Below are 72,089 nucleotides of genomic sequence, written 5' to 3'. Positions count from 1 at the left end.
ATACAAAATGAGCCTTTGTCATTCTCAGATGCCATCAAGCATCAAGTATGGAAGGATGCTATGACCAAAGAATATGAGTCTATCATAAAGAATGATGTTTGGGAAGTAGTTCCCAGACCCCAGGACAAGACTGTTGTTACTTCCAAATGGCTTTGCAAGATAAAGCATGCAGCGGATGGAAGCACGGAAAAGTATAAGGCTCGTTTTGTTGCTCGAGGTTTCTCCCAAAAGGAAGGTATAGACTATGATGAGATATTTGCACCTGTTGCCAGATATACGACCATCCGCTCGATCATAGCCCTTGCCGCTTCACAAGGATGGAACCTACATCAGATGGATGTCAAGACTGCGTTCTTGCATGGCTCGATCAAAGAAGAGGTCTACGTGGAGCAACCCGAAGGATTTGAAATTTATGATCGAAAATATCATGTATGCAGGTTGAAGAAAGCTCTCTATGGGCTGAAGCAAGCACCCCGAGCATGGTATGAGAGGATCGATAGCTACTTGATGAAGCTGGGATTCACTAAGAGTGAAGCCGATCCTAACCTTTACTTTAAGGTTGAAGATGACAAGCCTCTCATACTGGTGTTGTATGTGGATGACCTCTTTCTAACAGGTGCAAACCCTCTCATTCACAAATGTAAGAGGGAGCTGGCCTCTGAATTTGAAATGAAGGACCAAGGACTTGAAGTGTGGCAGAAGCCAAGGGAAATTTTCCTATCTCAAGGAAAATATGTGGTAAATATATTGGAAAGATTCGGTATGATGGACTGCAAGCCTGTGACTACCTCGAGGATCTTAACTTTTAGAAGTTATATGGTAGTGATGTCGGACCAGACTTGGGAAATGCCTCTGAGTTTCAAAAACTCATTCACATTGATGTTCTTGGTGAACCTCCGTCTGAACATATGTTTTGCAGTTAACATTGTGAGCTCATATTTGGTTGAGCCTCACTGGATTGATGTCAGGAATCTTCTGAGATGTCATCAGGACACAATCTCTCATGGATTAAGATACACTGCCGGAGATGTGAGACTACTTGGATATACTGATGTTGATTGGGCAGGCAGTGTGGTGGACTGTAAGAGCACTTCCGGGTGCTGTTTCACCTTGGGATCTGCTTCGATATCCTGGATAAGCAGGAAGCAGAAGTTGGTGGCTTTAAGCACCATCGAAGCAGGATATATTGTTGCTAGAATAACCTCGTGTGAGGTAGTCTAGTTGCAAAAGCTCTTCAGTAAGCTGTTTGGATTTACATTGGATACCACTGTGATTCTCTATAACAACCAGAGGTGGGATTCGATTATTGAGGAATCCCGTATTCGTCAATTGCTCCAATAGATAGACATCATCTGGGATATGGTAAGTCGATGAGCAAGGAAGCTCCATCACATTAAGATGATGTACAGGTTGATACACCTTGTCAAAGCCCCGAGGAAAGATCTAATCTGTGATTTTCCCAAACGACTTGGAGCCGGCAAGAAAACCTTGTACAAGGGTCCTGCATGTTGCATACATTGAGCTCTGGGAGCTCTAAGGGCTTGCGGTTATTACTGGAGCAACATACGACCACAGGGTGACTCACCCTCCCTTGGTGGTGCACACTGGAACAAGATGATTTGCTCTCTTATGGGACAAGATGATTCGCTCTCTTGTGGAACAGGATGATTTGCTCTCCTGTGTAGCAGGATGATTAGTTCTCCTGTGAGGCCTGGATTGATATGTTCTCCATGGCGATTGTAGCAGGATTGATGTGTTCTCCTGTGAGGCCTGGATTGATGTGTTCTCCATGGTGATTGTAGCAGGATTGATGTGTTCTCCTATGAGGCCTGGATTGATGTGTTCTCCATGGCGCCCTGGATTGATGTGTTCTCCATGGCAATTGTAGCAGGATTGATGTGTTCTCCTGTGAGGCCTGGATTGATGTGTTCTCCATGGCGATTGTAGCAGGATTGATGTGTTCTCCTGTGAGGACAGGATTGATTAGTTCTCCTGTCGAGGCATCCTACCCATGCAGTCTGGGACTCATGGGAAGTACCTCTCATCTGAGCAATGAGCAGGGAAATGAAGTTAGGGACCATAGTAGTACCGATGGACGCATCGTTGTAACTACCGTACTCCCTACGCTAGGATGACCTCCATTGATCTGGGATCAATGATACTGGTCTGGGACCAGTGGTAGGAGTTGTACCATACTATGACGCTGACTTCGGGTCGGTTGAGACTGGTCTGGGATCAGTGGTACATACTCTAAGACTGACTTTGAGTCAGTGGAGGATGATATTGGTCTGGGACCATTGGAGTTGTACTCACTATGACGCTGACTTTGGGTTGGTTGAGACTGGTCTGGGACCAGTGGTACATACTTTGAGACTGACTTTGAGTCAGTATGATACATCCTCGATCATTTCTTCTTCTTCATAATTCGGACAAAAGCAGAGTAGAACAGAACAATGCAAGAGCAGAGCAGAACAGAACAAAATAGTAAAGATGAGTGCAGGGCAGAACAAGACAAAGCAGAATAGGCAGAGCAGAGCAGGGCAAGGGTCAGTCTGTACAGGGCAGTGCATTTGATGGATGAATAGTAACAACTGATAGACAGATTGCAGATGAAGTTCTCCATGGTTGAGAGGGAGTGTTAAAATTGGCAACCAGGGAAAAACTTCATGTGGGTCATCTTATTGATGGCTGATAATATTTTTATTAGATTCCTCTCGTCGAGAGGTGTAGGATTGATATAAAGATCATCCGATTCCGATAAGTATTCATGGAGATATGAATTTATTTTGATTATGGAATTATTATCAAGCTGACCTACAACTCATGTAGGCTCAGAAGCCCAACAGTCGCATCTATTCACCCACCAACGTTGTGTATAAATATAAGAGGACTTTTCCTCATTTGGACTCACTCATCTGATCACATCTCTCTCTCTCTACTGCGCAGATATGAGTCTCTTCTCTACTGTGCTGAAATGGGTCTCTCTCTCTCACATGTGAAGCCGGAAGCTGTTGAATTTGAAGCTGCAACTACAAAAGTAAAGATTGACTTGCGTGGCCTAGAAGATCTCCTCTTTGGAACTGCACTGTAGGTTCATCTGAACCTCCTTTTAAAGCCACAACTTTTGGTGGTGGAATGAAGTCAATCCGACGAACGTTTGCAAGATATCGACTGCCCTAGTTTGAAGCCGGAAACTGCTGAAACTGAAGCTGCAACTGCAGAAGTAAAGATTGACTTGCGTGGCCTAGAATATCTCCTCTTTGGAACTTCTCTGTAGGTTCATCTGAACCTCCTCTGAAAGCCGCAACTTTTGGTGGTGGAATGAAGTCAATCCGACGAACGGTTTGCAAGATATCGACTGCCCTAGTTTGAAGCCGGAAATTGCTGAAACTGAAGCTGCAACTGCAGAAGTAAATATTGACTTGCGTGGCCTAGAATATCTCCTCTTTGGAACTGCGATGTAGGTTCATCTGAACCTCCTCTGAAAGCCGCAACTTTTGGTGGTGGAATGAAGTCAATCCGATGAACAGTTTGTAAGATATCGACTGCCCTAGTTTGAAGTCAGAAACTGCGGAAACTGAAGCTGCAACTGCAGAAGTAAAGATTAACTTGCATGGCCTAGAAGATATCCTCATCTGAACTGTGTTGTAGGTTCATCTGAACCTCCTCTGGAAGCCGAAACTTTTGGTGGTGGAATGAAGTCAATCCGACTGTCGGTTTGTGAGATATGGTCTGCCCTAGTTTTGATGCTACTGATCTAGGGTTTGCTACTACTGATATGAATCAGATTTATTGTACTATTTCTCTCTGCTGAATTATTGAAGATAAAAGAAGATTTGATCAAAGGGTTTCCCCACACATTTTGGGGTTTGTCCCTGGCTAGCCACCACATCTTGTGTCTCTTGTCTTGGCTTGTTTTCTGTCGATCGTTTAATGTTCTATCTGTACTTTACTTTATGTACATGTGATTGCTAATCGGTGGAATATAATAAGAAAAAGAAGTAAACTGTTATAAGCATAGAACATACCATAACTTAACAACCTCTCACTAAAATCTTAAAAGAAAATACCCCAAAGTTATAAAAAGAATTGACCCAATAAGAAAACCAAAGAGGAAGAATAACCAAAAAGAGAACAAAGAAAACTCTCCAAGATAGAATGCCATGCATTTCAAAAGCATTAAAGCTAGGAAAACAAAACCAAAAAAGAAAATACACTCAAGCAATCAAAAAGAAATAAAAAGGTGAAAAAGGAAGGCAATGCCAATAAGGTAGGGTTATAGCACAATGGCTCAACAAAGACCAATGTTTTAAAAAGTTCCAAGCCAGACCCTAGAGGTAGGAAGGCCTAAAAAAGATCAAATAAGAGTGATAAAAATAACTGGAATCACACTGACAAGAAATTTTCTAGATGACAACTACATAACAATGCCACTGGTTGTGATAAAAGAAAATAATAAAAGTAAGAGATCACTTGAAAACAAGTGATAAAACCACCCAAAGGTCAAAAGGATCTGAAAGTGGAAGATTAAACAGGTCTAAACAATCATTGAAAGCAACCAAACAAATATGAAAATGATATCTATAGGCAAAATCCAAGCCTCAACACAAAACACCCAGAAAATCTTCAAGAACACCTTAAAAGACAGAAGTGATGGAAGACCCCAAGTGAACTGACCAAAGATGGATCAAATTAGACAAAAACAACATTTGATCAACAACATAAAACCATAGACCCAACAGATCTCCAATAGATCAGAAAAGAACAAGACGATTAAAGCTTAAAATAAGCCAAAAATGTATCCCAAACAAAACAAATCCAAGTAAATGAAATCAGACACCAAAAGCCAGATTTGAGCCAAAACAGTAGGCAGACAGAAACCCAACTCAGATCCATAACAGAGAAAACATTTCAAATGGTGAATCTCAACTTTCAGTGCTAACAGGCATGTTGCACAGATCATCCATGTAGAAAAAGACTAGTCACTCTGATGAAAGGGCAAGCAAGTGACCAAAAGCCTCGAGTCACACATATGCATTGTGGCAATGAATGGGGAAAAATTTTGACTAACTAATTTCAACCAGCCATAAAATCTTCATACGAAGTCCATTTTTGTTTTATTTTTATTTTTATATGAAATTGCCAGAGGAGTCCAGATATATGGTAATTTCAATCAAAATCACTATAGAAAATTCCATAATTTGATTTTAATCCCCATATATGTCATTCTCTCATATAAAAAAAAAAAAAAAAAAAAAAAACTCTAGATATAAGATCATCTCATATATGAAGCAAGTAAAAGCAACAGAGATAAAAAATAATCCAAAAATACATAAGAACTCAATGGGAGACCAAAAATAAAAACTAGATCCAAAGCAAAATAGAAGAGATATAAATACAAAGATGCCAAAAGAAAAATGTTCTCACTCAAAGAACCAATTTTGTTGCATTTAATTATGCAAGGAGCTATTTCTCTATGATCTTGTACCCAAAAAAGATCACCAGGAAACAAAAGGGAAAAAGGCTAATGGATAGATAGATCAATCCCAACCCAATGCTCACACATGGAGCATACAAATAGTTCAAGATGTTATAAATAAAAATCATGCACCTGGCCTCCTCGTAGGTTTGTGAAGGGTTTTGAGTTTGTTGCAAAATCCCAACACTCCACTGGAATGATCTGCTTCATCCACACTTGATCTCAACATTTGCACATAACCACAAACACTCAAGGATGACAATCTATCTTCCTCAGAAGATCATTAGCTCAAAACATCATAGAAATAGAAAAAATTGTTGTTGCAAGCATGTAAATACATGGAAGGAACATGAATTTCTATTAATCAAAAATGAAATTACAACAAATGTATACCTTCCATCAATGGAGATCCTCTCCTCAAGCTTGTAATATGGTCTCCTCTCAAATTATAGCAGAGCTCTTGTGCTATAGTGTGGATACTTGATCTTTTTCGCTCTTACCTCTTTCCTCTTGGTGAGATTATATAGGGCCATTCTATCATACAGGAGAATGTATCGATACACCTAGCGGCTTGACAAGTTAGAAGAATTATTTGATAATGGACCCCTAACTAACTCATGCACAAGTGGGTCATGTTGATCTCTTTGGGAATGAAAAACTCTAGAAACAATTTTCATAATTATTATATTTTTCTCATTTATCTCAATTATGAAATAATTATTATCTCATAATTATAATATTTTGGAAAATTAATTATGAAAAATAACTCAATCATGTAATTTGACCCTTTTATCATGGAATACATCTCACATAAGTAAAATTAAAGGTGAATGGGGATGCAATTTAACCAAACAACTGAGTAAGTTGATATTGGGTTTCTCTCACTATAATGGAGTGGAAAATAGGGTTATAATAGACACCTAAGAATAACCATTTGCTACTAGCCAGGCTTTGTATTTATCTAGTTTTCCTTCTATATTATTCTTCTTCTTAAACACTCATTTGTTTCTAATGGGTTTTGTTCCATCTAGAGACTCTACTAGATGCCAAGCCTCATTTTTGTCCAAAACTACCACTTCTTCAACAATGACCTTCTTCCAAATTTTTCCATCCTCTAAATCCATGGCCTCCCTCATAGTTTTGTGATCATCATCAATAATAAATAAAGGAAAATTTGAACAAAAATCAGATGGATTGTACCTCTATGGCTACCTTCTTTCCTAAACTGATCTCCTCAAAACCAGAGTGTGCGATTCTTCTTCTTAAGATTCATGTTCTTTTATGGAGTCTGATTGTTCACTCTTCATATAAAACATTATCTTTTGTGGTTCATTTTCCCTTGGTAGGACTTACTATTTCATAAAATCCTTCACTTCTCTACACACCACATCTCAAACATACAAAACTTTCATTGTTTATGGGTTCCAAATCTTGTAACCTTTTAAACCATCTTTATAACAAATAAAGTTGCACCTTTTAGATTTTTTATCCAACTTGCTTATTTTCTCTTTTGGAACATGTACATATACATCACATCCAAATACCATGAGATGTGTGAAATATGGTTTCTTACTAATCCATACCTCATGTGGAGTCTTATCCTCCAACGCTGATGAGGGTGATCTATTAAACATGTGACATGTACTATCCACTACCTTTGGCTAGAATTCCTTCCATAATCCAACACAACTGGGAATGCTTCTTTTGTTTTCCATTAACATCCTATTCCTCCTTTTTGAAACTCCATTTTTTTGAGGTGTGTGTGATTTTTTCTTTTCCCATGCTATACCACACTTCTTACTGAACTCTTCGAATTCTTTCTTGCAAAACTCTCCACCATTATCTATCTTCAACACCTTAATCCTCTTCTCTATCTAATTTTCCATTAGAGCCTTAGATTCTTTGAAACTATAAAAGACTTTAGATTTATTCTTGAGGAAATATATCCATGCATTCCTTGATAATTGGTCTATGAATGAGACATGGTACAAAAATTTAATTAGGGATGGAACTGGCACAAGTCCAAATACACCATTTTGCACAAGCTCTAATATTCATTCTGCCCTCTTTTCACTAGAAGGAAAACTCACCAAATTTTTCTTCCCATATACAAAATGTTTGCAGAAATCAAAATCCAAAGAGAAATTAGACATACCTTATACCATACCATTACCATTTAGTATCTAAAGGCTATTCTCTCCAGTATGTCCCAATCTTTGATGCCACAACATAGTCTTTTGTCCAAAGACTACAAGATTTTCTGTCCCATTTTCAGGAATGACATAGTTATTGCACCCATCAATAATATTACTTCCCAAAATCTTGTATAGATTTTCAATTTGAAATCCCCTCAAATATATCAGTTCTCATTGACCCATCTTGCATGTATCTTTCTTGAACATTGTCTCTGCATCTACATCACCCATACTTCTTACATAAATTAGATTTCTAGCCAATCCTAGAATGTGAAAAACACCAGGAAGTGTTCTAATCCTTCCACTTATTAGTTTTAGCCTTAATTTTCCTTGTCTTATGATTTGGTCTTCTTTTCATCCCCTATGAAGACATCGCCACCATAATATTTCTCATATTCGTAGAACCACTCCCTGTGAGGATTCATATGAAAGAATACATCTAAGTCAATCAATGATGCCTCATGATCTATGTGTGTACTTGAATAATAAGCCAAGTACACATCCATAACTTTATATGAGATATTTTTCACCTCTACAAAAGTAACATCATTAGATCCCTTTCCATTCTTAGGATTTTTTGATCTACGGTCCCTTTTATAGTGCCCTTATTTTCTGCATTTTTAGTACACCTTTACAAATTTTCTTGGATATTTAAATCTCCCTCTATATTTAGATATCCAACTTGAGGACTTATTTCTATTTATGATATGATAATTTCCTCTTATAGAGAAGGCATCTCCATTCTTGTTCTCCATATTTTTCTATCTCATCTCCAACAAAAAGGATGAGAATATTTCATCCAATTTTAACGTAGTTGTATTGCTACCTATGGCAATAACTAGACTATCCCATGAGTCTAGTAGAGAACACAACAAAATGATGCACTTATCTTCATCTAAAATTATTGAAGGTGTTTAGATGCTCTGTCACCGAGTCTCCACCCCTCATCCTCGGGTTATACAACTTTTTGCACTAGAATAGTTTGATCACTAGGGACTTAGATTAATACAAAGCACCTAACTTCTCTGACAAAGCCTTTGTTGTAGCTTCTCTTGAAAAAAAATAGTAATATTGAATCTGAAACACATAGTCATATTGTTCTCTTTTCCTTATGATCCAAATTAGTCCAATCTTTTGTTGACATTGTCGTTGGTTTAGTGCTTGGATCCACCATGATCCGCTGACATTTATCAACCAACAAGTCCTCCATATTGAGCTTCTATAGCTAAAAATTTTGTCCATTGAATTTATCTATATCTATCTTTCCACTATTAACCATTTCGTTCCACCGCAAGAATTGATCTCGCAAATGTCCAACTATAATAGCATCTATCACAGGCCCAAGAAAAACCCCTCAACCACAAAGGAATCCACTTGAAGCCAAAATTTATTCGATACCAAATGAAGGTATTAACCCTATACATAAACTACCTATAAAAAAATTCTTAGAAACATAAAATAAACAATGGTGAGAATAGAAAATATACACAAAGATTTTTCTCCTGGAACCCAAAATTGAAAAACCAGATTAATTTTTCATTATATTCCTTTCGATGTTACAATACATTATATACATGTCTAAGAATTCATAAACCTAATCCATTAACCATGGATTAGAACATAACCATAGTTCCTTTGACCAAATCTACAAAATAATATGAGAAAAACCATAATGCCCAAAACCATGCACAAAACCATGGGTGGGCCCACCCACCATCATTGGGTCCACCCCCCATCCTTGGGTCTACCCAACCATCCTTGGGTTTGCATTAAAAAGAAAACCATGGTGTTTCCTCAAACCCCATGTTGGGGGCTAAAACCACCTAGCAGTGGAGGTTGTCACCCCCCATGCAACCCCCTTTTTGATCCTAATGCAACATAACAATGCATGGGGCTAATTGTGAAAATAATTTAACACATACCTAACATCATTGAGGTATACCGTTAAAAAATATGAGCACAAAAATAATGAAAATGAACCCCAAGATACCTAGAAAAACCCACAGAGTGTTAATAAATGTGCTAACATCATATACTCATGGATTTAACCAATCAAGTGCCAATGAGATAACTCATTGTTGATTTCAAGGAAGTCTACCATTGAGGTCTGCAAGCTCCAAGGTACTACTAGTTCCTAGATCAAGCTCTTGGATAATGATCTGAGGTTGATAGGAGAAGGTCTATAGAAGGAAGGCCTTAATGTATCTCCCATTAATTGACCTAGAAAAAATATAGAGATGATATAAATGAAAGAAGTCATGAAGTATAACTAACACATGGATAGCTAACACAAAAGGTCAATAAGGACTACAGATGGTTGAATGAGGTTGATGGGCCTCCATAACAGGTAAATTATAAGACCCATCAATCCATTCCTAAGCACATAAAACTATGTTTGAACCCACCTTTTACACTTAATGATATATTTTCCTAGCTTAATGGGTTCTTAGAAGACTTCAATGTGGTTTTGATATTTTATGTTCCTTAACATGTTTATTGTGCAAGATTTAAACAGATATTAAGCATATTCTAAGAGATCCAATAATGGAAATATGTTTGGGACTTGTTGCCTACAACAAGAAGGCTTAAACGTGGTTGAGTCAGGGCATTTAATGCACCATATCGTTTCTACAAGGTGGGCTAGGAACAAGATCCTATTTCCAATCACTTTTTGGAGGGAAATGAAAAACTCCTCTCAAGAAGGCTAATCCCTAATTTATGTATAAAGAGGATCGAGTTAGCCTAATAGGAGATAGAGAAAAAAAATGGAAAAGTAGAAAGAAAGATTAGGTTTTTAAATTCTCAAGAAATTTTTGCAATCTCGTAATGTAAGAACAATTTCTCAGTTAATGGAGATAATGTTTTATTCCATATACTAGCTTGCTTCTCCTTAAAGGACTCTGAGCATCATTGAGTTGGGCCCACCCTAGGAACTTCAATGCACTCATATGCTTTTGTTAGTGTTATTACTTGCATTAGTTCATTATCTAGAATTTCTAGAAGTTAAGTTATCATGGTTTTTTTGCATGGTTAAGAAGGAGGTTCCTTGACAATTATTTCTTATAATTTTTTTATGTATGTTAGTATGAAGTATATCTGCAAGTGAGAAAAATTCCCTTTGCTTAAGTTATAGGTGAATTATAACTGTAAAAAAGGAGTAATGAAGGACTTAAAATGAAGGGGGTGTTGTTACTCACTACTTTATCATTCATTATTTTCTTCAAATGCCAAATAGTAGTGAAGTTTGATATTAATTTTTGAGCCACAAAACCTATCAGAGCTTAACTAGACCCTCTCCATTTCCTAGTACTCAGAAAGAGCTTTCCAACGGTATATGGAAGTCCAAAAATGGACTCCTGGAGCAGAAGGTAGAGCATGTTGAAGTTACCCATGGAAAGTCGAGCAATCAAAGGAAAAACTAAAGGAGCAAGGCAAATTGCAATCAGAGGTCCGGGGGAAAATCGTAATCCCACATCCTGCAGGTCCTATAATACCGCAGTCCTGCAGTCTAGCAGTCCCGTAGTCCCATAGGTCCTGTAGTAACGCAGTCCCGTAGTCCCGCATTCCTGCAGTCTCGTAGTCTCGCAGTTTCGTGATCCCACAGTCCAACATCCTGCATGTCATGGATACTGCATCCTACAATATCATTATATCGCAGTCCCGTGATCCCTCATCAACTACATCATAGTCACCACCCTCCAAAACCTTGCATTATCATCGATTTCTGATATAGTGGTACATCATTGGGGAGGTCGAAAAATCATTTACAAAGGAAAAGCATGAAAAAACCAAGGGTGGGTCACCCCTTCCTCTCTCCTCCACATGGTGGTACGACAGTATGACAATCTGTGATCAACAACTTTGGTTTTTCGGCTTTGTCGGGGATCATCGCTCCAAAAAATTGTAAATCGTTGATCTTGCGATTTAGTGTTACATTTCCAAGGAGGGCCGAAGTTTATTTACAATGGAAATGCATGCGAAAACAAGGTTGGGCAAGCCTTTTTCTCTCTCCTCTAGGGGGTTGGTTGGTTGGTTGGGCAGGCTGGCTGGTTCCAAAATTTCTCACCTACTGGGTCTAAGTTCTAAGATACCATTTGTTCTACTTGTTGTATTCATGGAGGGGAATAAACTAATGTTAGGATTAATGTATGGACTGGTTGTTTTGACCCTTTGGATTAATGAAACTCCCTATTGATTCCAAGAATAATGGATTTGCAACATGTTTTCTTGGTAATTTCATTTCACTTGTGTATTTCTTTCCCTGAAATAGTGTTAATGGAGTTGTTGGTTTCTTGTTGGTTCATGGATTTATCTTAGCTACTCAATATTAAATAGTGCCTGTATGTATCACATATTTACCTATGTTATTCATTAACATGCAGTACCTGCAGAAGTACAGATTTACTTGTGTTTGTGATTAGCTTACAGTACCTGTGTTGGCTCAGATTTTTCTTTGGTTGTTAAGCAGAAAATGATACCCATATTAATATGTAGCCTGAAACCTTAACCAATGATCAACTATTTCTCCCATTTCACCTTCCTTTAAATTCCATATTTATGCTGGAATATTATTGCTAAGGATTTTTTTCATTTAAAACCCTCTTCATATGTTTCCCTCCTTCTTTTCATCCTCTCCACTACTACTCAAACTTCAGTTTTAAAGTTGTTGTGTGGTGTTGGCTTATGCGGGCCTAACTTAGGTTCAGAGTTAAACACCTTGCTCTCCCCATACAACCCTTACAATGAACCAGAATTGGTCTGGATCTTCGTTTCCCCATCCTTTGAACACAAGAAACTTCACTGTGCTTGCCATATTGAATCGCGGTGGTGGTGGAGTTGGTACGGGTGAAGATGGATGTGATGTTAGTTTAGTCCAACTAAACCTACCTTCATGCAGGTTACTTTGAGCACTGTTCTACCCTTTAGTACCTTCACGATTTGTTATAATTGATTTTCGCGTAGCCCTAACTAGGGGTTGAAGTCCTTTCACATTGCTAAGGCAGTGAACTGCGATTTCTCCTAAACGATGCCAAGTATCTTACTTATCTTATTAACAGGTCTTGGTTATCTTCGCGTAAACAGATATTCTATATTGCATTCACTTATCCAATACAATTATACACATTTTTCCATCATGTAAGCGTTAAAAGTGAAATTCATACCCAATATCACAGATGCATAAAACAGGAAATAAAGATGCATAATTGATAGAAACTTCTCTTTATTAATACTTCCACTATTTACAAAATTGACTCGCCATGTGCACTTAGCTCCAGGGGTCCGCGCACTCAGCTGTGGACTACTAGGCCTCTGCACACTCAGCTGTAGAGCCTCTTCCTAAGCTACAACCCAAAACTAGACTTTACACTTCAAAACTATCTCACATACATCATTCTTCCGTAGATATTCTGTGACTAGCTGCCTTAACTACTTAGAGCTTCACTGTATTTATACAATCCCATGGTTTGCTAACCATGGGTATATCTTCTACAGCCGACATTACATTATCAATATTAAGGGCAGACAACCCTATGACTCTTTAACAAAATACGTGCTCTGTGCCCACAAAATGCAGAGTCTTTACATTGGAATTACAAAATTGACTAAAATCTGGGATCTAAGACACAAAACATTCCTTGGGGGATCCCGCGCCTGACAGGCCCCCAACACAAACATCATGACTCACCCTCGAGTCACTATGTAGGTTTGGAGATCTTTGTGCGAAGACCTCCCAACTTTGATTGGATCGCTGCAAGTTTGGTAACACACTGAGTGGCTGCCTACTGAACTTCCTCTATGCGTTGTTTGGTGACCGTTGTCATAGAACTGCTTCCCCGAATCCTCTCCTACATAGAACTGCTTCAATCGAGGTTGTAATGGTATATACCTCATCAATCCACAGCTATAGGCACGCTTTAAAAATTGCTTCCTTATGGTGAGAAGCATCCACTTGCTCCTTGAGCGCCTTTTCCTGCTGCATCCTTGCGAGCCTTTGTGTAAGGGAAACCATCTATGCGACCCCTTTTACCTCATCGTATCTTTGCTGCAGCTTGCGAACCTCTGTCTCTAGGTGCTCTATGTTCGGGTCCTCCTACAGGGCGGTGAGGACCTCAAATGACTACTCGAACAACTTCATGCAGTCTATCACTAAACTGCTAACTACCACCATTGTTGTTGTGATTGCGATGGTGTGTTGTTCCTTAACCTCCAGCGGAGTTGAAGGATGCACCTTCAACTATAGTTCTGCTATCTGAAGGTTTAGCTCCAGCTGAACCCTAGCCATTTTTTCTCTAGCATCACGTACCCCTATTGCTAACTTTTAGACGCACACCTCCACCAGTTCCTCTGCTTGGATGGCTAACTCTAGGACCATCTAGCAGGCTTCCTCCACCACCTGAACTACTTGTCTGTTTTGTGCCACTTCCTCGTTGTGTTGTAGGCTCAACTGCTCAATGTTGATGCACTGCTCACTCATTACCTATAGCGCGCGACTCTCCCTGGCACGTAATTCTGCAGTGACTCCATCTTGCAAAATATAGAGTGTATCCCAAGGGAGCGCAACCATGTTTAACTTGATTCCTTTCAAGCTGTTGACCATAGGCCTATCGACCTCATTTTATTTAACGAGTGCTCCATCGGATAGCACTATTGTGTTGGTCATTCGGGCAAGCAACATTTCCTCGGCCGCCAATGTGCCAACTATGAGGGTGGTTGACACTGTGCCAGCCTATGGAGTGCACACCTGCAACTCCTGTATTTGCATCCGAAGAGCCCCTAATACCATTTGGTGTTGCTCCTCAAACTGCTAGAGGTCCTTCGCGATGATATCCTACACTGTTTCACCAATATCATGTAGATCCCCGTTAGTGAGGGTGATTGGGTCAAATGAAGCTTTTGAGGCCTTTGTCTTCTTTCGCGGCCCTACCTACTCTCTTGGGCACAAACATTTTAGCTGGGTGGACGTTGTCTGCAAGTCCATGCCACCTTGTTCTGTGTCTGTTTCTAGCTCAAGAAAAGGTGACTTCTGTCCTTCACGCTCTTCTTCTGCTGTCTTCTGTTGTTCCTCAGCCAGCTTCACAGTGTCACGCGCCAACTGGGCCTTAGCTGCTGCTTCTTCCTTCCTACATTTTTCTGCCAGCTACGCCATCCGTAGTTTCATTTCTTCCTTCTTTTGATGCGTGATGAACTTCTCTGCTTCCCCCGCTGAGCTAGCTGGAGCACACCACTCTGGCGGCCAAGACTCAAGGACCAAAAAAATACATTGTCGGTCGCTAAGTAAGGTAGCTCATGCCACGTCTTTGTAGGGTCATTCCGTGCCCTGATGAAGACATGGTGTAAGTCTACTTTGAACTCTGCGAAGCTCTACAGACTGTTGTAGACCATGGGTGATAACCATGACTTGCAATTAATCCCCATTCTAATGTTCATCTCCAATAGAACCCAAAAGATCTTTCTCTCCTTTATCCTCTATGCATCCCTAGTTGCCCACAGCCAAGCGTACTTCGCTTCCTCTGGAAGGTCCTGTGCGATCGACGGGAACTGGATATCTTTGGAAAACTCCCATGCCACCAGTACTATCGATAACAGGAGCGATGCATAATGAAATGTTTTTCCCTGCTCCTATGCCTCGCGATAATTCGTAAGAAACTCACCGCATAGATAGTTTTCCTAGCTGAACTAGACCCCTTCTGCGCATTGCTCTACTAGTGCAACCATTGCCATGGGCACCTTATCCGCGTGACACTTCTGCATCACCTTCCCTGCCAATATCTGAGTTGTGACCTTAACTGCAGGGTTGTTGATGCTAGAGATGGCATACCCTGCTTCTTCTTCTCTAACTTAAATGTCTTCTCCATTGACTCTGCGATGGCAAAATCGTCATGTTTTCCCTCTGAAATATTTTCTGGTTCCTCCCTTGCATAAGGTAGCCACGTAATCCTATGAATCAGATGGTCTGTGATGGGGATGGGCTCCTCGAGCCACAAGCACCCATCATGCACCAAGAAGAGTAGCTACCTGATGACGAAAATGGTCACTACGGTGTGGTGGTAATGCGGCAGCCAGAGTAGGTTTATCAAACCTGCTTTCTCAATACCTCTGAGCCATTTGCATGGCTCCAACTCTATTATTCCAACTGGCGCATCTTTCTTATAGAACATTAGCTGCGCAGTCGCTAAATGCGGGAACTTCTCGTGGTCCACAAGGTTCCAATATTCAAATTTTAATACAAGATCCCGTCCCAAGTGCACTCCTTCAAAAATAATGTCGTCAGGGAGTATCGGAGTTTATAGAGAGCTCTTTCTCTCATCTATATCCTTACCCACCTTGGCTTTACCCTTGCGTGAAGGAACATATGTAGGCAACCTGGTGAGAGGGTCCGCATCCTGGGTTTCAACTTCCATCTCTACGTCCTCCTCATCGGCCTCCAAATTAATGGCCTTCCACTTTTCCTCCATTGTGAGCTTGGCCCTCAGCAGATTTCTAGGTGAGACGTGCACCGATATCATGGCCTGCTTATCCTTCTTAGGTCTCGTTGTGTGCGGTGATTTACAGATCTCAGCTACTATCCTGACGCTCTTTGCGGCTTCCACTTCCATAATTTCTTGCACGGCTTCCTCGGCGGTCATTGCTCCGGTATCCATGACTTCTTCAGGTGATGCCATAGTGTGATTCCATAGTTCTCTTAGCGTCTATAGTAATTTCTCAAGTAAAGAATTCGCCTTCAAAATATTGAACAAGTCTTGGTTCATGAATATCTGAGCGCGCAACAACTTAATTCTCAAATTTCCAAGTTTTTTTTGCTGGAAATCCCTTTGTAATTTATAGCACCTTTTGAATTTGAAATCGATCATTCCCCCCACATTCGGTCCATTAATGCTAGATTGGCAGTAGATTTTCAAGAATCTAGTCCATAAAGTTTGCCTTAAATGTCTGTCACCCGCTCCATTTGGCCTCAAACCAAGCATCACATCATGAATAGTGACTGTAACGATCAATTTCCGATAGGCATGCATGCCAGCACAACTGTCTTCGCATTGTCATGGACCCTATGACACTTCGCTACTGTGCACAGTCCTCACATTGTGCAGTTCCCGGGCAGAGTAGTTTATAGTACCACGCCTCCTTTCAGCTACCTAGAGTACTAAGACTATGCTTGGGTTGGCTAGTTAGGTGGCCAGCCTATGTATGGCTTGAAATGACTGCCATTCACTTTTCCTTGGAAGTTCTCTCCATTTAACTTGACCAACCATACCGTGCCACCATCGGCAATCTCCTTAATAACATATGGTCCTAGCCAATGCTTTCTGAACTTTCTTGGGAATTTATCAAACTTACTGTCATGCAATAAGACTAGATCATTTACCTTGAATTTGCACATCTTGATGTGTCAGTCGTGAGATGCCTTTTCGCGCTGATTTTGGACCTGCGAGTGGCATCCAGCCAAAAATCTTTCTTCTTTGAGCTCTTCCAGTTGTGCGAGCCTCTCCTCCAGGGCTCCGCAATCTGTCATACCTATGAGCACTGTTATGCACAGACTAGGCACAATGTATTCCACAGGCATTACGGCTTCCACTCCATAGACAAGCCTAATAGGCGTCTGTCCCGTCAGTTTCTTGCATGTCATTCGATAATCCCATAATGTTACAGGTATGTGTAGATCCCAATCACTTCGTTGCGCATTGCATACCTTGTTGAGCATTTTTGCGTGTAGAATCTTCATGGTTACTCTTTCTACATAATTTCTTCCCAACATTAAGAGCCATCTGCAAGGTCGCCCCCACAACACATGATTATTGACCATGTATTTTAGCACGGAGTACATGTGCATCTGTGCAAATTGGGGCTTTTCTCCATAGGCCTGCATCCACTTGGCCAGATGTGCATGCGGATCATCCTGCCCATCATACTTTCCTGTTAGTCGTACCTTAGGCTTTCCAAATCATGCTCGCATCATTCTCCTACATTCACACCAATCATCAAAGCTTCCTTTGTGTGTACCCCACCATCTCGCGGGCATAGAGTGCAGTACCTAGTCCAAGGCTTGGAAGCGTTGCTTTTCTAACACCTCCCTTTCAATGGCATCCAAGAAGGTATCTACCTCATTTATACCACCATAAGTAGGTAGATCTCTTACTTCTATCGGCACACAGCACAGTGACCTTGTCATCATATTGTAGTTCAACGTAGTTACTTCGTCTAACCGATTCTACCATCGTTCTACTTCTTCGTCAGAATCCAAAGTGTAGGAATTTTCGCGCTCCCGTGTAGTCCATCCATCCGTGGAGGGATTCACCCAGTCTTGGTCTCACGTTGTTATCTTGTAGATGCATTCTAAATCATCATCACTTTCATAGTTGTGGACCAACTCCGTATAGCGGAATCCTTCAGTAGGGTCCAGGGGTATAATTATGCGTAATGACTTCTTTTCAAAGATCATTTTTTGCTTCTTCAAATTAATTACCCTGTTCATATCAGTGGCCCAGTCAATTCCTAGGAGCGTGGGATAGGGATTGTTGTCATCAACAATCTCTATTACTTCGAAATCTACGAGTGTGCTTGTTCCCTCAATATCCACAGTTATTCCTTGCAATCGCCCCATGGGTATTATTTTCTATTGATTCACCATTCTCAGCTGAATTGGAGACCATTGCAATGTAGGTCTTCCCATTCGCTCCCATGTCTACTTCGGTAGAACATTCACATCTGATCCCAAATCCAGAATGACTTGATCCATCTCATATTCTTCGATCTGTGCGGTAAGTCTCATTTCTCGTCCCGTTCTTGTTTTATGTTTTCTGATATTCCGGACTACGCGCAGTTCTCTTGGCACGGTCCCAGTGCATCTATTAATGAGTTCCTGTAACCCTTTCACAGCCTTACTATCGCCCAGTAAATTCATACATGTTTCAAGGAAAGTTGTCAGCATGGATGGGTCCATTTCCAGCTCTGGTTTATCTTTGCTTCTTGAAGTGGAGGCCTCAACGAAGCTCTTCTTTGCTTCCATGAAGGTTTCTTGACCGTGCTCTGAATCAAACTCTGCTTCCTTCGCCGGAGCTTTACGAACCCAAGTACTATCTTTTGGCTATTTTCCTTTGTCATCTCTCATTGTAATTCCACCTCGGAGCATAATGTTTACATTCGGGTCTTCCTCGCATGGCTCAGACCTCATCATCTGCATGCTCTAAGTTGGGGGAGATGATAGCACTCCTTTTTCATGTATCCTAGCTATCAGCGTAGGAAAATCTTATGTCTCATGATCGAACAATGTGCAATACTTGCATGAAAGGTGTGTTGGATTAGTGAAATCATAGGCATAGTGTCTGCGACCTCTACCAGGTCCTCCTCCGCCTCGGCCTCGTTTGCGCCCCTAAAATCCTATTCGCATCGTTCCTGCATTTTTCTCAAGGGTTCGTGTTTCAGCCTAAACCCTATAGGTGGGGGTTCTATCCATAATCAACTTATAACTTCTGCAGGTACGCTCGTCATGTCCCACCGACCTACAAAAGTTGCAGAACAACTATTGTGAATTTTGCTTATACTTCTGTAACAAGTGATAATTGTCTGTGGCATGTTTTCCAGCTATTTGACAGATCGCACACCACAAAGCAGGCACCACATTAGATCCTTCTTGAGCTTCCGGCCTTAAAGGCATCGGTCCTCCTCTTGGGAGGTAATTTGTAAAACCTGGGCAATGGTCTTTGTCATGACCCTGGCTCTTGCATTTTACACACCACACTTCTTCGTGCACTTCTGGTTGAACTGTCCTGTCCTATTTTAGACTCTGCATCTTAATGCACAAATTCTTCAGCTGCACGTGGATTTGTTGAACTCCCAAATTAGGATCTTGCATCGGGGTTTCATGCATCCTCATAGCGATGTCTAAGGTCTCTACCTAAGTTGTTATCTTCTGCTGCAATAGCACACTCCTTAAATGTGGTAGTAGTGAAGCTACAAACCACTCGCGATGTTTTCCATCTATCAGATTCATATTTGCTTCTCGAATCATACATTTCAACCTCTAATCTAGTTACCAAGGAGTCTTGCCTAGTAGCATCGTGATCTCTTTAAATCCCACGATTGACTGTGCTTCAAATTTAGGTCTACTAAATTCTCTATTTAGTGTTGTTTGGATATCCGTGACTCTCGCATTTTGGTTATCGTTGGAGTACTTAATATACTAGGTCAGTGCGCGATCCTGCAGGTCGCTAACTAGTGTCTCTTTCTTTATATGGTCATCTGTAACACCCTACACTTCCCATACAGCCCTTACAACGAACCAGAATTGGTTTGGATCTTTGTTTCCCAATCCTTTGAACACACGCAACTTCACTGTGCTTGCCATATTGAATCGCGGTGGTGGTGGAGTTGGTACGGGTGAAGATGGAGGCAATGGCGGTGAAGCCGGTGGTGGTGTGGGTGGAGGTGGTATTTGCGGAATTATTTGTCTTATTAGATGAATAGCACTTTGCAGAGAGACCGTCGCGATCTCTTCCTTGTCCCCTCATGGAGGTGAAATCAAGGGTCTATTTTTTGGTCCCTTATTTCCTTTGTTCCTATAAACCTTTCCGCTTTGTGTAGCCCTGAAAATCAAGGTAACTACATAACTTTCTTTTCGCACAACAACATTTTAATCCAAGTATTCAAAGGCTTTACGTACTTACCTTGCGGTCCTTTGATAAAGTGTCACTTTGCCTCACTGTAGCTAACTGAGGTGTCAATCGTGAACTCAGTAATGAATCCTCCTATAATATGATCGAGCCAATGATCGACGGCGCGCACGATCTTATCCTTTGATGCTTCTAATCTCCGCACTAGCTCTAGGGTCCACACAATAGGACCGTCAAGTTTCCACCTTCCTTGGCTATCTGCTAGCTTCGTGATCCACTCGTATAGCTTAGTAGGGAAGGATGCCAAAAATATTTCATGGATCTTTTTATACAGGTAGCTTTCTAGCCACTTTTCTCTTGATAGTCGCGGGTTTCTGTTCTCCTATGCTGTGAACTCATGAATTCTTCTATCCAACCAACCTTCAATTTCTTTCTTAGTTGGATTCCAATGATATGACATCACACATCTTTCATGCAGACTTCGGTCTTGGAAATGAAACCATTTGTTGGATTATGGGGGCCTGACCCAGGTTTAGAGTTATTTAGCTAAACAAATCCCTACACTACTGGCCCTTTCGGCATCAGCCTGTGGAGCGCGGACTGAAGTCTCACCCAAAGCAGTATGGGGGGATGTTGGAACCAAGTTTCTGCACCCTTGAGATGGATATGATGTCGGTTTAGTCCAACTAAACCTTCCTTTGTGCAGGTCGCTTCACGAACTATTCTACCCTTCAGTACCTTCACAATTTTTTATAATTGACTTTCGCGCGGCCCTAACCAGGTGTTGAAGTCCTTTCATGCTGCCAAGGGAGTGAACTGCGATATCTCCTAAACTATGCTAAGTATCTTACTTATCTTATTAACAGGTCTTGACTATCTTTGCGTAAACAAATATTCTATCTTGCGTTCACTTAGCCAATACAATTATACACATTCGCGCATCATATAAGGATTAAAAGTGAAATTCATACCCAATATAATAGATGCATAAAACAGGAAATAAAGATGCAAAATTGATAGAAACTTCTCTTTATTAATAATTGCACAATTTACAGACTCAACTAGCCATGCACACTCAGCTGCAAGGGTCTACGCACTCAGTTGCAGACTACTAGGCCTCTGCACACTCAGCTACAGAGCCTCTTCCTACACTACGACCCAAAACTAGACTTTACACTTCAGAACTATCTTGCATACATCATTCTTCCTTAGATATTATGTGATTAGCTGCCTTAACTACTTAGAGCTTCACTCTATTTATATAATCACATGGTCTACCGACCATGGGTAGATCTTCTACAACCAACATTACATTATCAAAATTAAGGGCAGACAACCCTATGACTCTTTAACAAACTACGCACTCCGTGCCCAAAAAATGTGGAGTCTTTACATTGGAATTACAAAATTGACCAAAATTTGGGCTCTAAGCCCCAAAAATTCCCTTGGGGGATCCCATGCCCAACATGTGTCGGCCACTAAGAGAAGACATTTCTCTTTTAAGATTGTCTCGATATACCCCATCATTTGAATCCCCGTATTGGCTTGAGTCCACCTTAATGAAGGCTTATTGAACCAACCCCCTCCTATTACCTTTTTACTTGAGAATTGGAGTGTTGATAACCCCTCACATATAATCTTTCTTGCACTCCTCTATTTAATATGTCCTAGGCATTGGTCTACAATCAAACCAGAGGTTATCTCTAGGGAGCTTTCTTTGTCTCCTGCTACACTTGTGCTACAGGTGCAAGATTTAGCTACAACATCTTTCTAGCATTGTTCCCGAGGAACAAATTAGAATATTTTTTCTTGGATACGATAAAGTTTTACATTTCCCCTTTTAGGTGAGCAAGGGAAGTGTGGGTTGAAGATCTCTCACCTTGGCGACTCCACTGTCCATATCTCTATTTGATCATCTTGGCTTTCAAACAACCTCATACTCACTGTGATGCTACAACAGCTAATAGCTCTCCCTACTTTTGAAGTTGAAATAAATCATATAAGGAGGTTTTTAAGATGGTCATTCCTGCATTCCTGGACAACAAATTTTCCTCACTAGACTTTTCCTCCATTGCTGGTTAGCCTAGCCATGTCCCTTTATTTCATGAATGGGATACATATCTACCTAGATTCAGTGGGAACACAGAGAGAAGGCATGACCAACACCTTAAAGATCTTCATGAATGCATGGAACAACAAGGTATTTTCTTGAAGATGTACAAATGAAGTTTTTCAAGTGGCCTTTAGATGAGGATGCTAGAGTTTGATTTAAAACAGAAGCTCGTGGTAGCATATCTTCTTTGGAATGTTTTCATACAACATTCTATCAATATTTCAAAAGATTTTATCCACTGAATGCTCTATTTTAAGATTGTTGCACACTTTGTAATGATGAAGATATTCCCAAGGTAAATAACCTTGCTAAAGATGTATTTGAGAGCTCATTCCAAGAAGATGTCTACTCACATCAAGAAGCATCTCCCCATGAGTGAGAAAGAGAAGAAGGAAACACCATTGAGCTTCCAATAAACTCTCATAGGGATTATTCATTTGAATCTCTTGTTTCTCCTTCTTATGATGAATATGACTCTGATGGAGAGTCAAGTGAGGCAAAGCTACCATACTCCCAGTTATGGGAAGCTGAACAAGAAGAAGAGGCCCATTAGGAGGTCAGCAAAGAGGCTCTAGTTCGTGATGTATATCTTTCACATGGAGAGCGGGATCAAGCATCTCCTCCAATATATGATTCATATGATTCAGAGGAGGAGGAAATGGTCATGAAGGTGTAGAAGGAATTGTTTACCAGTAAGTGGGGAGAAAGCTCCCAACAACAAGTTTTTCAAGAAGAGCCCAAAGCTAAATCGCTGCAGAAATATTTCTTCGAATAATTATCAACAAACCCTCCAAGCTATGACTCTTATAGTTCTGAAAGTACAAAGTCTGCTGCATATTTTCAAGATAGCTGTCCCATTGAAAAATGGGTAGTAAAGGATTAGCAGCCATTTTTTCTTGAAAAGGCTGAAGCTGAGGAGCTGAAAGGTGTTTGTGGCTACCTTGGCCAAGAGGATATTGGTCAGCAGACTACTTATGAAATTAAGGTAGCTACAAACTTTTCTTGCCTATTCCATGACCCTGTGGCTGAGTACATGACCCTATTCTTAAGCCGGCAAGAGAGGTTGTTTCAACAACATGTATCAAGTTCTTCATTTGCTGATTTTTCATGGTGCATGCTTATTTGTATATTTCCTTTTCAGCAGTATGAAGGCATATGGTGCAGTAATCTAATGCTAGCCTGGCTCTATTGGAGGGTTGACCTTACTTAGTTGAATTAAGCTTTGTGCATAAGTAGGAATGTACATAAATAAGCTCACCAGCTGAGCATTTACTTTTCAATTGTTAGAATTTTTTTTTTTTCATTTTAGATTGAGTAGGAAAGTCCCATGGAGATTTTCATGATTACAAAGATTCATTTATTACTGACTCCATGCCCAATGGTGAAGGATACTAATCTGCAGGTTCTCAGCACCTTACCAGGAAGGCACTATCCCCAGTAGGAGCTAATGTTGTCACTCACTACTTTATCAGTCATTAGTTGCTTCAAATTCCAAATAGTAGCAAATTTTAATGCTAATGTTTGAGCCACATAAGCAATCAAAGCTTAATTAAACCCTCTCCATTGCATAGTGCTTAGAAAGAGCTTCTCAATGGTATATGGAAGTCCAAAAATGGACTCTTGGAGCAGAAGTTAGAGCATGTTGAAGTTACACATGGAAAGCCCAACAATCAAAGGAAAAACACCAAAGGAGCAAGGAAAATCGAAATCGAAGGTCCAGGGCAATTGCAACCCCACATCCCACAGTACCTCAAACTTGTAGGTCCTATAGTACTACAATCTCGTAGTCCCGCGATCCCGCATCCCGCAACATCCTAGTCCCACACACTCTAAAACCCTGCGTTATCGCTGATTTGTGATATAGAGGTACATTGTCAGGAAGGTCAAAAAATCATTTACAAAGGAAAAGCATGAAAAAACCAAGGTCGAGCCAGCCCTTACTCTCTCCTCCACGTGGTGGTACAACGGTACAACGATTGGCGATCGATGACTTTGGGTTATCATCTATTGGTGATCAATGGGGATCACCGCTCCAAAACATTGTAAACTGCTAATCTTGTGATTAGTGTTAAATTTCCAGGGAGGGCCAATTTTTTTTTACAAAGGAAATGCATGCGAAGAAAGGGCCAGGAAGGCCTTTTTCTCTCTCCTCCACGAGGTTGGTTGGTTGGTTGGGTAGGCTGGCTGGTTCTAGAATTTCTCGCCCATTGGGTTTAAGTTTTGAGATACCATTTCTTCTACTTATTGTATTCATGGACGGGACTGAACTGATGTTGGGATTATTGTATGGACTAGTTTTTTGAACCCTTTAGATTAATGAAACTCCCTGTTGTTTCCAAGCATAATGGATGTGCAACATGTTTTCTTGGTAATTTAATTTCACTTATGTATTTATTTCCCTGAAATAGTGTTAATGGAGCTGTTGGTTTCTTGCTAGTTCATGGATTTATCTTAGTTGCTCAATAGTAAACAATACATGTGCATATCACATATTTACCTCTGTTATTCATTAGCATGCAGTACCTGTAGAATTACAGATTTACTTGTGTTTGTGATTAGCTTACAGTACCTATGGTGGCTCAGATTTACTTTGGTTGTTAAGCAGAGAATGATACCCATATTAATATGTAGCCTGAAACCTTAATCAATGATCAGTTATTTCTTCCATTTCACCTTCCTTTCTCTTCCATATTTCTGCTAGAATATTATTGCTAAGGATTATGTTAATTTACAACCCTCTGCATATGTTTCCCTCCTCTCCACTGCTACTCCAACTTTAGTTTTAAAGTTGTCTCATTGTTGTGTCTTGGCCACCAGGAGAAGACATTTCTATTTTAAGATTGTCTCGATATACCCCCTCATTTGAATCCTTGTATTGGCTTGAGTCCACCTTAATGAAGGATTATTGAACCAAACCCTCCTATTACCATTTTACGTGAAAAATGGAGTGTTGATAGCCCCTCACATATAATCTTTCATGCACTCCTCTATTTAAGATATCCTAGGCATTGTCTACAATCAACCTAGAGGTTGTCTCTAGGGAGCTTTCTTTGTCTGCTGCTGCAGGTGCAAGATTTAGCTAGACCAAGGGGCAAGCCCTACTTGTCTGATGGAAGTCTCCTTTTATTGGGAAGTACTTAACTTGAAATGAGACTAGGGAGGCATACCCATACCCATCGAGACAGCTGAGTACAAATAATAATGATGTTCCTAGCAATGTGAGTCTAAGAAAAAAGGTACATGATACATGATATGTTGGAATCAATGGGCCAAAAATTGTAACAATGATACAATGAGTCCCATACATAATGTACCTAGAAAATAGAGGTCGAAACCAGATACATTAACATCTACTGATCTGAGTATATGAGAAATAATTCCCCCTCAAACTGAGAGGAGGGGGGAGATCACAACTGGAGAAGCCTTTCTAAATAAGAAAGGGCTCTAAAGACCTGAATGGACTATCTGAAGGAGACCTTCATGTTTTGGGTTCTACATGAAGTGGAAATCGAGCTAGAAAAACCAACGGAACAAAATCTAAGTTTGGATCATCATCTGATGACATCCACGCATGTGGGGGGTTACCTAAAGGGGTAACCCCTCATGAGGTTTGGAACATCTCACACATACCCAAGAAATGCTGGTACAATATTTTAGATCAATGGACCATCTAGGGTATGGTTCTCGATCGTGTGATAATGAGCTCGAGTTAAGCATGCAAGAAACTACCATGTCAAAGGGTTGGAACCAAGGTGGACCACCCTCTAAACCACTCTCCTGGAATAAATGTCCTGAAGTTGATAGAAGAGGGTCTACTAGAGTTGAGGCAATGAGTATTCCTCCACAAAGTCACGAGGAATATGGTAATGTGAATGATAAACTCACACCAGTGGTGGTGATGAGGAATAATATGATTGGTTCCTTATTAGAGCATAATATACATGGTTGACCTAAAAGCAACTGACTCGATTCCAAAGGGGATGGTCAATTACTTAGACGAAGGCTTTTTAGAGATAGGTAATAATATTGGGAGGTCAAATGTAAGTGAAATGGGATGAATGTGATGCAAATATGGATGATTTACTATCACAGGACTCAGTGGGACTCTGAACGAACTCCATCGATGCAAGGGTGAATCTTATTTGATGCTTTGAACAAGGGTGACTCTATGATGCTTCCACATGGGGTAAGCCCAAATGGGACCATGAAAAGATGAGTAAATAATGGTTAATCATGAAGAAACGCGTCCCATATGTCAATGATTGAAAATGCAAGTAGTACCGGAGTATAGTTGACTCATATGAAGAGATTCAATTTGAATAGGAAGAAAAATGAGACCTCATGGAAAAAATGGCTTCCTCCTGAAGTTTCAAATTACCAAAAATAACGAGAGACCCATTATACTACTCAGTGAGAGATTTCCAACAATGTTGACAATTCATCAAACAGAGTTGTGGCTTTCTCAATTTGGAAAAACTAGGATTTTCCTTATAAAAGGGCTTCTTGCCACCAAATCCAATCAATTTGAACATTGTGTTATTTGATAATTTGGATAGGAGGAGGAGGCCCAAAATCTTGGAAAGCTCATAGTATAAAAACCAATCATTAGAATCCATATTTGTGACTTTCAGGTAGGTAATTGTACATTTCTAAAATGGCCTCAATGCTTTGTGGAGGGATGGTACATGGTGTCAGAAGAATAAAGGTAAGAAAGGAATACATGAATGAACTACTAGAGAAGGTCTAGGATCATCTCCGCCCACCAAGTCGAACATGGGGACTGAGTGGTAAGTGTGACATCACATTGAGTATAACATTTTAATGTATTATATGAATAATCTACGATATGCAATGCACATATGGGTCGTCGGAGAGACCGGTAGGAAAAGATATCCAAGGAGTGATAGGATAATTTACCATACCTAGATCAGTGGGAAATAAGCTGAGACTAATGTTAGTTAAATGAGAAGATGGCCAGGGAGGGCCATCATTCCCCCAAGTATGAGATATTTGTCCCCATCATATGATGGTGGATGGGACTTATTGGGTATGAAATGTTGGGAATGATGCCCCTAGCTAGAGGTGTTTGTGGAGCATCATTTTGTTCAAGTTCTCAAATAAGGGATTTAAGCATTTGGGCCTAGTCACACAAGATCCTCAAGATTATGGTGAGTAGATGTAGGGGCATAGGTTCCCCTCAACTTTATATGTATGGTTATGGCAAGCTATGGACATGTCATATGTATTTAAAATAATGGATTCTAAACACTTGTATGGATGTACACAATATTATTATGCACTTTATGGTCTCATCTCCATCTATTTTTTATGGTTGATGTCTTATGGGAAGAATAGATAGGTGCAGTAGGAGAAATGAAATGGGGGATTATCAATATCATTTGGCACTAAATATATGGGTCAAATGGACTAAATTTCTGGGTCCGTATACATGGTGTAAGCATAGAAAATAGTGGCTTTGGATGTAATGAACTGATGCTTAGCTAGATGACACTGTGATTGAACAAAAACAATGTCTAATGGTTTTGATTGTTGAGGGAATATGGGGGAATGATTAACTGGATCATATCAAGGTTGTTCTAGAGTGTTATGGGACTCTAGAAGTTATTCAAGGTGGGAAATAATAGTGGTACTAGAGTCAACACTACCATATATACACAGAGGGTTGGGGAGAATTACTTCTCATGGACTCTTGAAAGTGGATGCCCCCTTACCCAAACATTGTGTGGTAATGTAACGACCACAAGGTGGTTATGGTTTTAATTCATGGGTTCGAGATAAGGGGTAATTGAACCAATCATCATCATGGGATATTTGGTTCACATGCACATTGTCAGAAAGGTTGGATAGATTACTATGGTAAATGTGACATCTATCGATGTTGATACCAAAGTGCATTTTGAAGAAGTTTGGAAAGAATCACAATGAACTATCTATCATCTTGACAGCAGGAAGGGGAATCATGATGGTGGGTTGAGGAACATATTATCCTGGCAAAGCAGTGGGGGTAGAATCCATAGGTAGAGGGGAAGTAGAGTCACTATGAGTGTCATCTAACTTGTGAAGCACTTGAAGTGTATCACAAAAATCTTTGAGATGGGGACAATGATGAGAATAATTTCCATACTTACCACACAAATCACAAGGGTGATTCATGTGTAAGGGTTTGTTCTTCTTAGAGGAATAGAGTAAGGTAACATGGACCTCAAGAACATTAGGGTTGGGAAAAGTGTTAGATACATCATTCTTAATATGTGGAATTTTGAGACAATTATTGGTGGCATGCCCAACAATATCACACAAATAACATGGAAGATAAGGCTTTGGAGGTTTAGAAGGAGTGAGAGTTGCTTGGGTAACCTTGTCTTTGCTTCCCTTTTTATGGTATTTTCCCCCCTAACCAAATGCTTTCACAATAGGAGTGGCTTCCTGCTGAGGTGGTTGTGGCACAGAAGTAAAGGAAGAGGTGGTATGAACTAGTTGAACCAGAGTCAAAGCTTTATAAGGTTTTATTTGGTAGAGGGGAGTAATTATGGGAGGATCAATGTACCAGAATGGGATCCCCAAGGTGATATTGGGAAGACTCAACATAGCCATTACAGGAGTGGAAAATATTCCTGGTGGCGAGAATAATAAAGGTATTTGACTAGATGGGTAATAACCTCAAGGAACTGCTCCTGGATGGGAAATACCTGGGGGAGTTGTTCCTTGTTGGAAAAGACCTGTGGGGACACCAACAAAAGGGAATTGGCCTAGAGGAATTGTTCTTAAAGGATTAGTTGAGTTTTGAGCAAGAGGTTGTGAAGGAACTGGCTGCTAGGAAGATATAATAGACTACTTACTAGTGGCCTGTGACACTTGAAGTATGTAAACACTTGAAGATTTAGGTTCAGAAGGAGTAGGTGTTGGGCCACAATAAGCCCCAAGTAGCGTGGAATATTTATAGACCCTAATGGAAACGTCGATGATAGGGGTAGTGGTCTTATTTCTAGTCATTGATGAAATAATGGTATTAACAGATCATAGTAAGTTAACTAATCAATAGTGATGATCCTTCCATTATGAGAGAAGCACATCTTGTGAAAGGAAAGGATGCGACAGCTAACATGGCATATTTGTAACTACAACCCAATAAGAGGTTATAATATAAAGGGGCATTGATGACTTAGATATCAATCAAGATCATCTTGCCAGCAACAATGATGGGGTAGTTTCAATATAAACTGAGGGGTGACCATCCCAAGCGCAAAGAGTGATAGTTGATGGTGACAAGTTAGAGGAGCCATGTTACTTACAAACACTAGCAACCATCACACAGGTGGAGGTGCATGCTACCTATTATACACCATTGAATAGTGGCATTTTTTTGGAGAATGGAATTTGAAAGGCAGTGGATGAAGGAAGGGAAATATTTTCTACTTTATCAACATCAAAGACAATCAAATGATCATCAAAGGTATCCACAAAGCCCAAAGAAAATAGTAGAGGTTTCCATTGGGATGGGTACATCTAGAGGAATTCTAGCATTGACATGGTGACAGGAGACTCTACCAAGTCATCTACTATATTGTACGTATGGGTGGATTTAGACGAAGAAACATTTCGACGTAATGAACCCTTGGTGATATTAGGTTGAACCTATACCTTAGGTGGAGGGATCTATAAGGTACCATTTGGTGATGATATGGGTTGAATAAAAGCTTTGGTTTGGAAAGAAATCACTAACTTATTAGGAGGGTTGTCATATTAGCATGATTGATTTTAGAGGTTGATGTCTTCAAAATTCATCATGAGAATATAGTAATTATTTTTTCCAAATTGTGAAAGTTGTGGGGTTGAAGGATTTTGTGCAGTTTAGGTATCCATATATCCCTGATTAGGGAATGGATTGGTAATTGCTATTAGTATGAATAAGATGGAAGAGGAGGTGGAGCCATGAATGATGGTCGTCTAGAATCAGTTGTTTAAGCTTCCCATTCCTGACGCATTTGAGCTAAAAGGGGACACTCATGTGTATAATGGCTTGGATTTTCTTCTCTATTGTTGAATTGTGGGATTAGGCTGGTCAACCTTATGGGAACTAGGTTGTATGTCTTAGTTTCCTTTAATACCTTGAGGTTATGGTTTTGGTTACTTTTCTACTTACTCCTTCTCTCGAGGTTTGGGGGATTGGTAGCACTCTGATGAGCATAAACTTGACTTTATGCAGGTGGTTTCTACCGTGGAAGAGGAAATGGAGGCATGGAAGGTTGAGGTGTTGGTAGAATTAGGGTTGGAGCATTAGGCGGAGCATAGGGATAATAAGGAGTCATGACAAAATTTTGATAACGAGGTTGAGCAAAAGTTGGCCCTAAAATTGACTAATGTGGATGGGAAAATTCATATGATGTGCTTGTACCTTGGTAAGAGCTAATGCACAAAGAATCAAGAGGGGGGTAGGTGTAAGCCGAACTAGTCCCCCTAGGGTTGACCATCACTCGCAGGAGGTAGAGCATATGGTGATGGGTGAGGGTGGGAAAGAAGGTCTCAATTTGTTAGTATGGAGTATTTCTACAAGTGACAAAAAATCCCTTCACTTAAGTTATAGGTGACCTATAAATCTAACAACAAAAGACAGTTATGTATATGCATCAGTTCTACAAAAAAATGTTAGAAACAACCCTACAAAAAAAGATAGTACGCAAATAGAAACATATAATAGTAGAAATAAAGTGTAGAAACCCAATGGATAATATGCATAATCAATTTTATTAATAATGAAAATATAACACCTGTGAGGAGAACTTATAAACATGGTTGTATAGATCCCCCTCCGTGGGATGGGTCCTTCTTGACCTTGTGCTTCAACAACGTGCTTCTCTCTCTCAATATGTGATATGCAATGGGCATAAAATAAAATAAAAGATGCTTGAACTCAAGTGGGAGATCAAATACTATGAGATGATAATAGGGATGATGAAAATCGTCATGGTGAGTGAATGGAGAGAAACCCCTCTATTTATAACAAAATATTGGAATAGATTGAGAATTAGAAAATAATAAAATATTATTAACTAAATCAAAATATAGTCATTGTGGATATTTTATTATATTTTTTGAGAGGGAATATATATTCAAAATGGTAAAATATCTTTATTCAGAAATTTGTTGAAGTAAAACAAATAAAAATTATTTATTAATTACTTTATGAGAATTAAGAAAAATATGAATTTGAAATAATAATTAAATAACGATTTAACAACTATCTCAAAATGAAAATAGGGAATAAATAAGGAAATTAAATAAATAATGATTTATTTAATTATTCCAAGGTGATTAAGTAAAAAAAAATTGCAACCTACATCATTACTGAGATGGGGTTGTTAATCAGTGACAAAAGGCACTTATATTTTTTTCTCCAAATTATTACTCTTTAACCATGCATAAATGGAAACACACAAATAGAGATCAAAGCATAAAAAATAAACACAAAATCATGAAAACCATTCAACACATGGACACAAGTATATCTGGTGGAAAATCCTCTATAGGGAAAAAAACACCCATTGTTGTTGTGTTGCTCAATCTTTATGATGCTAAAAAAATTATTTACATGGAGATTTACAATTGACTACTATCAAATGGAGACTCTTTCTCATGTAGATCTACGGAATACCATCTACTAGAAGCCATCATGAACAATGATCCTCACCCAGTTACACTTGAACTATAAATCGACTCTACAAACTCCAATCTGCTCGAAGTCACCATGACCAATGAGCCTCACCTAGTTTCTTTTAAACTATCCAACCACCATTGGATTGAGAAAACAACGTACTTATATTGATTTCAACAGAGTCCTCCAACTCCACTCCTTTATGTGGTTCTCGTTTCATACATTTTCATACTTGAACTGAGAATTGTTCAACATGGGAACTACAAAAACATATCATCAAGGTACACAATCAAAACTCAAACATCTCCAAAAACTTCATCACAATCTCTCCACACACTACATAAAATAATCTGATCAACACATCAACTAAAACCTCTCCACAACAAGTAAAATTGCTCACAATTGAATGATGCACTCAAACAATAAACTTGAGACACCTGTTAGGAGAATAAATTCTCCAAATACACCTACAAACAAACTCTATTTCACCTCATTGCTTGTTGCACAAAATCCTAGTTGAAACATACTTCATCTAATTGCTACAACACCTGCAAACTACTTTAGAAATTCCATGTCATACAACCTCATGGCTTGCACACTCTTCTCCACTCTCAAAATCACTCAACGCATTGAAAAGAACCAACCATACTATCATTGAGCTTCGTCCAATATAAGGATGAACTGGGGTGCTCAACTCAATAATTACTAAGAACTACTAGGCTCCACAAACTTTGTTCATATGTTTGATTTGATCTGGATTCAGCTCATTGACTTGTTCAAGCTACTCACTCCCCTTCATAAAATATATTTTCAATTTTAATCACTTTCTTGAAGCTTCGTGACCTTTTCTGACCTTTACATGAAAAGTTACAAACAAGATAAGTTTGAAAAACCATAAATTAAACCAAGATGCATGAGGAATGTGGATAAAAACACTTTTGGGATCTATACGTAACTCTTATGAATGAAACCTGCATATATTCCTGGGTATATGTGACTCTTATGAAGGAAAATTGTGTATATCCCTTAAAACTCAAGTTTTACATATATTTAAGCCGCCACTTTGAGTTGATCTCTAGGAGTAAGCTAGGGACATCATGACATAACTCCACACAAACTTTGACACCATAACAATATGCATAAAGCTTAAAATAGGGAATTATATTCATAACTACATGACATACATCAAGTGGCCTCCATCTAATAACTCACCTCTTCCAGATCTTGTCTGACATATCCAAGACCTATAGAAACATCTCTTGTGCCTGTAGTAGCATGTCCAACAACTGTAGTAGTAGCATCAAGTCATCCAAATACCTCCAATCATACAAATCCCTCCAACACCAGTAGAGGCACCTCCAACTCATGTAGCAACATATCCAATGCTTCTAACTCATGTAGAAGAATATACGACACCTATAGAAGCAATCCAAACACCTTCAGCAGCAACATCTTCAACATATGTAGCAATATAAACCTATGGCAAGTCAAAATAAAATTCCCAACATCATCACTACTCAGCCTCACATTCCTGCACTAGGTCATGTTATAAATATGTTGAAATCAATGCCAAATAACAAGACTAACAAGCCAAACACTCATTACACATCATGAGGACCATTAATCATCATCAGCTAGACATATGACATATTATGAAAAACACCAAGAGCATATTGAAATTAAATACAACACTACAATCCCAACAAGCTTCCCCTTTGGAATTGATGTCAACCTCAACTTGATCTACAACATCTGAAGCTAATCTCCATACATACTCTAACTATGAGTTGCAACTGTGATGCTGGTCTCCACAATCCAAAATATCTCCCCTTTTGACATCAATGGAAAATGGCTATAACAACACTAAATAAAAATGCCAATAATGTGTCAGATGAGAGAAGTACTCTCCTTGTCAAACTCAACACCATGTCAATGCAAACAAAAGAAATAGCTCCTATAAGATAAGCATATAAAACAAGGCGAAAAATTGCTAGCAAGTCTCTATTCTATGCCATGCAATCTCTGAGACTTAACATGCTCCCCCTTAGCATGTAATGAAGTTGTAATTACACTCTCTTTGTTGTTGAAGAAACACATATGCTTGCTGCAATAAGCTTCCTTTCCAACTGAAAGAGACTACTCCTCGTGAAAAATGACTCCAACTAAATTTGCACAAGGTATACAATCAAGTACAATATAATGCAATTCTCCATGGAGAAAATACATGGCTATGACAAGTGCATAGGAAAACATATGACTCCTCTATAAGCAGACCTATCACCAACCATGACTCTATGGACCCAAGATTACAGCATGCACCAAATATAGTGGGGCTAGATAGAAGATATACAAAATAATATATGACTTGGACTTCCATTGACCCATACATAGCTAATGAAAAGACACACTAGATGCCATGGATCACTCCATAAGAAATATGCCAGAAAGATAGAACAATAAAGGTACATGGCTTTCACAATTGCACACAAACATTCTCTCCTCTATGCATCCCCAATAAGATGATATATCATGAGTACATGGCAACAATGAGAAACAAAATATGCTCCATATAGCAGCATTAACGATAGTACAATCCATGGAATATGTACAAAGTACAATGCCCCCATGAGCAATGATATACTCTCTCAATGTGTAGTAACAACAATAGAATAAATAGCAATATCATGTGCTAGTGTATGGCCACTCAACACCTTAGCCATCACCATCCCAACAATGAAGATCCTGCAACAAGATCTTGAAAACCACTAGCAACCACCACCATACTACACATGTGCATCAACAGCAAAATAAATTCATAGAATCATCATAGCAATATGTCATATAGTAGTAGTAAATATGTATCCTCATCATCATGAGACTAATTAACTAGCAACATAGTTTATCATCAACTCAAGCCATGAGAAGTATATCACAAGGCAACAACAAAAACAACATTAGGATCATATGAACCAATATAGATAATCTCTCCTATTTCACCAATGTGTGTTCAAGAAAACATATATCCATAAAATAATAGACAACATCAACAATACTATAAGATATGGAAATGTATCACCATCAACAACACAAACGTGTCATCTCCTCAACATATATGTTTAACATATCATCAATAAGGCACAAGCAACAAATCAGTGAGCAACAAATCATCATTATATATCAACAACAACAACACGAGAACCAACAATAAAGTATTGTGAGAAGCACATAATTTTATCCTCTCCTTAAATGCATAATATCTCATCACCAACATGCCTCAAAACATCATGATCAGTAGTAAGCATCCTCCTCATGTCTCATCCATCCAAAATCACAAAAGAAGCAATACGGTACATCTAGAAATTGAAGGTATAAGTGATAATATGTGAACACATCAACTGGTCTCAATGGAAGAAACATCAAAAGCTAACTCAAATCAATGCTAAGAATATGCATCGCATGCTCCAACATAGGAACATAATTCCAACCATCTATAATTCTATTAGGAAGAAATAATGCTCCCACTAAACATGTGATCCTCCATGACATCTTGACCATGGACATAAGACAACCATGTGGCTTTCATATCTTGAAAAACATGAACAAGAACTCAATATGCAGCTGCTCCAAAAACCAACAGTAACAATATAGATGATCCGACTGATAAATAAACTGGAAGGAATTAGATAAAAAATGAAAATACACTTCAAACCTCATGAAATCCCTTTAAACTCATTCATCTCTTTCAATATGAAAATTTTTCTTCATGAACTCTTCCATATATCGCTACATATCCAAGAATTTACATGCAACTCATGATGCAACCATTTTCTCCCCCTGAGACCAAGCACGCCTCAAGTTTTGGTGGGAGTTCCTTGTTGCTCTTTTCTTCTCGAAATTTTCATTTGTTGATGCTTCCTTTTCTTTTGCGGTTTGACTTGCATATTTTCCTCTCTCTGATTTGATCTCTTATAATAGATGGGAAGCTTACAACCCTTGGCCTTATGGCCAAAATTGTCACACAAAAAACATCTTATGTGACCAAGGAATAGAGGAATAGGTTGATATCTTCTATTGATCTAATTTTTACTCCTTACATATGCCTTGCAAGAAATATCCCTATGCCCAAATTCATTGCATGAAAAAAATAACCCTAAAAAGGTATATTATAATTGAATGATGGAGATCTTGTTTGCATGCATGCTTGAGATTGCATCTTCTTTGGCTACTCTTTTTGACGCGAGTGTTTGATCTCTCCATTACTACGAATTGTTGCTATGTTTCCATGTACTCCACAATTGTAACATTTGCCAATCCTTTTCTTCTTCTTTGCCCCATTTCTCTTATTCTTTTGCTTCTTGCATGGATGGTGATTTTGTTGGTGATTTTCCATTGTCTTGCTCCAAAATTTTCATATTTTCTTGTTGATACTTGAGAGCTAGATCTAAACCTCTCTAATTCTTGCCTTGTAAAAATTACTTCAGCCTTCAATTTCTGACACTCATCCTCCAACTCCTTGTACTGCTTCCTCATTTCATTTTAATTTTTTCTTCCTCCTTTCAGCTGAGTTTTCAAATCTAAAATTTCTTCTTTGAATGCACGCTCTATTTTATCAAACATTTTCTGCAACATTCATTGATCCTAATTTTCAGTTGCGAGCCTTTTAATTTATGCTACTAGAACCATAATATTTGATTGCTCTTCATATTTGTTACTGATTTACTATTATTTCCCCTCTAGATCATTGCTATCTCTATGGCTTTCATCTTCATCTTATAAACAAGATTTATTTATCACTGCAATATGTGTTGAAACCTTTGTATTTTTCTCCATCCCTGAATTCTATAATTTTCTTCCAAGATACAACCTTTGCAACTTGTCCAAAATTTATTTTGCATTCTCACAATGCTTCTCATACAACTTATTAGATTTTAAATCATTAAATTCATCTTTAACTCTATACTCTAATAATATCAAATTATTTTCATCAAGAGATAGAAAATATGATTTTAATTTCATATTACTAGCTACAAATTTACCTTCATGAAACTTTGGAATTCCTTGCCCATCCATTTCAAAAAAATTGCAAAAATTTTCCAAAAAGTCCAAAATCCACTCTCCAATGATCAAGCTACAACTGATATCCCCATACTGATACCAATTGTTGGAACCTAGATCATTACTGAGAGTGGGGGTGAATCAATAGTGAAGGAACTTATAAAATTTTCTCCAAATTATTACTCCTTAACCATGCATAAACTGAAACACACAAATAGAGATCAGAGCATAAAAAATAAACATGAATGCATGAAAACCACTCAACACATGGACACAAGTATATATGGTGAAAAACCCTCTCCAAGGAAAAACACCACCTGCCACTGTTGCGCTGCTTAATCTTTATTATGCTAAGAAAATTATTTACATAAAGATTTACAACTAGCTACTATCAATGGAGACTCTTTCTCATGTGGATCTATGGAATGCCATCTCCTAGAAGTCACCATAACCAACGATCCTCACTTGACTACTCCTAAACTAGCAATCAACTCTACAAAATCTGATCTTCTGGAAGCCACCACAACCAACGAGCCTCGCCCATTTTCTTCCAAACTATCTAACCACCATTGGATTGATAAAACCACTCACTTATATTGATTTCACCAAATTCCTCCAACTCCACTCCTCTATGTGTTTCTCGTTTCATAGATTTTCATATTGGAACTCAGAACTACTCAGCATAAGCGTGACAACAACATATCATCAAGAGACACAATGAAAACTCAAACATCTCCAAAAAATGCATCACAAACTCTCCACACACTACAAAAAATAATATGATGAACACATCAACTAAAACCCTCTCCACAATAAATAAAACTACTCACAACTAAATGTTCCACTCAAACAAAAAACTAGACAACATGGTAGGAGAAACCATTCTCCAAATACACTTGCAAACAAACTCTATTTCACCTCCTTGCTTTCTGCACAAAATGGTAGCTCAAACATACTTCAAATAATTTCTACAACACGTGCAAATTGCTTCAAAAATTCTACATCATATAACTTTCATGGCTTGCACACTTTTCTCCCCTCTCACACTCACTCAACACATCAAGAGAACCAACCATACTATCCTTGAGCTTCCTCCAATATATGGATGAAATGAGGTGGTCAACTCAATAATTACCAAGAACTACTGAGCTCCACAAACTCTATTCATATGGTTGAGTTGATCTAGATTCAGCTCATTGACTTGATCAAGCAACTCACTCCAATTCATAAAAGAAATTTTCAATGTTATTATCTTTCTAGACGCTACCTGACCTTTTCTGACCTTTACATGAAAATTATAATTAAGATAAGCTGGAAAAACCATAAATTAGCCTAAGATTCATGAGGATTGTGGAGAAAAACACTTCGAGCATGTATACACGATGCTTGCGAAGGAAGCCTATGTATATTCCTAGGTATACATGACTCTTGTGAAGAAAAACTGTGGATATCACTTAAAATTCAAGTTTTACATCTATTTAAGCCACCACTTGACATTGATCTCTAGGAGTAAGCTAGGGACATCATGACACAATTCCACACACACTTTGACACCATAACAATATGCATAAATATTAAAACATGGCATCATACTCATAACTACATGACATACATCATGTGACCTCCATCTAGTAGCTCATGTCTTTCAAATCTGGTCCAAAATATCTAGCACCTGTAGAAACATCGCTAGTATCTGTAGTAGCATCTCCAACACCTACTACAGCAGCATCAAGTCATCCAACTAACTCCAAATGTCCAACTGCTGCCAACAATGATAGAGGCACCAAAAACTCATGTAACAACATATCCAATGCTTCTAACACATGTAGAAGCATATACAACACTTGTAGTAGAAATCCAACCACTTGCAATAGAAACATCTTGAACATATGTATAAATATCAACCTATGGCAAGTCAACATAACATGGCCAACATCATGACTACTCAACCTCCCATTCCAACACTAGGTCAAGTGATAAGTATGTTGACATCAATTCCAACCAACAAGACCAACAAGCCAAACACTCATCACGCATCATGAGGACCACTAATCATCATCAGGTATACATAAGCCATATGATGAAAAAAACCAAGATCATGTTGACATCGATACCAAAACTACAATGCCACAAGCTCCCCCTTTGGAATTTATGTCAACCTCAACTTGGTCTCCAAGATCTAAGGCTAATGTCCATACATACTCCAAATCTAAAGCTATAAATTTGTTGTTGATCTCCACAATCCAAAATAGATCCCCCTTTGACATCAATGGTAAAGGGCCATACCAACACTAAATAGCAATGCCAATAGTGTGTCAAATGAGAGAAGTACTTCCCCTATCAAACTCAACACCTTGTCAATGCAAACCAAAGAAATTTATCTTGTAAGATAAGCATGTAAAACAAGTAAACCATCCACCAACAACTCTCTATCCAATGCCATGTAATCTCTGAGACTGAACATGCTCACCCTAAGCATGTAATGAAGTTACAATCACACTATATTTATTGTTGAAGCAACACATCTCCCTGTTGTAGTGAAAGAGACTACTCCTCATGGACCATGACTCTAACTAACTTTTGACAAGGTATCAAATGAAGTACAATAAAATACAATGCTTCATGGAGAAAATACATGGCTATGACAAGTACATAGGATAACATATGACTCCTCTATAAGAACACATATCACCAACCATGACTCTATGGACCCAAGATTACAACATGCACCCAATATAGTGTGTTACACAGTAATTTGTCACTGTCTTCCTATCAGCCTTCCTACTGTCTCATGAGACCAAATCAATCGTGCTCATGCTCTCTAATGTTGCCAAATGACCCACTTTGCCAAATTTTTTCTATCATCGCGACTGTTGTAAAAATAAACGCGCTGATGAGCACTCCAAAACATACCTAATGCACTACCAGCGTGGAAGTACACGTGATTCCCGCGATGGTCGAATTTCATGAGACAGTGCGACTATTGCTCATATTTGATCGCGCTGACATGACTTTCTTCGTTATTCAGCAGTGATGTCAGTGCTCCAGTGCAATTATTCACCTGCGATGATCCAGTCTGGGTGAGTTTGTTCTAACAGCCGGCCTTCCAAATGCCTCCAAACCTGGTTGTTGGCCTTGTATATGTTGCCCTCCCTTCTCTGGCATGTATGTTTCGTCATTTGAGCCACCTTCCTTGGAGATAAGCTCATCCTCCCACCATTCATGGAGACTCCTTCTCCTATTTAAGCCTCCACCATTGCTATGAGCTGCTAGTTTGGAATTCATAGTGTTTGGAGTGTTGCTGATAGTGTGTAAGCTTGATAGGTAGCTGGTGTGACAAGTGTGGGATTGTTAGAGAGCTTAAGGAAGGTTGTGAAGTGCTTTGATCTTGTGTAAACTTGTGTGAGAGAGAGTTTTGTCTTGGGAGATCTACCTTCAAGGGTGAATGCTTGAGGAACTTGTTGGCTGGACCCTCCTGAGAAGGATTTGACGTCAGAACTATGGTTGTATTCTTCTTTGTTTATTAATAATAGACGACTATCATTATGGTTCCACTCTTATTGTCTTTATGATGGTGTTTGAGCTATATCCTTTCTGACTGGTATATAGTTGCATCTATTGGATTTTATGCTTGTGTTTGTATCGTTATTTGCATGTGCAGGTGTCCATGCATGAGGATCGTGAGGATTGTGACCAGCCGGGGCAAAGGAACGGGAGCATCAACTCTTCTACAAGTACTAGCATTGGAATCCAGGTAGGCCTTCATCATTGGTCTTTCATTTGCAATTAGGAACCTACGTGTTAGTGTTGTTTGATTGTTGCTAGATCCTATTTGGACTAGTAGGGATCACCTCTGTCCGCAGAGGGGATTTACCTCCACAACAATTTGGTGACCATACTGGGGAGTTTACCTTGTTGTTTGATTTGTAAACTTTAGACGGAGCCTGAAGCACGGCCAGATAGCCTTCGAAATGCTATTGCTCTGCATTAGTGAAGTAGATCAATGCCACTTTAGTCAATCTCCGGTTTGGTTTACGAACTGAACAACTTGGAGCTGGATTTTGTCCTTTTTGTTCATTCTTTCGTTGAGTTTGTCTTTGCTCTCTTTTCAAAGTTTGGGGATTACTTTTCAACGTTTGGGGATTAGTTCTCTGTTTTTTGGTTTCCTGGTTCGGTCTGGGAGGTGCCTTGTTTGTTTAAAGATTGATTGTCTTAGTTTGGGAGTTTTTGGCTTGAGTGTGTCCGTTTTTGAGCATCATCGCGGTTTATAATAAAACAGTCACGCTGTCATCGCGCAGCCCTTTTTGTGACTTCCTGGTCATCACGTTAATACACCAAACAGTCGCAACGATTCTAAAAATCGGACCATCGCGGGCAAGGCATGTACTTCCGCACTGACATCGCATTGTTGCTACGCGTAGTTTGTTATCAGCGCATTGTTGATGTGTACCACCCGTGCTGATTCCTGTAGAATTGAATTTCTTCAATTCTGCCTCCTAAGCCTGTTGGTCTTGCTATCCACTGCTGTCTTCACTTGGTTTATGACTTGATTTTCATTGTCTGGAGATTGAAGCACTTTCTTGTGAGTCTTGTTGAGCGAATCTTGCTTTTTGTCTTGTGACCTAGTTTTATCATTCCAAGTTTGTTGGATCAGCTTTGCTTGGTTACTCGTTTGCAAGGGTTCGTTTACTGCTTGCTATTGGTTTGGTGAAGCCTTCCTCTTTGCTTGCTTTTGCTTGGCTGTTTAAGTGGTTGTTGTTGAACCAGTCTTGACATTGTTTCGATTTCTTTTCACTACCTGGACATGGATCACAGTTGTTTGGGGTCAACCGGTTCTTTTCGCACTTGTTTGTTATTATTTCTCAATGTTTGTTTAATGCATTTTTCCATCAACAAAAAAAATCTCTTTTGCTTTGTATTAGTTAATGAGAACTAGAAGCTTTTCATTTTGATTAGTGATTAGTGATCTCAAAGAAAAGTTTGTGAATTTCCATTAGCTGCATTAGGGAAGCTATTTGTTGTTTTGTGATCACTTCGTTTGTGTGAAAGCCTTCAAACCCTCTCGTAATTAGCATTCATCGAATGGAATGACATATTTTGGCATATAGTTTGCATTTAGGCAATTTTGAGAGATTTCATACGGTAAGGTCTGAAAACCGAAACCTAATACAAGATCAACCTTAAAATGAAATGAATGAACCTAAAAACGCATTGGAACGTAACGCTCATTGTTTAGAGGTCTAGGCTAGAGACGTGCTCTGGCGTCATTAAACCTAGTCACTTTTGTTTCACTTAAGGTTGGGTGATTCCTCCTTCCGTGACGCAATAGTGTTCTAGCACGGACTTGAGCTCCCACGTACCGTCGAGTATATGGGGAGACCCCACTAGGTTATCATCCTTTATCCATAGGAAGCCGTGTCTGCCGCCTTACAAGCTGTAACGCACCGAACACAACATTCGGGAAGATTGACTGCCGTACGGAAAGTCCTTGGTTTTCATATGACTGCCAAGGTATATATGCAGTTTTACAGATTTGTTTGGTAAACCTTTTTGCCTAGCTCTCCAGAGTAGTCACTTTTGATCCTTTTCAGACTCCTTAAAAGAAAAGGCTCATCTGAGCATTTGTCACTTCGGGCTCATTAAACATTCGAAGGTGACTAGAGTCATCTTTTTGTCCTTTTCTCGACACTTAAAAAATGAAAAGGTCAAGTTATGTCCTTGCGTCTTAAAATTTATTCGGTCGTGATTAACATTCACCCGGTTAGATCTTGTTTGCGTTAGTTTGAGTAGGGTCCTTTCTCGTTACTTTCCCTAGGGTTTGTTATGAAGTTTGTCATCCTGGCTGAATCATCGATCCCGTCTCCCGTTCCAAGTGATCAAGGGTCTCCGTCTTCTGTTGCTCCTGAGGTATCGGTTGTGAGTGATACTCTCCCTGTTATTCCGAGTATCCAACCGATTAACTCTTGTGCTCCAAATGACAAGGATTACAAAATTCACTGGAACCCCATTTGGTAGCCTGACGAAGATGATATTCCTTTTACCTCTCCTGGTGTTTCGACCCCAATGTCTTCCTCTGACATGGAAAATACATCTCTTAGAGTGAGTGAGACACCTGTTTTGTCAAGTGTTGAAACTCCTATCCCAGCCACATCCCCGGTACCCTCACGCTATAATTCTTTGAGGGATAATGTGGGTACTAGGATCCCCTCTTGAAGTACCATGTGGGATCTCCGCATTACTCCCACTACGGGATATTTTGTTTCACAAGTTCACAGTACACCCGTCACTTCAGTTCCAACTGTTCCGACTGTTTGTGTAGCACATTCAACACCGGTTGTTAGTGCTGTTACGACATCTTCAGCTGTGACTACTGGTGCTGGTCCGTCTCACGGCCAAGTGAGTAGTGGCCAGCCGGCACATACACCCAGAGTTGTTCATCCTGCACAAAGTGCACCGCCCTCTTCTGGTCCCACTCCAGGAGGGGGGCCATATGATCAATATATGCAAGCTATCCAGGATCCGAGCTCGCAAGGTCCGTTTTATTACTACGATTCCACTGGTCAATTCCTTTATCTTTCCAGGCCCTTGCCTACTCAGCCTGTTGTTGAGGTCTCGGTACCATTATCCGTTGCTTGGGGCGCCACCACTTACCATGGTGACCAAGTAATGCCTACACAGCTTCAGGGACCGCCTAACCAAGGCCAACCATCTTACGTGCAAACCCCCCAAGGGCAGCAATATTACGGCCAGTCTTACCCAGGGCAACCTAGGGGCCCACAAGGACAACCCTATCAGGGACAACCTTTGGCCGCTGGTGGTCCATCTTTCACTTATCTTACTCAACCTTCTGGCAATCCGGGGCAACCTGGTATCCAGCAAGGTTATCCGTCTGGGCAACCGAGACAACCTTACATCCAACAAGGTCAACCTGGTGTCCAGCAAGGTTATCCATCTGGACAAGCAGGACAACCTGGAATCCAGCAAGGGTACCCTTCTGGGCAGGGCGGTTAGCCTTACATGCAGCAAGGCCAACCCACTACCCAGCCTAGTCATCCTTCTGGACAAGTTGGTCAACCTCAAGGTCAATCGGCCATCCAGCCCGCTCAGCCATCTGTTATGCAAGGACAACCCTCGGTTGTACAAGGACAACCTAATACCCAGCAAGCTCATCCTTCTGGGCAAACGGGTCCATCCCAAACCCAACCAGGACAACCTTTCGGCCAGATGGTCCAAGCTCAACTTTTGCAAGGACATCCTTCTGGGCCCCAGACTCAAACTGGTCTTCAAATGCAAGGTGGGTTGCAATCCCAACCTTCTTACCAAGTGCAGCCTAGTCACCAGGCTCAGTATGGAGCTCAGCAACCGTATAGTTACCAGCAACCTCAGGGGAAAACTCAGTTGGCCCCGTATCAAAATTATCAACAAATGTAGGTCACTCATTAGAATTATCAGCAACAGTATGTTGCCCCTGCAGGTCAAGTTGCTAATCCATGGGGTGCTGGGAGGCAGATCTAGAGTCAACCGTCCGGTTACGGACAGAACCCCTATGGACAGAATTGCTATGGGCAGAAACCTAATAGGCCGAGCCCATCCAGACAAAGTCCATGGGGGCAACCGCCACCTGGTTGGAACTCTGGTATTACCTCTTATCCACGGCCACAGATGTCCTTCAATCCTTAGTTACCTTTCTTAGCAACATTGGAACTGCCAGATGTGTCCAAATTGACTAATGATCCCATTCTTCATAATCCATATTTTCCACCAGTTCCAACCAAGATACCCGGTGATTGTCCCAAATTCGATGGCAAAGCTGGAGAGGACCCTCAAGCCCATGTCATGACCTACCACCTTTGGTGTTCATCAAATTCATGGCTTGACGATTCCATCAGACTTCGCCTTTTCCAAAGGACTCTCACTGGCTCAGCTGCTAAGTGGTACATTGAGTTGAATCGCGGATCCTTTAAAGATTTCAACTCGTTGGTAATGCCATTTCTAACTCACTTTCAGTTGCCCATTCGGTATGAGACAGGAACGCATCTCCTCACGTCTCTTAAACAGGACACGACCACGCATATATCCAATCATATACATGTATGGAGACGGCATCGTCGTTTGATCAAGTTCTGGATTCCTGATCAGCTCCTGACCGATTGATTTACAACCTCCTTTGTCCCTGCGATCGTGCGAGACATTGCTATGGGAGCTTGTGTAACTGAAGAGCAAGCTATCGCGTGTGCTCAGTACCTCGACTTAGTTTATTCTTAGTTAGGTACCTTATATGATTATTTTCCTGATGCCCCGAGACCTGGAACATCCAAAGCTTCGCCAAAACCCTATGTTGACGGTGTTATTGGCTCTGTAAATGCATCTTCAAAGAAATCATCTGCGAACCCTGGGAAGCAAAAATCGAATGCTTCAAATGAAAACACTTCTGAGGGTCAATCTAATTCTAGAAACACTTCCGAGGTTAACGTCGTCCAGACCACCACAGCGGATAAATCCTCAAAGGGAAAGAAGAAGGGGAAAGCTAAGAATAAATCTGAGCAGCCCAGATAGGACTCCCCTAAACCTCCTCTCGAGGAAGGGGCCAAACGTAAACCTAAGTATCCTTGTCTTATCTGTGACGAGGATCACTATACTAAAGGCTACCCCAGGCGGTCTGAAGTTAGTCAATTGTTGAAAAGTGCTCCCGGGACTCATGCTATGCTAAAAGAACCTTTCCCCTCACAACAAACTCAAATGGTGGTTGATCCATCACAACCCTCTTCTTCATTCGGCTCTCAAGTATTTATGGCTGGGACGATTCCCGTCCACATCACTACTCGGGCAAAAGAATATCCATTGCATGCTAGGAAAGAGCCTGAGGTCCCCTCCAGCGCTCCTCTGTCCAGTTCTGGTCCACTCCATATCGAGAGACCTAGCACTGAGACGCCCATCCGACCCCCTCCAAAAGGTGTACTCCGGAGGTCTTCTTACAACCCTAATGCTCGTGCTGCCCAACACTACATCATTGTTGAGGACTTAGCTCAGGATCTGTCTACTATGTCCACCTTAGAAGTGCTCCAGAGCTACCCCTCCCAGAGGAAGTCCTTGCTATCGGCCATCGGTGGCATAGACCCGGCTGACTTGGATCTGATTTCTTTTGACCTCGAAGGCCATACGCCAAGACTGCCTCACCAAATCTCTTTCCTCATACAGGTCATTATCAACATTAAACGATTCATCGTACATTCATTGATGAAGGTGCTTCGACTTGCATCATGTTTGTTTCCTGTTGGAAAGCTATTGGTTCTCCGACGCTGAGCCAGTCTCCTACGACATTGGAAGCCTTCGACGGAAGAGAGTCTCGTCCTTATGGTATCCTCCAACGGTTGCCCATCTCTTTGGAAGGGAAGACGGTCGAAGTAGAGGTTGAAGTTGTCGATGCTAATCTTACTTACAACCTCCTCCTCGGGCGTAGCTGGACATATGCCATGCAAGCCGTGGCTTCATCTCTTTTCCATGTCATTCGTTTCCCTCATCAGGGGAAGATTGTCACCGTAGACCAGCTCTCCTTTTTCGCCTCCTCTTCCGAAGTCAACGTGCCTTTCGTGGAGCATACCTCCAAATCATGTGAGAGTGTGGGAGCCGAACTTTTAAAGATCCTGCCCTGATGGGTGTCTTTTCCCTCCCACCTCCTAATATCGCTCCTATTAATATGATTTTCATGCGCTCTGATCTGTGGGTCCTTCCTCCCGCTAATCAGATAGAATATTGGGGCGATATGATGCCGTTGAGTCCTGCCGAGCTCAACTACGTTGAAATCGTTGCTGCATCGGCTCCCCCTCCCGAACCTGCTCCTCCGAGCATGGTTCTCGACTCATATGTTCATTTCCCTTGGCTTGGAGATGACACTACTTCGGATCCGTTAAAGGAAATATTTCCTTCCGATGAAGCCATTATCGAGACCATGTCTCTCGAGGAACCCCCTTGGTCTGATCATCACCACCATTCCTCATTTCTCCCCACCCATCAGGAAATGATCACCTGTCTCGAACGGTTTGCTCCTTGTCTCCCATCTCAGCCCCTTAAAACACCTATTCAAGTTTATCAAGTGTCCTCTGAAGGAAATATGGGAAACATTACGCAGACCCAACCCATCGACATCTCTGCGAAACTAGGGATTGTCGAGCACATTCACATTGGAGTCACTTGTACTCCAGATGAAATTCAGCGCTACACCGATCTTTTTCGCAAATTTCGTGATGTCTTCACTTGGTCCTACAAAGAAATGCCTGGAATTGACCCTAGCAAAGTGGTGCATGAGATACCTATGTATCCAGGTGCTAAGCCTGTTTGCCAACGTCTACACCCCGTGCACCCCTGAAAGGCTGCAGCCATTAAAGCAAAAGTTGAAAAGCTTCTCAAGGCTGGTTTCATTTACCCCATTCCACTTACGGATTGGGTTTCTAACATCATCCCTGTGAACAAAAAACAGGGTACCATTCGAGTCTGTGTTGATTACCGTGACATCAACCGGGCTTGTCCTAAGGATAACTTCTCCACACCCTTCATCGATCAGCTCATTGATGAGTGTGCAGGGAGCGAAATCTATTCATTTATGGATGGTTTTTCTGGGTATAACCAGATCAATATTGCGCTGGCTGATCAGCATAAGACTGCCTTTATCTGTCCTTGGGGAACTTTTGCTTACAAAAAGCTCCCTTTCGGTTTGAAGAACGTCGGCGCTACCTTCCAACGTGCAATGTCCTATGCTTTTCATGACATCCGTCACATTGTACAACCGTACCTGGATGATCTACCAGCTCATTCAGTCAAACGCCAAGACCACCCTTCCCATCTTCGTGAAATCTTTCTCCGCTGTCGACACTACCGCATCAGGCTTAATCCTCATAAATGTGTCTTCTGCGTTGAATCAGGCAGACTGCTCGGGTTTATCATCTCCCGAGAGGGCATCCGTCTGGATCCCCTCAAAGTCGAAGCTATTCTGAATCTTCCTCCCCCTGCTTCTTTGCAGCAGTTGCAGAGCTTGCAGGGCAAAGCAAATTTCTTAAGACGATTCGTTCCGAACTATGCCGAAGTGGCTAAAGGCTTTACACGGTTATTGAAGCGAGATACCCCTTTTCATTGGGATGCTATCGCTCAGGAGTCTTTCGAGCATCTCAAGGGTCTCCTTGTTTCTGCTCCATTATTGCGTCCTCCGAATTACCATCGCGATTATACTCTGTATTTGGCCGCCGCCGATACCACTATCAGCATGGTTCTCGTGCAAGACAATGATGATGAGACTGAGCATGTCATATATTACCTCAGTCGCAACCTTTTAGACATGGAAACTCAATATGCTTACGTTGAGAAGTTGGCATTGGTCACTGTTTGTGCCGTCCAACATTCCCGGCATTATATCTTGTTGCGTACCACGATTGCAATTTCTAATTGCAACACGATGACGTACATTTTGTCACGCCAGTTGCTGGGGGGAAAATACTCAAAGTGGATCGTCATCCTCCAAGAGTTTGACTTGGAATTTACTACTGCCAAGTCTAAGAAGTCCCTGGTCTTTGCTGAGTTACTTTGCTCTTTTCCATCTCCTTCTGCACCCTCACGTAGAGGACCATATCCCAGACAAAACTCTTTTTCTGATCAGCACCCTCGATCCCTGGTATGGGGATATTATTGTATATCTTCAGACGTCCTCTTTCCGTCCCGCTGTATCCAAGGATGCTCGGCGACGGATCCGTCATCAGTCTCAACCCTACCGTATTATCGGGGACACCCTGTACCGTCTCGGCGTTGACTCCATCCTCCGCCGATGTCTAACTCTCGAGGAAGCTGAGCGAGTCCTGAATGACTGCCACTCTGGCACCTGTGGTGGTCACATGTCCGGATATGCCACAGCTCAAAAAATCCTCTGCGCCGGTTATTTCTGGCCCTCCATTTTTAAGGATTGCATTCTTGCCGTCCGTTCATGTCACGCGTGCCAGATATACCAGCGGAAGATGTGGGCGCCACCAGCTCCGCTGCACCCTGTTGTCACCGTTGGCCCTTTTGCAAAATGGGGCATTGATTATACAACCTGTAACCCTCGCTCGGCCGGGGGGCATGGGTATATTATCGTTGCCGTCGATTACTTTACAAAATGGGCCGAGGCGATGCCCACATTAACTGAAGACGGTCACACAGCGGCGCAGTTTTTGTTCAACCATGTTATTTAACGGTTTGGAGTTCCTCAGGCCATCATCACAGATCACGGGAAGCATTTCCGTAATCACATGATGACTGAACTGACAACCCAAATAGGCTTACGACATGATAGTTCGACCCCATACTATCCTCAGTCCAATGGCCAGGTTGAAGCCGTTAACAAGATTTTGGTTACGATGCTTCAACGTACCATTGGCATGCATAAGTCTAATTGGCATTTGATGTTGTTTCCCACCTTGTGGGCCTACCGAACCTCTGTGAAGGATGCCACTGGTTTCACTCCATTTCAATTAGTTTATGGACTAGAGGCTACCCTTCCTATCGAATGCGAAATCCCTTCGTTAAAATTGGCCGTCGAGTTGCTTCCCAACACTACTCCGGTAGAGGAACATCTTCTTTACCTAGAACAGCTGGACGAGACCCGTTGCCTAGCCTCTCTAGCTATCGAAGCACAGAAGAAGAGAGTTAAAACTCACTTCGACCATACCATCCATCCTTGTTCCTTTGTTGAGGGATATTTAGTCCTGCTATACGACCAAGCAAATGACAAGCTGGGGGTAGGCAAACTCGAGTCCATGTGGCTGGGCCCTTATATTGTAAAGAGAGTTTTGCAGAAAGGGGCATATGAGCTAGTTGAATACGAAGGTAATCCTCTCGATAAGCCCCGCAATGGGCTATACTTGAAAAAGTACTATGCATGATTTCATGCACTTCGGTTTGTACATGCGTGTGTTTTAGCAAGTGTGTTGTGTGTGTGCGTTTTCATGTTTTTGGCTTGGTGTGAAGGCGTGATTGCCGCTTATTGTGTCTTTTGCTTCTTGTGCAGATGTCTGGTGCACCTTACATTGGTTTTGCTGACGGTGCCTGTCATAGCACTCGCAATTTGTCTCTGTGGCGTGGGTAATCTACGATCCTCACGGTGAGTTGATAGATCTTCAAGGTGTGTGTTTGGGCTGTACCACAAACAATGTCGCTGAATATAGTGCTGTGATTGAATTATTGGACGAGGTAATTAATCTCAATATTCGTACATTGGTTGTTAACCTGGACTCTCAACTTGTCGTCCATCAGCTCAATGGGCGATATTCCATCAGAGACTGTCAAATTTTAAGGTTGTATTTACGTGTTAAATTGTTAGAAAGGAATTTTGATTTCATTACATATCAACATATTCCATGATGATTAAACACATTATCTGATGCATTGGCTAATCATGTATTAGATAAACATTTGTGTAACCTATAATCAAAACATCATACAAGCAAGCACAATAATAAACAATAGGAATATATATATATATATATATATATATATATATATATATATCGTGTGGCGAACCAAGGCGCTCAAAAATAAGTGTACATGTCTAAATAAGGCCTGTGTTCTCTGTACATCTGAGACACATGTCTCTCAAAAATCACCAGTGGGAAATAAAGACCTAGATATCTACTGTGGCGGGTTGTGCTCCCTATACTGCACAGCCGCCCAAGCCACCCGCCTCAAAAGGCGGTGCATCCTAGGTTCTACTCCCACTGTATGAATCTGAGATGCTATGGGGACCTCCTCTATCCCCTGGTAATCTGGAATCCCTGTCAGCAAGCCCTCGAGGTTCCGTATCACGGTCTCCATCACGTCATCTCCCGGAGGAGCCAGGGCTAGAGCTCCAATGCCCTGTGCATCCCTCCGCGCCTTTGGGGCCAGGCTGAGGGGTCTAGCTGGTCCTACATCTGCATACCATAGTGTTCGTCTTTAGGACATGTACATGAAAAAATAAAAAACATCATAAAAATAAAAAATCAAAAAATGAGATCAAGTGTCTTACCACCACCATCCCACTACTCTCCAGTAGGAAGTGGCATGTCTGGGTCTCCACGGAAGTCTAGGTCGGCATACGGCCAGTCCTCCACAAAGATAGTCTGCCACTCCAACCACTCTCAGAAGTATACCCCCCATGCCACTGGTCGACCGCCACCTCCTCATGGCATGACATGGCCCCATCGTGTAGCCCTCGTCTCGCGAGGCCTAGGTAGGTCCAAGACCATATCCTGCAGTTGCAATGTCGGCACCCTCTCCAGCATGAGCGGGAGTAAGACCGAGCCATAGCCAAACTGCTTCGACTCACCATGACGGCAGTTGGAAAGTTGTCTCTTCATGTTCGCCGCTACTGCCTCTGCCCAGTTAAATATGGTAGGATTCAAGCATTCGAGAGCCAGTCGTAGATGGGCCTTCGAGGCCTCGTGTTGGGCCTGCGAGCCCGCTACCCATGTCACCATGAAGAGCACAGTTCGAAGGATGATGTCCTCCACCGTAGGAATTGCTATCTTTCTGCTTCGTGACTTGCCTGCCCGTGGGCACACTTGAGCCATCAGCATGTCTAGAGTATCACCACCGGGTCACTGCCCCTCCAGAATAGGCCTCTCACCTCGACATGACAACCCGGTCAAAAAATAGATGCCTATGTAATCAAACTCAATGTCTTGACCTCGGATAACAAACTTCCCATCAGTGGGATTCCAGGCTCTGATCAAGAGTTCCAGAAGGTCAGGTTGTGCTCGCAGGCGTGGAGTTAAGAAAAATTTAAGAAACCCGCACCCCTGCAATGCATTTCGGCACCCAATGTCGGCAAAAGCCGCTATTTCCTCATTATCATGGGCACGTTCTTGCCAAACGAACGCCATTATACCCTGCATAATCAAAAAATTTCATTAGAGCCCTGTTTACAAAGTTTCACATGTTAATTTTATCAAAAAACTTGTTGCGCGGCATCAACGCGACTGTTTTTAAAACAGTCGCGCTGATAATGGGCACCTTTTATATTTTTTCCGGTCAGTGCGGAAGTACATCACTCTTCCACGCTGATCTGGGAGTGGCCTGTGGAAGTTTTTTTCGGTTAGCGCGGACCCGATAGGGAAATCCGCGCTGACCGAGAGCGGAATGCATTTCAAAAAATCCGCTCAAACAACCACTTCCCACCGTTAAAATGCAGAAAAAATACTTCAAAATGGAGCGTAAGGCAAGATGTATCTACCTGGAACTGACTTTAGGATGGATGATGCACGTACGAGGTGGAATTTCGCTCGTCAACCTCACAGCTCCAAGTCGCTCCACAAAGCTCCAATGGTAACAATGGTAAAAAATTTGTTTACCCCCCTATTTATGGTAAATTTTAAAAAATTAAATATTATTTTTCATAAATATAGGTTTTTATGAAGGTTTTTACAATATGCTTGGTTCCGATATAGTTTTATTATGCTTTTATGCACATTGTCTATATTATTTCGAACAGGTTTACACGTGCGGTGTTCCTTGTGCATATTCTCAGCTGGTGGAATTACGACAGTTCTATGCGCACTTGGTCCTAAAATGTCGTATTTAAGCTCTTTTTCGACGTGAAACAAGAAAATATAGCCGAGTCTCCCTCTGGACTCGTTAAAAGAAGTGAGAGGCGGTCGCCTTTAAGCTCTTTTTTTGACCATTTAAACTTAAAAAGATCGTCGGGTTTTTGTCATTTCGAACTCGTTATTGGCTACAAAATGACGTGCTTCTAACCGCTTTTCTACTTTTTCGGGTCGAAGTCACTACTTACGAAAAGTACTCCTCGATCATACTGGTCGGGTGGTTCTTTCGGGCATTGTTTTATACTTTTTCGGGCTCGAGAGACACAACTTTACGAAAAAGGACCCCCCTGGAGTTCACTTTTCTGCTGTCTTTTCAGATTCTCTAAACAGGAAAAGATGCTGAGTTCTTCCTTTGTCAGACTCGTTAAAACTTAATGACATCGGATTCTATCGAATTGAAGTCTTTCAAGCATATGCTATCCCCATTAAGCTTGTCATCAAAAAATAACCGGGGTACTCACCAGCAATGGTGGGGAAAATGGAACCACAATCATTGTCGTGCCTGCAGTATGTCGCTCTTGAACATGGCACTTGTCTGCATTTGTGTCTGGGTGGGAACATCTCATCTTGTTTTTACGCTTGCCTCCGTGGGTTTGGGTTATCCTGTTTGACCTCTCATCTGCTCATTGCCTTGTCGCCATGACCCCTGATCATTTAATGTCAAATACTGCCAAGTCCACTGTTGTGTCGCAGATATGTTCAAGAGAAGTTGACCTCTCCAAGAATACTCAACCTCCCTCTGATACCTCACGCAAACTATCTTATCCTTCTCTGTCTCGTGTCGATGATGTGGGAAACATTATGGCCCACCTTCGATCAAGGTCACTTCCTGTCGACTTCAGCTCATTATCCAGGAAGTTGACCTAGAGACTCCCTTCAGGTGCCTTGGAGCCTACATGCCTCAATGACAGGTTCTTCCTGTTCGACGCGAGGTTTTCATCATTGGCCTCCGATTGAATGATTCTGCGGGTGTTCGACACCAGCTCATTGATTCACACACCGTAGATTGTACCTATAGTACCTTGAGGACCATTGTCATTATTGGTGGTACCTCTCGCGTCTGTTAACAATTTTCATCATTGACTGGTAATCAGACGATGTTCTTGCATGTTCGACTTCAACTCCTATATTCACATGCTTGAACTTGTACTTTGTTCGGGTCGAGATGGAGCGCAAGACCCTGGATTTTGTCTATTGAGATCCAGGTTGCGATTTTGTGGATTATTATGATCATTACATGACCCATTGATGTATGGCTGCACCCATACCTGAGTCTTCATGGATGGCTGCGACCATACCTTTATTATCATCATGGTCTCATTAGCTGGCTGGCTGCGTCCATACCACAGACCTCTTTTGTATGTCTTTTGGATGGCTGCGCCCATGCCTACACTACATGTACTTGATTATCAGAGATATCGGTTGTATTTGGGTGCAGGTTCTTCTCGGTGGTTTTCCAGTTCAGTCAGTTTCATAAAGCATTTCACCCCTCCCACTCTCTCGGGCTTCATGCTTTAGGGGGCATTTGTTACACAGTAATTTGTCACTGTCTTCCTATCAGTCTTCCTACTGTGTCATGAGACCAAATCAATCATGCTCCTGCTCTCTAATGTTGCCAAATGACCCACTTTGCCAAAGTTTTTCTATCATCGCGACTATTGTAAAAATAAACGTGCTAATGAGCACTCCAAAACAGACCTAATGTGCTGCCAGCGCGGAAGTACACATGATTCCCGCGATGGTCGAATTTCATGAGATAGTGCGACTATTGCTCATATTTGATCGCGTTGACATGACTTTCTTCGTTATTCAGCAGCGATGTCAGCGCTCCAGTGCAGTTATTCACCCGCGATGATCTAGTCTGGGCGAGTTTGTTCTAATAGCCGACCTTCCAGATGCCTCTAGACCTGGTTGTTGGCCTTGTATATGCCGCCCTCCATTCTCTGGCATGTCTGTTTCGTCATTTGAGCCACCTTCCTTGGAGATAAGCTCATCCTCCCACCATTCATGGATACTCCTTCTCCTATTTAAGCCTCCACCATTGCTATGAGCTGCTAGTTTGGAATTCATAGTGTTTGGAGTGTTGCTGATAGTGTGTAAGCTTGATAGGTAGCTGGTGTGACAAGTGTGGGATTGTTAGAGAGCTTGAGGAAGGTTGTGAAGTGCTTTGATCTTGTGTAAACTTGTGTGAGAGAGAGTTTTGTCTTGGGAGATCTACCTTCAAGGGTGAATGCTTGAGGAACTTGCTGGCTGGACCCTCTTGAGAAGGATTTGACGTCAGAACTATGGTTGTATTCTTCTTTGTTTATTAGTAATAGACGACTATCATTATGGTTCCACTCTTATTGTCTTTATGATGGTGTTTGAGTTATATCCTTTCTGACTGATATATAGTTGCATCTATTGGATTTTATGCTTGTGTTTGTATCGTTCTTTGCATGTGTAGGTGTCCGTGCACGAGGATCGTGAGGATTGTGACCAGCCGGGGCAAAGGAATGGGAGCATCAACTCTTCTACAACTACTAGCGTTGGAATCCAGGTAGGCCTTCATCATTGGTCTTTCATTTGCAATTAGGAACCTGCGTGTTAGCATTGTTTGATTGTTGCTGGATCCTATTTGGACTAGTAGGGATCGCCTTTGTCCGCAGAGGGGATTTACCTCCACAACATAGTGGGGCTACATCAAATATATACAAAATAATACATGACCTGGACTTCCATTAACCCATACATAGATAATGAAAAGACATACTAGACACCATGGGTCTTTCGATAAGTAATATGCCAACAAAATACAACAATAAAGGTACATGGATTTTACAATTGCACATAAAGGTGCTTTCTTCTATGCATCCCCAATAATATGATATATCAGGAGTACATGGCAACAATGAGCAACAAAATATGCTCGATATAGTAACAACAATAGTAATAAAATCCATGGCATAGGTATCAAGTGTAATGCCCCCATGAGAAATGATATACTCTCTTAATGTTGTAACACCATCCTCCCACATTTACCCAAGTTAACTGGTTCACTGGGATGAACATGTGACCATAAGATATATAATATGATGTGATTCAACTCCAAATGTGCAGTTAATGAATTGGAACTGAAAAAACCAAACCAATTTAACCTTCCACACCATGGCTATTTAGAAATGGCAAGGCAAGGCTAAAGAACACTATCACACCTGGCAAAACCCATGCCAACGAAACAAAGAGAACCAAAAGTAAACATGTATGTACCATGCATGCCACATCTAGCAAGGAAACCACACATGAAATCAATACCTGCAAGTAATCCCATTATAGTTGTTTGATCCTTCTCTTCCTTGCTTGATCTGTAATTCCCTTTGCCTTATTTGTCCTTCCTTTTCTTTCATTGACCTAATGCTAGAATTCTCCAAGAAGACCCATGTGTCCAAGAGTGTGAGAGAGAGTGAATAGATAGAGAGCTCCAAAACTGAACTGACAAAAGGTACCAACTGATCCTAGGAAGCCTTTTCATTGATGATGCCTCTATCTTCTTCAATTTTCCATTGCTTTCCTTCATTTTCCTCCTCACATGAAACCTACAACCTTTCACCTTCCCTTTCTCCTAATTTCCATTATTTTCATAAATAAAATGCCAATTAATGCATCATGCCTTTCTAAATCCTTTTCCATTTCCTTTGCCAATTGCCTTAGCCATAATAAACCAAATGAACACCCACACTAGGATGTTTTTCCCAACATTCATCTTGGAATAAGTGTCCCATGACCTTGGTTATTATTTTTCCTTTATTACATGGAATTTTGACTAGGTCTATTACAGAACCCTCCCCCTTGGGGGAACATCGTCCTTGGTGTTCAATGACACCTACAAACCAACAAGACCACCAAAAGGAAAACAAACTACCCATGGAGCTTTATAACTTAGCTTGATCCACTATTTGTAATGATCAACCTGTTGGGAAGTAAACCAACATGACAACATAACAACATTACAACCATAATGACATGACACTCATACCAACTATTAGAGCTCTATAACACAACTCATGGTGGTATTTACATTGATACACATATGTACGTATACCAAAAACATCACACCAAAAAATATACCAAAACCATTCACTCAACCAGCGAATAGAGAAGGATACATAGCCCAAATTTGCTCCACCATCTCCCATGTAGCTTCATTGGGACCAAAGTGCTTCCACTGCACTTTAACTTGCTCAATTGATCAGTTCTGAAGCATGAGCATATTTCTCTGCAGTACACACTAAGGTTCCATGTGGAATTATTTGCCTAGCTCCACTTACAACACATACCATTTAATCACATGATCAACATATTTAAAATACTTCATTAAGCATGGAAAACATCATGGGGTTTCACTGTCGGAGGAAGTACAAGTCGACAAGCTACTAGTCCAATCATTTCAACAATCTTGAAAGGCTCACAAACCAAGGTTCCATCTTGGCACACAATCCAATCCTCAAGGATCTCTTCTTGGACTTGATGTGCAAATACACCTTTTCCCCAACCCGAAAATCCTTAAACAACCTATTCAGATCTGCACAAATTTTTTGCATGTCATATGTTCCTTTATATTCTTCTTGATTGCCTGCATTTCTTGTTCCATATATGCCAACATATCTGGTCCAATCAACACCATTTTCACTGGATCACTCCAACTAATGGGAGTATTACAACTCTGCCCATATATTGCCTCAAACAGACTGATCTTCAGTGACTCTTGATAACCATTTTTGTAAGCAAACTAAACCAATAGAAGGTACTCCTCCCATCTCTTTTGTTGATGCATCACAATACATACTCAGCATGTCCTCCAATATCCTACTGACCCTCTTTGTCTATCCATATGTCTGCAGATGATAGGTTGTGATGAAGGCCAACTCTATCCCCAAACCTGCAAACAAGTCCTTCCAAAACATGGAAGTGAACTTAGCATCCCTGTATGACACAATATTCCTTGGAACACCATGAAAACTCACTACATCTCTGATGAATACATGTGCCACATCACTCATTGAATACGTGGACTTCAGTGCAATGAAGTCTGCTACCTTTGTCAACATGTCCACCAAAACCATGATGGAATCATAATTTCTAGATGTCCTCGACAAACTTGTGATGAAATCCATGCAAATGACCTACCATTTCCACTCTAGAATCAGAATTGGTTGTAGTACTCCACTTGGATGCTTACATTCTACTTTTACCTATTGAGAGTCGAAACATTTAACCACAAAATTTGCCACGTCTTTCTTTAGATTCAGCCAATGATAAAACTTCTTCATGGTTGTCATTGTCTTCTGGTATCCTGGGTAACCTGAATATGATTTTTCATGAAAATCTCACAAGATAGTATTCTTGAGATCATTGTGATCTGACACATATATCTTATCCTTAAATCTGATTAAACCATCTATTGTAATATGATAGTCCACATCCTAACCACCTATACCCTGTTGTAGCATGTGCATAAGCTCCGTGTACATGCCCACCCTACAATCCCTCCTGTAAAATCCGATATTTTAAGCATGTCCCATAATAACTCATAGCTGCTATATGATTCACATGTACTCTCCTACCAAGAGCATCTGCAACCCTATTCTCCTTACCCTTGATTTACTTGATCTCAAAGTTGAACTCACTAATTGTGGACAACCATCTAGCTTGCCTAACATTTAGATTTGGTTAGTCAAAGAAGTATCTCAATCCACTGTGAGCACTCATCAATGCGATCCTCCTACCAAGAATATAGTGCCTCCAGATCTTCAATGCATCGATTCTTGCTGCCAACTCAAGATCATGTGTCATATAATTATGTTCATGCTCTTTCTATTTTCGTGACTCATAGAATATTATCTATCCTTCTTGCATAAGGACTCCACCAATTCCTCTCTTGCAAGCATCTATGTACACCACAAATTCTTTGTCTAGATCTGCAATTTTTAACACTATATCATTTGTCAACAACTGCTTCAATTTCTCAAAACTGGTTGCACATTCCTCTATCCATTCAAATCTCTTACATTTCTTAAATTACAATCATGTAATAGGATATGCAATGTGAGAGAAGTTCCTAATGAACCTCGAATGATAACTTGCTAACCCCATGAATGACCTTAACTCATCCACATTTCTAGGAGCTTCCCACTCCATCATAGCCCTTATCGTCTCTAGATCCACTGTTATTCCTTCCTTGGAAACAACATCTCCCAAGAAATGTAGCTTTGTCTAAAAGAAACTACATTTGCTAAGATTGGCATACAACAGATGCTCTCTCAGCAATCTCAATACTGTTGTTAAGTGCTCATCATGGTCTTCCTCATTTTTAGAATATACCAAGATGTCATCAATGAACATGTTGTCACCCACTATTTTTTCAGTCACTAGATGCTTCAAGAGCCAAATAACAGTCATTTTTGATGCCAAATTATGAGCCACATAAGCTATTAGAGCTTGACGGTACCCTCTTCATTGCGTAGTGCTTGGAATAAAATTTTCGATGGTATATAAAAGTCCAAAAAAGGGTTCCTGGATCAAAAATTAGACCCTATTGAAGAATTCCTTTGAAAATCTCAGAAAACGAGGAAATTGGCTAAGTATGGAGAAAAATCGCAATCGAGACCCGGGAGGCTTATCGCATTTCGGCATTCAGACAAGTATGGAGCACTAACAGAGAATGAAAAAGTGATCCTTTGGTCGTTGATATCACATATTGGCGATCGGCAGGTTAGTGCACAACTTTATTCAGTGATCGGCTATCGACAAGGTCTCAGGGCACATGCTTAAGGATTATCCGTGGTCACACGATTTTGTGGGGGCCGATCTACGATATAATGGTGTATTGCATGAGGTGGGCTAAAAATCTTTAACGAAGGAAATGCCTGCAAAACCAAGGCGGATCACCCCCTTCTCTCTCCTCCACATGGAAGTACGACAGTACGGCGGTATCGGAGTTTGGCGATCGGCAGATTGGCAGTGTTCTGAACTCAAAAGACCATGCGAGGGCCGATTTGTGACAAAGAGTTGTATCTCCGGGGAAGACCAAAATTCATTAACAAGGGAATGGCTTGCAAAATAGGCTAGTTTAGGCCTTTTCTCTCTCCTCCAGGGGGCCACGTGGTGGCATGCGATTGGTCTTTAGAACTGACGAGGAAGTTGACATCAGCAGTGACATGGCAGTATGGTTGATGACATGGCAGAGGACACATGTCACCTGGTTTCAATGTTTTCAGGGGTGACATGGGACCATCTCTAGGTGCCACGTGTCACCACTCACAGGGTGACATGTGACAACAATGACGTCACCCCGCAGATTAGCAATCGTAGCGGTTGACGGTAAAAGCTAAAGATGATGGAGTCAACGACTGTGATATGTGGGAACCCCCTGGATGCGATAAAGTATTATGTCGTGGCCTATAAGGATCTCGCGTCTGGACTATCAACCCACACTATGGAGAAAGAAAAATATTTATACATTGGCATAGTGCAATTGTGATGTGCAGGACTCCTCTCCAGATGCAATAAACTATTAAGGCAAGGTCTATAAAGATCTCGTGTGTGGACTGTCAACCCACTCCAAAGAAAAAGGCAACAAGTTCCCCCCCCCCTCTCCATGGTTGTGATTGTGAAATCTTTTGGTGGGACCAATCCCATGTATCGACAATCACAATTGTCAAGGGGGAAAGCTTAACGAAAAGTGTATTCAGCACCAATATGCGAGAGGAATCAATAACAAAGGAAAAGGCCTCCGGACATGGGTCTCAAGGCCTTAGTGCGTCAGGGCTCGGCCCCTAGTCCCAGCTCCTGGTCATATGAGGAAAAGCACATAAAGGGATACGATAATGGGGGCTATAGTGGAAATCCAAAAGATGCCTATTTTCACCTGTTTTAAAGAAAAAATCCCACACCTACATGACTATGTTGTTTCCAAGGAATGCCTCTCACCTACCACATCAATGCACTGATAACACAGTACAGAGTTTTAATGGGCAGATGAGTTGGCAACTAAGAACTTTAATGGAGCATGGCAAAGCAATAGAGAGGTACCCGGGACTCAGGAAGGTTAATGGCTTAGTATGGAGCCTCATCCCTCTACACAGCATAGGACTGCAACAACAAGCACTTACAGGTGACCCAACCCCCCATTTCACAGAACAAGGCACCCTCACAGTAAAAGCAGAAGTGATGGGAGATAACCAACTAGCACAAGGGGCCATACTGTGAATAAATTACAGCTGAGGCCGATGCGATCGCATGATGGGCACATGGAATTTCATTTACTATTCTATCCAATTATTTACTTAGTTTTATCCTCTAACATGCCTTCCTTCAAATGAGGCATTTATTTCTGTAATATCCTTTTGGGCCATGGAGCCATTCACAACTAATGCAGCTAGTCTACCTGACAGTAGGATCTAGATGTTGGGTGTGGAGTCTGATTATCTTCTTTATTTAGAGGTATCACCACATTGGACCCCAGTTCATAGTGTGGCAGCAACGCCACCCATAATATTTGCGTTGTAAGCAGGGTCAAAGGGGGGTAGCTGCGATCTTTAGGATCCTCCCCTGGCGAGATATCGGAGGTAGCGCCCCTGAAGCTAAAAATAGATGTAAAATTACCTTGTAAAATGTTGTAATTTTGTAGTCAATCTGGGTCGTTCATTAGGTGGAGATCTGACAGTTGAGGTTATGTTTAATTTAGGATTTTTTCCCTAGAAGACAACCCCTCGCTATATATGAGGGAATTGTCTTGCGTCTATGTAGATCTATATTCTGAGTGAGAAAAAGAGAGGAGATTATGTGAGAGCGAAGAAGGAAATACAATGGATCTGTTGTAGGTTGTAAATCTTTAGTTTGCTAGATAATATAAAAGGAAGGACTAGCTGTTTCTCATGGACATAGCCCAAATTGGGTGAACCACATATATTTGTGTCCCTCTTGTTTTATGTGTTTTCTGTGTTTATATTTTTGCAATATATTTTATGTGTTCCATTTCTCTGTAATATATAATTTTCTAACAACTAGTATTAGAGCCGAAGGTCTATTTGGCTGATAAACTCACAGGAGAGAAGCTTTCCTGGTTCGAGTGGGAGAAATGGCAGAAGATGGTAGGTTTAGGGTCGAAAAATTTAACGGCCAAAACTATCAGCTATGGAATATTATTTGTACCAGAAAGATCTATACCAACCATTGAGCAAAAAGACAAAGAAGTTGATGAGTATGATAGACATAGAACGGGATATTCTCGACAGAAAGGCACTTGGAACAATACGGCTATGCCTAGTAGCATCGGTAGCCTTTAATATTTCAAAGGAAACGAAATCAGAGGGTTTAATGTCAGCGTTGGCCAAAATATATGAAAAACTCTCGGCCTCAAATAAGGTATTCCATATGAAGCATTTATTTAATATGAATATGTCAGAAGGTGGATCTGTTGCTGATCATTTAAATGAATTTAATACAGTTACCAGTTAGTTAAGTTCTGTGGGGTAACTTTTGATAATGAAGTTAGGGCTCTGTTATTTCTGTGCTCAATGCTAGAAAGTTGGAATGGTTTAGTTATGGCCATTAGTAACTATATCTCTTTATCTAATACTTTAAAGTCTGATGATGTTATCAGTGCAATCCTTAGTGAGGAAATGCGATGGAAAATCTTTGGTGAGACATCAGGTAATGCTTTGACTGCAGAGACTAGGGGAATAAAAAAGGAAAGAGGAAAGATCCCATGATATCGCAGTGAGTCAAGGAAAGGTAGATCCAAGCCCAGATCGGGGATAGTGTGTTGGAAATACGGGAAGAAATGACACCTAAAGAAATACTGCAAGTCTCAGAAGGGAAAAGAAGGAGATGTGTAGCAATAAAACAATCATGAAGTGAATTTGACAGGTGATGTGTTGCAAGATGCTTTGATTCTTTCATTAGAAAATATTATTGATGCCTGGGTGGTATATTCAGTGGCCTCATTCCATGCCACCCCTGATAGGAAACATTTTCATGATTACGTTCAAGGAGATTTTGGACAGGTTTGATTGGATCATGATAAACCCTGTAAAATCATTAGAATGGGTACATTTTTCATAAAACAACACAATGGAAATCAATGGCTATTGAAGGAGGCAAGGCATGTTCTAGATCTGAAGAAAAATCTAATTTCAACAAGGCAGTTGGGAGTTGAAGGCTATGTGGCTACTTTTACAGATAAAACCTGGAAGGCCACTAAAGGATCCATGGTAATAGAAAATGGAGAAAAGGTTGGCACATTGTATTTATGCAATGGTATTTCTATTTTTTTTAATGCTTTAACCTCTACAGGAGAAGATAAGACATTGTGGCATCATAGGCTTGGGCACGTGAGTGAGAAGGGGATGCAGATTCATCACTCAATAAATTTGTTGCCAGGTTTGAAGAATGTTGATTTAAAATTATATGAGAATTGTGTTTATGGAAAACATAAGAGAGTCAGATTCCTCGGAGTTGGGAAAGAAAAAAAGAGAGAAAAATTAGAGAATGCATACAAATATATGGGGACCTGCTCAGGTATAATCTCTCGGTGGCTCTCATTATTATGTTACTTTTATTGATAATGCAACCAGAAAAACATGGATTTGTTGTATTCAAAATAAATCTAATGTATTTGATACTTTCAAGAAATGGAAATCTTTGGTTGAAAATGAGACAGGAAAAAGGTTCAAGTGTCTCAGATCAGAAAATGGAGGTGAATAATGTAGCAAAGAGTTTGATAGATACTATTCAGAGAATGGAATTCATAGAGAGAAGACAGTTCTAAGAAAACCACAATAAAATGATATGTCAGAAAGGATGAACAAGACAATCATGGAGTGTGCAAGGTGCATGAGATTTCATGCAGGATTGCCTTTAAAATTGCATGAGATTGCATGCAGGATTGCCTTTAAAATTTTGGGTAGATGATGTTGTTTATCTAATAAACAAAGGGCCTTCAAGTTCCTTGGATGGTGATATTCCAGGGGAGGCATGGATAGGTAAAAAGGTAAACTACTCACTTTTAAATACTTTTGGTTGTGAATCCTTTGTCCACATTAATAAAGAAAATAGAGCAAAGCTTGAGGCAAAATGAAAGAAATGTAATTTTATTGGATATGGTGTTAATGATTTTGGTTATTGCTTTTATGATTATGAAAAACACAAAATCATTAGGAGTAGAGATGTCATATTCAATGAAAAGGTTTTGTTTAAGGATCAGTTGCAGGAGAAGAAACAGGAAAAAGAAATAGAGAATACACAATACTTGATAAGATCACAAAAAAAATGATGGTGCCTAGAAATCATAATGATCAACAACCAGAACAACAACATCAACCACAACAACAAAAACCACCTGAAAGTGGTGTTAGAAGATCTACCAGGATAAGTAGAACCCCTGAACGATACTCTCCTTTATTATATTATGTATTGTTGACTAATTCTATTCAACCAGAATGTTATGAAGAAGCAGTGCAGGTAGAAACTGGGAAGAAGTGGGAGAAATCCATGAAGGAAGAGATGGAATCCTTAGCATAGAACCACACTTGGGACTTAGTGAGGTTTCCTGCAGGTAAAACAACATTGTAGAATAAATGGGTTTATAGGTTGAAGGAAGAATATGGAGGTAGAAAAGGGTATAAAGCTGGACTTATGATGAAGGGGTTTGCATAGAAAAAGGGTATAGACTTTGATGAGATATTTTCTCCTCTTGTTAAAATGACTTCAATTAGAACTATTTTAAGTCTAGTAGAAGCTAAATATTTGCATCTTAAGCAGTTAGGTGTAAAGACAACCTTTCTCCATGAGGATTTGAAGGAAGAGATATATATGCAACAACCACAAGGATATGAGGTAAAAGGGAAGGAGAAACTAGTATGCAGGTTAAAGAAGAGATTGTATGGATTAAAATAGGCTCCAAGGTAGTGGTATCTAAAATTTGATAGGTTTATATCTGAACAAGGTTATACTAGATGTCACTCTGATCTTGTGTTTATTTCAAAAGGCAAAATGATGGAAGTTATATTATATTGTTATTGTACGTAGATGACATGCTTGTTGTAGGTTCTAAAATGTATGAAATAAATGTGTGTTGGGCCTTGAAATTGTCATTCACTTCCATTACATTTTCACTTATATTTCCATATTTTCATCTTCACTCCAATTTTATTTCATTACATTTACCTTACCATTATCATTATTGGATTACATTTATGTTTTTCCAAACTTTATTAATTCTTAGCATTTTTAAGTAAATTTATGGTTAAAAATTAGAAAATAATGTGTAAATGCTTATACCTAACAAGTGGGATGAGATTGTTGACATGTGTAGGTCAAAAGGAAGCTTCTAAAAGACCCTTATGTGGCTTCTCAAAAACAAATTCGAATTTGAGTGGAGAATATCATGGGATCATGAGGATATGTGTCTCATTTTTTATTTGTATTAAAACTATAAGAAGACGTGTCTTATCATTTCCTATTTTGATTGTAACTTTGGAGATATGGAGAGAGATTCATGGAATCTCATTAATGAGATAGCTGCATATCTTTTTGTATAAATAGGGGAAGTTTTCTCCTATCATTTTCATGTGTAAAATTGGAGTTATGCTCAAGCTTTGAATACAGAATAATTGAATGTTGGAGTAACTAAGTATATATTAGTTGTTTTTTATTTCAGAGGTTAGTTTAAAATCATTTTCATTATTTGATTTCATAGATTAGATGAATTGATTTTCGTTATTTTGTAGTTAGATTGATCTAAACTGAAAGACAATTTATAGCACATACAATGCCTGCATGCTTCACAAGTTTACGAAACCCCCGGGTGGACAAATTAAATAACAGGCAATCACTTTGCCCCAACATTTTGGCAGTGTTGCCGGGGAAGTGTGCATAGGAACTAGCTTTTAGTTTAGAGTGTATTTTATTTGTTTTTGTTTTTACTAACCATTTATGGACAAAGGATCTAGAATGCATCCCAAAGACTACATCGAGTATGGTATCAAGAAGCGATTACACCACAATATCCATCAATTCTTCAAGAGATCCTTGCGGCAAATTGAAAGGTCAAGTCGATTTCACATATCCTTACAAACAATAAGGTACATATTTCAAGTTGGGATATGATTATTTCAAAAATTCTAATCCGTAAATGGCTTCATTGGAAGCACGAATATACTTGAAAAAAAAAACTTTTAGATAGATAGGAAAAATAAAAATAATTTTTTATAGCTTTTAGGATAAATTTGATGTTTTATGGTGCAGTAAGAACCACCCATCTACAAACCCTTGGTAAGAAAAATTAGCAATAAAACAAATGGTAGAGAACAAAGAGCGCAAGCGAAGATCACGAATGATAATTTAAGGTATGAGATCAAGCCTTTTCATTTTATTTTTGCAAAATTTACAGAGGAATCGATTGATAAAATCTTAACTATGCTAACAAAATAAATCTCTCAAGTATGCTCTCCTTCTGCACTTTGTGTGACCTGGAGGATCAGAAAAAGAAATTGTTTTGTTAGTATATCATAAAGATTATTTAGCTACTACAAGACTTGCAAATCCATGTGCAAAAATCGTTACCTCTGTAATGCAAGAGTTCTCTGCGGGATTACAAAAATGATGCAGTTAGATTTCTTCAAAGCGTTGTCCCATCTTTTATCTCATTCCATATTTCGAGTCCCCCAGAATTGTCTATAGGATGATTGATATAGTTAGATCTTCCCTTTTCATTTGCTGGAAGACATCCATGCAGCCACAAGCCCAACCTTCAAAACCTGGAAATCAAAAATCACAAGAACATTTCTAGAAAACTCAGCAGCATAAACACACGATTTTAAAATGCAAATTCTGAGCAAACCAGGGTGAATATGGAAAAACTGAGGCATGGGTTTCATCTAGAACGTGGGAAATTAGGTAAATTGTGAGCAATTTTCTGGATTTTGCAACCGTTTAGGAGAAACCTGAAATTGATTTTTACAGAAAACGTAATTGCGAGAAAGCGTAAACTATCATGATAGCCAATTTTAAAACGAATTTTATGAAAAAATAGGGTGAATCTAAAAAACCTGGGACATGGGTTTTTTCTAGAACGAGATGAATTTAATAACCCAGAGACAATTTCCTTTGATTCCAAACCATTCGGGAGAAAATTGCAGTTCTGTAGGACCCTATTTGGTGATTGCGTGAGGAAAACGATTTTTTTTTTTGCACGAGGTTTTGCTAGCAATAACACATTTAATTCACTAAGACTTCTAATCAAACAATGAATCTTTCTCGTCCTCAAAATTTCAACAGATTTACCCTCCTTACATCCTTGAACACTTGGAAGAAATTGCTAACTTAAAGCTACACCGATGTGTGTACTCATTTCGTCATGTGCCAGTGTAGTCAGGGAGTGATTATGTTTTGAATGCTATGAAGCATGAATACACAATTCGTGAATTCAGATTTGTGGTTGATACATTAATACGGCTTGTGCCAGACATGCAAAGAGTGACTGATGTGATATGTGGATTTCCAGGCAAAATAAAGGAACATAATTTCGAGACCACTATTAATATGATCAAAGAGTACAAGTTTCTGCATGGTCACATTTCACATTTTTATCCAAGGCCAGGATCGCCAACTGCTAGAATGAGAAGGTCCCTACTTCTGAAGTAATGAAACGAAAAACAATAATTTTCAAAAATTGATTGAAAGAAATCATTTTATTTGTGAAAAATAAAATAATAATAATAATAATAATAAAATTTGATGATTAATACATCTGCAATCAATTTATTGAAGCAATTTATAAAACAAAAAATACTTGCAAAGTTTGATTGAATTTTTTATTTTACAAGTACTTTTTCATATTTTTCCCACTTCAAATATTTTTGACAACATGTTATTTTTGCAGCACAAATAACGATTCAATAATGGCTTGCAAAACAATTGGAAAATTATTTATATGATTTATGAACATTTGACATTAATATTTTTGTTGTGTATTTTTCTATGAAGTTTTAACTTGTGTTATAGACATTTTTGTGCCTTACAGCTCTAAGCATGAAATGTCCATAAACCAAGGGATCCAAAGTCCCTAAAAGTGTTGTTCCTACCCCTAAAGGAACAAGGTCAACCAATTACAGCTTCTCCCAGAAGTTCTCCACCAGAAACTACTCAGAAACAGTCAAATCAGGATCATTTCAGCTGCTCCACTAGCTACCTGCGTTGCATAGCACCCCAGTACACTAGCTAGGTGCGTTGCAACGCACCTAAATGCACTACCAAGGTGCGCTGAGTGGGAAATGCCAAATGGTAGTGTCATTCCGCGAGGTGGACAGACAATGGAAGCTTCCAGAATCTTCCTCAATGACACTTGCCTCACTGAGTTCGACCAAGGATGAGTAAGAGGCTCTCAGCCTCCAAGTGGAAGCAAGAACTGACAGAGAGAAGCCATAAGTCAAAACATAAGCTGACTCATCCTCTCTGCTTACATCTATATATGGATCCCTCATCCCAGAGATCCAGAGGCTGGAATTTTGTACTTTGCAGAGAATTGCTGTTGGTTTTGAGATTGAGATTAGTGCATTGGGTGATTTATGCTTTGTTGGAGGTGAAGAAGGGATTCCTTTGCTGGGAGGTAGATGCTGGATTGGGACTCACTTGGTTGTATCTCCTCATGAATCTTCTTGTTATATCAATAGAACTATTTGAGTTTCTCCTACATGCTTGTGTATCAATGATGTTTTGTTATATTTGCATGTTTAGCTTAAATCTGATCCTAAGCTACTTATGAATGTAAATCTATGTCTTTGTGTAGTTTTCCTCTTCTGTGATCTTGCAGGAACTTGGTGAAGCTGGGCAAGTAAGGGAGCAGGTAGCTGGAAGCTGTCAAAGAGGAGAGCGATTGGATCAACGAACTAGCGCAAGACACATGTTAGTTCATCCTATTCCTCTTCGTTTACATTTCATAAAGAAGAATACGAAAGTAGTTTTCCTTGTTTGTTGCTAAGGCACTGTCACACCTTAGAGTGGGATAGGGGCGTTCTGAGTAGATACTTTTCCCAACAACAAAATGGCGACTCCGCTGGGGAGCGTGTCTAGTTAGTTTATTTGTGTTTCTCTTATTGTTTGTTTCATAAACACAAAAGTAGCAATCGAACTGCATTTGCCATTATCAAATGCAAAGTGGCTGCTACTTCAATCCACTCACTGGATTTGTTTATGATTTGAACAGCTGATCCACAAGTGCTCTAATTACCCTTTGCGATAGCTCTTAGTCCTCCTTTAAATCATCCCTCTGATTGTACCTTACTGATTGCTTTTACTCGGCCAAAATCCATAGATTAAACTGCAAACCGTGACCCAGAACCCGGATAGAAGTCTCGTTTCTGCCCCAGCGCAGGCTCTGTGAAGAGGTTCTACATTTCAACGCAGGTCCCGAGAGGGTTACCTGCGCTGAAATTCAGTTTCTCTGTGCAACAGGTGCGCTGATCAGCCTTTACCCTGTGCAGCTGAGGTTCTTTGCTTCATTTTGTCCAGTTTTATCTCTGATTTTTGCAGCCTGTTATCAGTGTGTGTACTTGTCTGAAAAGCCCTTTTCTCTGCCTTAATTCTGCCTCCTTTGTACAAAAAGACTGTAGATGTTCTTTATGTGTTTGTTACATCATTTACAGTTTTTCATTGAAAAGTAGAATAGTCATACTGTCATCCTTAGATTTAGATCTATCGTAAGTGTCGATTTTGATCTTAGGAGAAAGTTTGCTTGCTGTTGACAGTTGATTATACTTTTTACTTTTGCTTTTGGTTTGAATTTGTCTCTTTTTAGTGTCAAAACGAGTATTTATTTCAAAATCATAAAGTGTCGTAATCTTCTCTACCCTTTTGATTTCGAAAAAGAGCTTGTTTGTGTTTTTCACTTGAAAGCAAATTCAAATTTGTACATCAACTTTCTTTTTAGGCATCAATATTAAGAAAGTGAAAACAAATACATGCATATGTGCATTTGCATATTGATAGTTTGTATGGCTTGATTTAGGAAAAAGTGCATTTACAGTGTGCTCTTTGCTCTTTGAGAAAAGATTGTGTCTTTCTTTTCCCCTTGTAGCTAGGATTTTCATTGTTGAAAAGAGATAAAAGCTTGCTTATCATCTTTAGATTGCATTTAGGAATTACATCTACATCTCGTGGTGATCCAAAAAGGCAAACTTCTAAGAAAGATCAACTTTAAATTGAATGAATCTAACAACGCTTTGGAACTTAACGCACAACATAGAGGTCTAGGCTAGAGACGTGTTCTGGCGTCGTAAAGCCTGGTAACTGTTGTCCTCACTGATGGTTGGGTGATTCCTCCACTGTGAAACGATAAGTGCCAGTACGGATTGTGCTCCCACGTACCGTCGAGTATATATTGGGAGACCCCTATAGGCTTAAAACCTTTTATCCATAGGAAGCCGTGTCGGCCGCCCTACTGATCGCAATGCACTGAACACAACATTCGGGAAGATTGACTGCCGTACCGTAAAACGTATTCTGCAGTTTTGTGATTGGTTTGGCACACCCTCTACCTAGATCTCCAGAGCAGTCCCTTTCGTTCCTTTTCAGACTCCTTAACGGAAAAGTTCCATCTGAGCACTTGTCACTTCAGGCTCATTAAAAATCGAAGGAGACTAGAGTCATATTTTGTTTTTTCTCGACTCTTAAAAACTGGAAAAACAAGTTGTGTCCAAGCGTCGTAAAATTTATTTTAAACGGAATATTCATACCCTTTTCCTACGTTGATCTTAGGTTGAGAAAATGGAGTCCACCAACCAAGGAATTCCCCTTGGTGGAAATCCTAGTCCCTTCTCCTCTTGGGGAGATGTTGGTGCACCCCATATGGCCACATTGTCGCTTCCAGGATTGACAATTGGCTTGCCAGTCTGGCTCTTCTCAACCAATGTCGTTCAGAACACCACTATTCCTAAACAATCGAAGCAGCAATTAGACCAGTCCAGAGTTACCCACCAACCTTCTACTTCCTCTAATTCTTCCTCTCCTCCTTCCTCTTCGCTTCATGGGGCTAGCAAAGCCAAAAGTCAAGTTCCTAAGGAGAAGAAGGAAAAGAAGAAGAAAGAGAAGAAGAAGAAGGAGCCAAAAGCGAATAGGGGAAAACGAGTGTCGTCTAACGAAAATCCACACACTCCACCGACCAGGCCTAAGTCGCCATGTGTCATTTGCAAGGGAGACCACTTTCACAGAGATTGTCCTTGCATCCCTCGGATACTAAGGGACTGGTCTCCCCGTTTGCACAATCCGGTGTCATCAACCTCTAATGGCCATGTTGAAAGCACACCGTCAACTAGCGAAAGTGAAGCCCCAGGAAAGAAAGGGAGAACTAGATCTCCCTGTAAACTGTGCGAAGGCGATCACGCCATCCACCATTGTCCCTTCTTAGACGAAGCTAAAAGAGTTTTGGATGATCGTTCGGTTTCACTGTTACGACTTCCTCCTGGATATAAAAAACTCTTGCCGAGTCCTTCGTTAGTTGAGAATCCAGCTGGCCCGCTCAAGTGGTCAGCCGAAGCACCTGTCATTGAAGATGGACCAGCTGAATCCATACCCGACAAAAGTCAAAAGGTCGAGGCGGCAGTCGACCCGGTCTTGCCTTCAGAGGTTTTATCTTCGAATGACACAGTCACTGGAGAGAACAAGGATGACACCGTCCAAATTCTCTTCATCAACACAGACTCCGACGAACATGGGGGCAACTTACCCATTCCTTTACCGCAGGAAGGAAGTTCGTCAGAGCCATACCCGGCCGTCTACTCGGTCCCACCTCCAAGCAACCTAGTTGTCTCCTTCGACTGGAACCAACTAGGCAGACCCCGTTTACCAGCAAGCATACCATTCAGAATTATCGTCCAAATATATAGAATGGTCATGGCTGGTACCATCATAGATGAGGGGGCTTCTGTGAGTATCCTTTCCTCTACTGCTTGGAAAGCGCTTGGTTCGCCATCGCTTTTGCCTGAGATGAGAAATCTGACAGGCTTTGATAAAGGAACCAGTCGACCTTTAGGGATCCTTCCCAATGTGCCCATAACATTGAGAGGGAAGACAGTTCAAATGAACGTAATGGTATTCCGAGGACCCTTAGATTACAATCTACTCCTTGGGCAAGACTATATTTATTGCATGGGAGCCATCGTCTCCTCACTCTTTAGAGTAATGTGTTTTCTGCACGAAGGAAGAGTGGTCAAGCTCGTGGACCAGCTTTCATTTCCCGGATCACGCATCGCAAATAGTCATATACCATCCCTAAATGGTCTCTTCACGCAAGAAATGTCTCAACCCACGGTCCGTCCTCCCGATGA

The sequence above is a fragment of the Pinus tabuliformis genome, chromosome 7, assembly GCF_031772625.1.
Source record: "Pinus tabuliformis cultivar Carrire ecotype Pingquan chromosome 7, CPIR1, whole genome shotgun sequence".
Taxonomy (NCBI): domain Eukaryota; kingdom Viridiplantae; phylum Streptophyta; class Pinopsida; order Pinales; family Pinaceae; genus Pinus; species Pinus tabuliformis.
The sequence above is the reverse complement of the archived record's forward strand: the minus strand, read 5'-3'. Positions refer to the sequence as shown.